Consider the following 72,089-nt stretch of genomic DNA (forward strand, 5'->3'; position numbering starts at 1 on the left):
TAAAGTATCAACAGAAGGCAGACGTGAAGGGCTCAGAGATGAGACAGACCCTGCTCTCCTGCCAAGACCCAAACACTCCAGAAAAATAGTGGAGTGTTACTGCAGCACTACACACATCAAGTCTCATTCTCCTGCTTGTTCTAAGCTTGGCTCAGTAATCTAATGGAACAGCAGATCAAGAAGTTCAAAGTTATGACAGGAGAAAGGGGAAGGGGAAGTTAGGCATACCATTTTTCTTTATGGAAAAGAATGTTTTTACACATTACAGGGACACTGGGGAAAGCTGCAACAGGAAAATCAGAATGTGCTTTACAAAGGTAAACTGTGCTCTTCCCAGCATGTCTAAGCAAGCGACTGCTTCACATAAAACCAAACTCTTTGAGCAAAGAATGCCTGTAATATAATTAGAGCTCATTTTCTATTTACTATGGTACACAACTCTAAGTGGCAGGTTTTTATCACTTCTATGAGATATCTTAGCTCCTGTCTACAGTCTGGAGCAAGTGACAGTGCTTACTTCTTCAAAATTAGACTACAGCAGCCTCCTCTGAGCTTCACAGATTTAGATCTCAGATGAGCTGGCAGGATCATGAAGAGAAGATACAGATTTTTCAATTCATGCCTTAGCAGCAGGATGAAAAGGGGAAATCACAAACCAATTCCTAAGAAAAAGTGATCAATCTGCACCCAATAGAATTTAAAAAATCTTAACATTCCTTAAAGATGATTAAATCAAATTCCAGACTTTTGGACTGACTGTAAAATTTGTGAGTTTGTTTGACATTACTTTTGATTACTTCGGCTGCACAAGATCAATTAACAACATACACTGGGGATCATTTTTAACTGCAAGGCATTTATCAGACCTGCATGAAAACTATACCTGTCTCGTCCACTCACTCCTATAGACCTGCTGACCTCTAACCACATCAAGCCCAGAGGACACTTACATTGTAAATCTTACTCGAGTCACTTTTGCATTTGCAGCAGGCTTTGATCAGGAGGCTGCCTCTCCATCACACCTGCCTCATGAAAAACAGTTCACCATACACCCCCCATGGGACACAGCCCTCCGAGCTGAAGGGACCAGCAGCCCCTACAGGTGGGGTGAATGAAACAGGAGCCACCTGTCAGCCACCTCAGTTAAACTGAACAAAAGTGGGGAACCAGAGCCCTCTGCCTCAGCAGCTCCCAGCACATGAAAGCACACAGACATGTGACCCACAGCAGCACAGGGACAGCACCCCTGAGGATGACAAAAAGTGATTTGCAGAGTTCAAAAAAAACAAGGGAAGTCATCAAGAATATAGAAGTCAGTGAGGGGAGCTTCAGGAACAGAGAACATACCCTAATGGACAACAGGGCAAGGGTATCTCTCTTCACTAAGGTAAGTCAAGAACAGAAAGGGCCAGAGGAAAATAAGAGCCATTTTCCCTTCCCTCCTGCACAGAATCACAAACTTATTTAAGAAAATGAACTGTGAGATGATGCATGTAAAAAATATACTGCTCCACCATGGCTGGTGATGGTAGAGTTATGTTGTATATTTAGGCAGGCATCCAGAAAAAGGTGACTGCCAGTTCATGGCTATGAATCTCAAGAGCACAGTAAGAGGTTACAGTGTGCTTCACAGAACAAACCAGCAACAATAACTACAGAGAGCACCAGAACACAGCTAACTTCCAAGGTGCTGATCAAAGGTTTAGACTAGGACAAGAGAAAGAAAAAATCAAGGAGATACAGACCCTTCTTGATGTGCCTATCAATTTCAGACATCTCTACACTGATTTGTTGTCTTCAAACAATACTCACACATCTGTATTGTTTAGAGGCTAGAAAAGACAACTATATGAGGAGGTTGACAGCTGGTCTGAAAGCCTCACAGAGTCAGACCTAAAGACCTAAGTCAGACTTAAATTTACCTGTGAGGTTCTGGAGCCACAGTGAAACCCACAGTGAAAGCCAAGAAGACAATCAATGAAAGATGTTCTGGACACAAGGAGAAGATGTTCTTGTTATTATGGAACATTAAGTGTGTACAAGAAGGAACTTGCATATAATATGTAACCAACTATACTTCTGCTTGTATACTAATTGTATTACTGCTTGAATGGTCATTGTTTGTTAGACAGCCTTGTTGTTGTTTGCAAGCAGCCAATCCTAAGCCACAGTAATTGTGAAGAGGTATAAGAGCAGCAGCAGAGAATAAAATAACTTCTACTTCTTATGGCTTTAGATTACAACAAGTGTGCGTGTCGTTTATGTCCGTCTCAACAAAGCAACAACTATAGCTGTCTTAAGACAATAAAAGACAATAGCTAGAGTGGCAAGAGGAGCGATTTAGCAAGCAAATGGCTTTAACAAAGTAGATAGCAATACCAGGTTAAAAAGCATTAGAAGATCAAGCCCATGGTTCTGATACAGGGTGTGATGAAACATGCATTATTTTTATCCATCCCTTCCTAAACCCATATAGGTAAGCAGGACTACCTCTCTTAGCTTTCAACAAATCTTTTAATCATTCACCAGAGACTTTTAAATGGTTAAAGTCATCTCCACTCAGGGAAAGTTACTTGATTTCCAGCATTTAAAAGCCAAAGCAGACATTTCAAAATACATTCAGCTGCATGGAATTATATGTCTCCACATATATTGTTCACTGCTTTTCCTCAATACAGGTATCCATGTCTCTTCAGTTTCTCCTAACAAGGACTTACTTGCCTTGGCTGTTAACTAGTGTCTTCTGTTTTTAACTCTTTTGTTCAGCAGACTAAATGGAGGAAACTATGGGGAAATAAAACCAAATAAGCAGCAGGAACTTACCTGATTCCAGAGCTGACACTGTAGGCTCTGTCCACGTTTCTAGTTCTCATCATTCTCTGTTTTGTGAGAGGTCAGCAAGAAACACTTTTCCTCTCTTTCTTGTCCTTTGCCTTGTCCAGCTTTCTGACTCCAACTATCCAAAATGGCAAATCAGTAAGAAAACTTCTTCAAAATGGTCCAAAAATTTTCACAACCTCAAGCCAGCAGTTGCTTCCTCCCAGGTAAGTTCTGTCCTACCTCCTGTGATTCTGGCTGTTAGTCTGTTGTGGTTTAACCCCAGCTGGTAACTAAGCACCACTCAGAGACTGCTCACCCCAGGTGGGATGGAGGAGAGAATTGGAAGGGTAGAAGTAAGAACACTTGTGGGTTGAGATAAAGACAATTTAATAAGCAAAGCAAAACTCGTTCACCACTTCCCATGGGCAGACAGGTGTTCAGCCATCTCCACGAAATCCAGGCTCTATCACACCTAACTGTAACTTGGGAAGACAAACTCCATCACTCCAAACACCCCTCCCTTCTTCCCCAGTCTCACATGCTGTGCATGACTCCATCTGTTATAGGATATGTGTTGGGTCAGCTAGGGTTGGCTGTCCCAGCTGTGTCCCCTCCCAACTCCTTGTGCACCTCTAGTCTCTTCACTGGTGGGGTGGGGTTGATGCCTTAGGTTTTAACTTTTATATTTTTCAAATTCTGTACTGCTTAGTGTGTAACTGCAGTTTCCTATAGCCTGTTAACTTCTGCTCTCTCGTGCTAGGCAGACATAACAAAGCCTCTCCAGACCTGCTCTCCAAGGACACTCAGACTGTCCTAGGCCCAAAAAGTAAACCAAAGCCTCTAAAAGGAAGGGCAAGCTTGGGGAAACTACATCATTAACTGAAGCTTTAATTGGAGAATTAAATATGCAAATGAACCAAACTTATAAAAGTGTGAAGAACTTGTGACCTGTTGTCCATCTTAGGGTCCATCTGGCTCCCTAGGGTGTACCTTTGAAGGCCCTTCAAATAAATACCTACCTTTGTTCCCTTATTCTTGTCTAGTCTCTGTTTTTAGGTGGCCTCTTCAGGCATCAGAGTGAGAGGCAGAAAAGGCCTTGGCTCTGTGCAAGCCCTGCTCAGCAGTAACAAAAATATCCCTGTGTTATCAACACTGTTTCCAGCACAAATCCAAAACAGCCCCGTACCAGTAACTGTAAAAGAAAATTAACCCAGACAAAAACCACCGGAGAGTCACAGGGGCTACTCCAATTCACTCATCTTGTTTAATGAAGTACAGCTGAGATACTCTGTGCCATCATATGATGCTCCACTTTTTCCTTGCACCTGACCATTTTCCTTTCCACACCACAAGCAAACAGGTATCTGGATAACAGATAAAGAAAATACTATGTACCCAGCACTTCAACAGTATTCCAGAATAACAGAAGGAATTTAGAAAAACTGGGATCCTGCAGGTCCCACTTAATTCAGATTACCACTGAAAGTTTCTGAGGCACTGCAGAGCTACTATTTTATAATTTTAATCCCTGTTTAGGAAAAACAGAGAGGCTTTACAGCCCAAAACATACAAGACAGCAACATTCAAAGCAGTCACAACATAAAACTGTCTTTTCTTACTCCAACGCTTTTTCAAAGTTTATCAAAACTTGCACAGGATCATCCAAATATTAAAACATCCAAGCAGAAACACTCCTTAAGACTTACATGATGGATGGTTACAGCACTAATTAAAAAAGAAGTCACTACTTCACAGCTGCATTCCATAAAAGGAATGAAACTATTGGGAACAGCTGGGAGTTTATGTAGCAGGGGCTGAAGATATCAAAACCAAAGACAGTGCCTGAGCAGCAAGCATTCTTTTTCTTTTTGGTCATCTTTAAATTTTATTTATTTTAAAGACTTATATTTGTGCTATGACTGCTTCTTTATGAAAAAGATATGTCAAACTGAATCTGAACAAAACCAAAAAACCCGTTCTTGGAATTTAGAACTACCAGGTTCTTCTATATAGGGAACTTGAACATTATGGGGATTTTTTCCCCTGTGCAGGGGGAGAATTGTTAATTTTAAAAATATATACTGAGCCAAGCAGTGGAATTAACTTTAACAAGGAAAAGAAAAAAAAAAGAGAAAAAGGTGGGATTGATTTCAAACCAAGACACTCATACTCCAAAAAGGGCTATTACTCTTTACAGTGACAGACAGATGCATTCTGTGTCTGGCTGAACATACACGGAGCTCTACTGCTCAGCGTCCCCTCACTCCTGAGTTTAATTCAGCTACTAACCTGTACTAATCATTATGTCTAAGCTCAGCACATCTTCATTTCTAGTTGTTCCTCCTCCAAGACCACACCTTTATCTGGTTTGTTAAGAGTCTGCTAAGAAGTGGACAAGACAAGGTTTTAATCAAATGTATGCAGTAACAACAGGTTTTATTCAAAATTTCCAGTAAAGAGGACTCACTCGTTTTGGAATAAAAGTACTTAAAAGTACTACAGCTTACATGAATATAAAAGAGCAAAGAGAAGAAAATAAACAAAGCAGTAAAAAAAAAAAAATTAAAAATATATATATATTTTTAAAGTTTGAAATAGACCCCCACAGGGATACTGAAGTCCTCCAAACAATTAACAGTTACTAGGTTTGGCAAAACAAAATTCTCTCACAAAATTAAAAGCCTACTTTTGTTACATAAACTGTATAAAACTGCTCAATAGTTAAAGAGCACTCTGTACAAATTTGTCTTGAAATACATAGAGCTGCAGCCTTCAAACTGCAGTAATTAATCATTTTGTCCTCTTCATGGGTAAAAGAAGCTGCACAACTGCTTTGGGGGAAAAGGAAGAGGCAAAAACAGTCCGAACTAACAAGATGAAGCCACTATGAAAACAAAATGCACAACAAAATTCAGACCTCAGTTTAAACTAACACACTATGTTTACAATATATTCTACATTTCAGTTGTCATTTTCCCCTCCCACTCCCACCTCCCCCCATTCAAATATTCCTAATTCCTTTATGGTCTAAATCTAATTTATTTCTAAACTTTCAAATACACCATACATACATTTAGCAAAAGAACATACCTAACATTCTTACAGCAGTATGGTCAGGACACAATTTCAGAGATAGCACACAGTTACTGAGATTAAACCTTATGATTTCTTTTACTTTCAAAGAGAACAACAACCATCAATGTCATGTTTTTAAGAAGTACTGAAGAGAGGCTGCAAAAAGCAGACTTGGCCAACTTCCACTCTTAGCTCCAGAGGACAAGGGGGAAACCAGCGAGTGCTGAATGAGGAAGGAGAACCTTAAGAGTGCTGGCTACAGAAAAATCCTTTGGGAACTGGGTCCAGCACACTGAGTTTGGCTTTGGCTCTGTCGTCCCTCTTGTACTAAGCCCCACAAATCAACTCCACAATAGTACATTACAATGTAAACTAGAATTCTTTATACCGACAGTATGTCAAAGGGGTTTATTTATCTTTGTTTTCTGAATCCAACAGTTGGTCACAGAAGTCAAGTGTTTTCATGGCTCTTTTTCAGCTGTTGCCAGTTGAGGGGGAAAAAAAAATAAAAATGTGTGTCTGACTCATACATCTTTCAAGTACATGCAAGGCTCAACTGTTTCCAAAATGCAGGAGCTTGGGACTTTTTAAGACACTGAAGAAATGGGATTATGAGGAGAGCCCATCTGAGTAAGTACTTTATCCAGCCACTGAAGGGGACCATGGAGATGTATCTCTATCCAGCAAGGAGTGCTCGTTACATCCTGGCGATGATACTCAGCTCCCCAGCCCTGGAAACAGAATCATAAGTGGGGAAAGAAAAAACAAATCACCTTATATTATAGTATTAAATACATGAAAAGTATACTTCTTACCAAAATAGCTTTCAACAGTCATTATCAGCAGGGTGGCATAGCACCCATAGCACCCACCAACTATTAATCACATTTCAACAAATCAAAAGCTAAAAAATCATAAATGTGGAAAAAGTATTGTGTCCGAACTCTTGGAATGGAAGTCTTTAAAGGCATAACCTGTGGCAGTGCAAAATTTTCCCATACATCACTGCCAGCTGCCTGAGGTCCCTATAAAGCCTCTGAAGAGGGGGATATTCAAATCTTCTCTGCCAAGACTGAAAACAGAACAAACTGGGGGGAGATGCTGCCAAACAGATAAAAAAATTAAAAGATGAGGTGATAGACTGATGTGGAAATGGGGGTGGGGCATCTGTCTGACAAGAACCAAAGTATCATTCTCAGGATGGAGATGACAAACTGAGCAGTAAGTCAGAAGCATTCATCCTTGGAGAAAGAGGGCATGGCCATTCCCCATCAGGCTACTTCTCAAGTTAAGACAGGTTTTGTTTCAGCTCACACCTGATTCTGTTACAGTAATTACCAAAGATACAAAGAGATACTTAAAAGCATTCAAAATTGTTTTGTAAGTGAACCATTTCTGGGGCAGGTCTGAAGAGAAGACCATGATATCTGGAGGTACAGTTTGCTCTGCTCTGTATTAACCCCTAACGAAGGGATTTCCCAGCTCCCAGCACAGGTGGCAGCAGCTCTGAACACTGTGCAGTGCAACTTCCTGTTGCAAGGCATGGATCATTGATAGAATTTTGGGATCAATAAAAGAACTGTACAAGCAAGAGCCTGCAAGCAAAAGGCCTGTGTGAGAAAAACTCTCCATGAGAAAATCCCTGTGTGAAAAAACAGGCCTGGGAACAAGAAAGGAGTTTGAGAAGGTACAGTTGTACAGATAAGACCCGGAGAAGGGGAGGTGAACTCTGAATTCTTTTAATCATAACATAACTGTAGAAGCTTGCCAATGTAAGTCCAATTATGTAGAAGTAGAAATGCGCTTTGATAAGTTTTAAGCCACTTAGGAGTTAACAAGCTGGTACACTATGTAAGTGCCTCTGGATTGCTAATGAACGGAGCTTGCTTTTATCAACCATATTGGTTTGGACTGCAATTTCTCCCCCCACCAGAGTCCACAGACCCCTCAATTCTAACAACTTCCAATACACAGGAGGTCCTGTTTGTTTAGGCAACACTGCCATACAACTCTGTAGGCTGCAGAGATGTAAACAGCCTATTCAATTTTAGGAACCCCTGTCTTAACACATCTGAAAGTTCCCATCTTCCCATCATGAAGAGCACTGCAGCATATCACCATCTTCATTTGATTACTTTCATGTAAGGACCAGCCCTTTTATATCAGTACCTATGTTGACACTCACACAACAGCCACATAACAAATCCTGACCTTGCATGCCTTCCTAGAATAGAAAAGTATGCATATTATTCTAAATAATGACTGCAGTTCCTAATTTGGGAGTTGCTGGTCAAGATTTAGAGGACTTACGTGAAGAAACATCTTCTGCAAGTCACCTCAAGCTTTCTAAGTATGTGGGTCAGATGGATTTCTGTCCCCAAATACTTCATTTCACTGAGATCTGTTTTATACCCAATGAGCATTCCATCCTTAAAATTCAGCAGCCATTAATAAGCTGATGAAGAGAGTTACTGGACCATTCAAAATCATGACATTAAGAAAAAATAATTTACTTTGCTTATAAAATAATCACATACCTTTACAAAACTCATCCGGAGAGTGCACATCTTCGTAAGCTCATACACTGTCTCAAAGCCATGGTTCACTGACTGAGCCAGAAGCTGAGCAAACTCTTGATTATTGAAAATCTTCAGACTGCAGCCACTGGGGATTTTGCAGACCGTGGTGGGATGGAAGCCGTGGTGGTAGTTGCAGTTCCGACTTTGCACAAAGATGCTGCTGTCGCTCAGACATTCAGCGTACACCTCCCCACCAACATAGTAGAGATGGACCCCTGCGAGGAGAAGGTTGGCATAAGGAGGGTTGACAAATTCACATCTGTGTCTGTTTTCATGCTCTTTCTCCACAGAGATAGTCTTCTGCTTAAAAAGATAAACCTTAACTGCATATCAGAACATCATCTGTATTCAGCCTTCATTTTTACTCTTCTCTTTCATCAGCAGGCGATCTGAAAGAAGGCTATGCATGTATGTATGTATGTATGTATGTATGTAAGGGGAATCAACATGTTACATATTCAGCAACACTAAACCCGCAAGCACAGTAGTTTTGATGCCTTCCCATTGGACAACCTGACCACTTGAACTTTTTCTTGTTATATTTAAGTGAAGCAGTAATTGGGAATCCAAGCAGAGAGAGCAGAAACCTGCTGCATCATTTGTAGATACTAAGGCAGCCCCAAGCTTGATGCTCTGGAGAAGTCTTGAATTCTAGTTTGGGTAGCATGAGTTTTGTCAGCTAGCTTTGATTTCAGAAAGCTAGGTGGGGAATAAAAAAGGCCTTCAAATTCTTCAGCCATATCTGCCAAATGAGAGTACACACAAATTTTACAGTGCTTTCCCCTTCTAGTGCCTGCTCCCTCACCTGTCTTCCACAGCAGCAAAGCCCCAGAAGAGTAGCATATAGAGAACCTTTGTGTCAGTAGGAGTCAATTCCAAAGGTTTTGAGAAAGCCCGAAAATTTACGTTCTGTGTTTAAAAATGGTTTATTTGCTACTTAAACCTTTCACCTCCCACAATGTCACAAATCCCAGAGGTGAACACACAGAATTAAACTCGACTGCAGTCCAGTAAGAAAGCCTTGACTGTGCTCTGTCATGTAAGATTTTGCCACTGACTGTGTGGGTACATACATACTCCCACCTGATCTGCAAAAACATTTATGGCTATGTCTTCAGGTTTGGGATTTACTCCTCCTTTCTCAAAGGCTAACAGTTCTACATCACCATCACTTGTACGCATTTACTATTCAACTGCATCCTTGTCTCTCCCACGCTCTGCTTTGGTACACATACAGTTAAGTGCTTCAGCAGAATTCTGCCTGCAGCTGGGTTACTCTTAACAGGAAAAATGAATGAGGTGTTAAATAAATATCCTGATACTTGGGAAGATGGATGGGGAGGAAAAGAAGGAAGAAGTATTAGCACTTGAGTGGCACAACACAGGTGTGGTGCACTGCTGAGAGCTGCACAAGTTCTTATGAAGAGAAAAGCTCTCCAGACTAGGGACTCGGACTCGAGGACCTGACAGTTCTCTTCAGCTTCAATTCTTTCCTCCTCTCATGAACTGGCACGTAAAACATCCACCCCACTGCTTGGGCATGCTGAACCCTCAACTGTCTCAGAAAATTTACAGTTTACAAATAATGTAAATACCTAAAATATTTGCCTTGCAGGAATGGCCCCATAGTAGGGGGCAATGTCAGTTTTGCCTGCCATTTGCATTACAGGTGAGTTCAGAAAAGAGGACTGTATTAGTCAGGCATAAAGATGAAGATTTTCTCTTTTGCAAGACTGTCACAGACATGGAAGGGAAGCAAAAAATTCCCACGGAAAGAATCACCAGCCTGTGAAACATGCATTTGGAATAAACTGATTTAGCAGGTTATCTCCCAAAATACATCTTAGAATAGCTAATTTATGTTAGAACTAAGGCTACCTAAAAAATTTGGTGCCAAGAACCACAGTGAGGATTTCCATATACAGTAATAATCAAGATAAATCAAAACCATTTCATTACACAAACTGCCTTAACCTCTCATTCTAGTTTACATTTCGATAGCCTTCAGGCAATTAAAAATTGATTAAGGGTAAAAGCTTCCTGTAATTACACACCAGGTAGGAACAATACTTTGTTTATAAGACTAGGCCAGAAAATTATATGTTTACCAACACAGGCACTTCTCCCACATCCTAGGGAAGAGCAGCTTTCTCTTGAGGGAAGTGGCCCAGGTTGTATGTCTCAGGAAATGCCACCCACCTCCAAAATGGATGGCCAGATCCCAAACCCACCTTTGCCGATGTGCCGCCTCGTGTTCTCAATGGTGGAGTTGCGGTTGACATTGGAGAGCAGCCCCAGGCAGAACCTGTTCTTGTTGTTTGAGGGGTCAGTGAAGCCATCCACCAGGATGCTGGTGGAGGACGCGTGGAACGCCTCCCCAACACGGTTGTTCAGCTCATAGTAGACGATGGAGCACCAGTGCTTCGGCTCTTCGTAAGCAACTGCCTGGACATCTGGAAAGTAACAACGGAAACCTTACAGCCTAACAGTGCTGGAACACAGGCTCGACGTGTAAAGAGTCATAACCCTGCAGATTTAGGCTACATGGAGTAGAATAATTTCTACCCAAGACTCAGAAGAGACAAAGGCTGGCACTAGGTATGAGCAGAAAAGTGCAGGAAGCTCCTGGACACATCCCAAGCACTGCCCCAATATCCTTGCCCTGTTTTCTTACAACATGCCACAGTGCAGGCCCAGACAGCAGAGAAATGGTGCAACTGCACAACTCAGCTTTCTTTCCTATTCAGTAGATGGGATTTCTACTTCAGTTCATTTTACTAACAAACAACAAGTCACCTGTTTGCTTACTGCAAAGCTGTATAGCAACAGGAAGAAACAGCATCACACAACTGCATCAAAAACCATTCCTCACTTTACAAAGAAGTACAGCAGGGAAGCTTAAATATACAGTCAGCAGATCAATCTTTCAGCATCCAGAGCATGACCAAATCCTTCTCCTGGGTTTTTTGGGAGAATGGTAGGAGACTTCAAAAAACCTAAGAGAGACTGATATTTGTCTGCAGAACATGCATGAAGCACATCCACAATATGAAGAGATACTGCTTGGGATTGGAGGATGAATAGGGCATTCACACACAGGATCCCAACAGTTACACTGGGCTGGAGAGCAGAGGAACTGGAGGAAGAGAGTATTTAATGAGGACCTTTTATTCATCAACTGCTACCAAATGCAAGATCTCCAACTCTTCACCAACAAAAGAACAACTTGCTCAGCAATAGCAAGGATTTCTCAGAATGTAGTTATCCAGATGCTCATAACAAGAAGTTCCTCCTTGGCAGCTCCTAACTGAAGCTGGGAATTGTACAGAAAGCTGACAGGCAATTCCTGGTTCACTTCTAATCATTCAAGCACTAGAAACACGTGGAAGTCTTGAAGTCACACTTGTGACTGTGCATGAGAAACAATTTCTCCAGATGATACCAAAGGCCTTAGCCAAGAAGTTTCCCAGTGGGTATCCAACAACTCCAGGCTTCTTCATATACCTATCTCCACCCAGAGCACATTCTTTAAGGTGCCAAATACAGCTAAAAATTGCTAAACTGCCTCCAAATAAAAGGAGGCTACCAGGGGTTGTGGTTGCTTTATGTGGTTTCTTTCAAATGAAGGACACTATTTCACTACTAAGACTAGGAAAGTGGGACTTGCTGCTAAAACACCAAATTCACAGATACCAAAGCCAAGTGCTACAATGAAAATCAGACTGGTATTATGGGAAAACTTGTTTTTCTGGCCATAAGTTTCCTTCTCCCAGCTCCAAGTTTTTACTGGTATCAGCCAACTAAGATTTGTGCTCATATTCTCCTCTGTTCACAGATTACACTGCTATGAGTTTTTGTTACAAAAAGCAAAAATCCCCCTCAAGCCAGCAGTACACAGTAGATACAAAAGGTGGCAAATAATCAAGAGCAGGATAACACATCCTACATCACTATGCAAAACTTCTGAGCATAGTGCTTATTGCTAACTACTTGCTTAAAAACACTGGTAAAAAGCTCATCTTTCCTGATACTCTGGCACTTTCTATCCCTTCACATCGCTGTTTAAAAAAAAAAAAAAAGAAAAAGATGAAGAAAAACCAGTCTTTAATTATTAGTAAGAGGTTACTACATTTTTAATTCCCATAAAGATGCCAGCAATTATCAAAGCTGCAGCTTTGCCCCAGTTCTCAAAGTCAGGAAGAAATCTTGCCAGCTGGCCATTCTTACAGAATTAATCATATCTCTCTCACACAGATTTCATACTGACTTCCTTGCATTTGCTTTAAGTCATGCAGAGCAGGTGCGTTTAGTCTCTCTATTCCCAGCATGGGCCAACAATGGAAATTACCCAACTTCATTGACAGGATGCAGCTTGTTAAATCAAATCTCTTAAGGCTAACAAATCACCATGAAGAACATGCTTCAAAAAAGTTTGCAACAAAAATGGTGCAGTAAGTTCACAGTAAAAACTCTTCTTCTACAACCTGTGGCAGATTTTTTTTTAAAGTACTGCAATCACAGCATACATATGTGAATAATAAACATGTGAAGGCACCCAAAAGTCTTTCTTTTTAATGAAGGGACAGAGATGAAAATCCATTGTACTAAACTACTAGAATGGAAAAATATCAGTAGACACAATTTTTATTTTGAAATGGCTGAATGATAAAGAGCAAGAAGAAAAATGTAAAGCCTTTTCTCTTTATCAATTCTCATGTGTTAGAGGAATTCTACAGTACTCATGTGTTTTGGGAGAGGGACACACATGCAGAGGTCTGCAGCTAGGCATAAAGTTTGATAAATGTATTTTGGGGCAGTAAATTTCTGGCCCAAAATTCCTGCAAACTATTCACACACGCAAAGTGTAGTCTGCGTGATTAGCAAAAAATGGGGAGTGCTACAGATGGGGTTTATCACATTCAAAACTCATTCCAAGCAGAGTAAAACAGGCTAACACAAAAGCCATCCAAATTGTTCTAAGAGGGCAGATACACTTCCTGAAACCAGACATTGAGCTTAGCAGCAAAGCAAGTACCAAAAAAACCCCCAAAAACCCAAAAAAAACCACCAACACCAAAAAATCCAAAACACAACAGTTAAATTGTTCATGTGCTTGTGATCTTGATAATTATTCTGGCACAGCATCCAGCTTGCTGCTCTTTCTTGGCATGGGCCACAACTGTGTAAGCTGAAGTGTTCTCTGAAGGGGCCATTTTTCACAACGTGATGATGAATGCACCGAATCCTTTGCTCAGCAGCGGCGGCTGCTGCTGTGGCTTTAGCAAGCAATGTGTAAAAACATGTCTGTGTCACAGTACATAAAGCAACAGGTCTTTATTTAAATACAGATTTTTAAAGTCTGTAGCAATGCCACGCCTCAGGAAGGTAACTCTGTATTCTGAACCAAGTGTTATCACTGCCTGATTCAAAGATGAAACAAAAATGGGACAAGAGGGTGGAACTACACAAAATACAAGAAACCATAAATACCCTTATAACCAGAAGGGGAACTTTCTTAAAAGCAGAACATACTCTTTAAAGACTAAAGTTTAAAACTCAGGACAAAAACATAATAAAAAAGTACAATTTTATAAGATGTACTGTCTCAGAGGAAAAAAAGCAGATATTCCAGCTGCCCATATAAAACGTCTCTGGGCATTTACATAACTGACAGTTTAGCATCCCTCCTCTGGTCAAGTCTTTGCTTGGAAAGCTATATTTCACCACATCTACTGTAACCCACAATTCAGCAGGTATTCTATAGCATTAACTGCATTGCTCCAATAAATCAATGTAATCATAAGAGAGAAAGAGATTCCTTTGCTTGCACACATGTAATTTCAGTATCACATGCAGAAATGTGCAGCCTCATAGAAGTTCTTTCCGTTCAGAGATTAGTGGAAGTTCCCAATAGAAAACATAAAATTACTTTGGTCTTTGAGTTCTTTGCGAGTAAGAAAGTAATAAACCCCATATATTTTACATTTTTAAAGAGTCATGGGATAGATTCCTGTCTTAAATAAATATTTACATTTATAAATAATCTCCAGCTTTACTATTTCATCCCTCACAACAACAGAAGAAAAATTAAATGGCCGTTTTTTTCCCTTTTCTGCAGACAACAATTTTCATGAATAACATCCATCCAAAATTAAAACTCAGTTATTACTAGTAATAGTAATAGAACTGGAGGTTCTTTACTCTTAAGAAGTGAAGCAGAAAACACGAAGGAAGTGTTCTTACCTCCCCTGTGTACGTCAGGGGGAATTGCAGGTGCCATCATGTTGGTATCCATGGGCTGGGAGGTATCGTGTGTCATCGGATCTTCTGGAGGCAGGTAAGCAGGCGGGGGAGTATCAGCTAAATATAGAAAAGGCAGAGATACACAACTCCTTTCCTCTCTTTAAAGCACATCTACATATCCACATAAACAGTTTGAGCCTGGAAATGCTTCCAGCCTGACTCAGCTATAAACTTCCACCCACCAGAAATCTGAAAAAGCAATCATGGACCTCAAATAAGGAAAGCAAAGAATTACTGTGCATATTAAGCACAACTGCAATAAAAACAAGTCACTTCACCCCCACATAAAGCCACAAAAGAGAACTCAGCTGTGTTTCCAGCCCACGGTTCTGCAGGCTGAAAGTGCCATACAAACATCAGGGCACAAAAGAGATCTCAGGGCCCAGCCAGGAGTAGATATTGAGTATGTTAAGAGTGAACAGAAACTGGAGCAGAAAACTTTCAGTTCGAGCTTTTCCGTTTCCAACACAATTCTACCAGCAAAGTATTTAAACATCCCAGTTATATCCAGGGCCTTATCACTGTCAGTATGAAGTATTAGCTCTGTTTCTGTAGACTGGGAACAGTAGAGTATTCAGGAACCCTAATTCTACAGAAGTGGCCATTTGGGTTTGGAATTTCTCTGTCAGTGTCTCTGTCTTGTCCCATTCAGGGCTGCATCACCAGCACAGAACAAACCCTTGCACAGTGACCACACTCACTAACATACGGCTTTCAGCCCTGTTTGACATGTTCCAGCCAGCACTGCCCTTCAGCTGCCTATTCCACTTCTGGGAAAGCTTCCCAAAAGATTTCTTAGAAGCTGCTGGAAGTTGCCAATGTCACCATTTCCCAATACACCAGAGGACACTCTCCTCCAGATCAATTGCACAGAGGTACATCCAAGAGCGAGAGAAACCCTTGCCTGATCCCTGCAAACTTGCGCTGCAAAAACTGGGATTAGATTACCACTGTGCTGTCTCTGCTGCTGCTCATCCCACATTTATTTCCATTACTGAGAGTATGGATTGCAAACTACCACAGCAAATAATCACAGGGGATTCCAAAACTCTGAAAACCAAATTAGCATCAACAAAAGGCAGGAGAATGCTTTGTAAGTTTTGGGGGTTTTTGTGGAGTGGTGGTTTTGTTTAGATTTTAATGTATTTTTTAAGAAAACGTGTTCATGACATTTATTAACTACTTATTGTTTAGCTAGTATTTTGTTGAGAGCTTTACATCTAATGCTGGCACATGCCTGTCTAATTCCCTTACTTGAACACCCTCATTTGGATGAGAAAGCAGCAGAAAAAGACAGAGATGGCAACAGGGTTGCATTAAAAGCTTAACAAACTGCAGTGGATTTTGAGTCTCCTGTTTTACTAAGCCTTAAGTGTTTGTGCAAACACGATGTTGGTCATGCACAAGATTCCAAGGCCACAGGCAACAAATTAACCAGTATCCAGAAAGTTTTCAAGGATAACTGCTTTGCCCCTTTATTTTTGTATTTTTCAAAAGTCAGCCTTTCCCCATTAGTGCAAGATGGACAACAGTCCAGGGCTAAGCATCAAGGACATCGGTATCCTGACCTGCCCTCTAATTCACTTTCTTCACTGCAGCTGCTGACATTAAGGGCGTGTGGATAGAACAGACCTTCAAAGATCAAGTGAACTTCCACAAGCCAGCATTCAGGAAGACCTTCTTGGGTCTTTATCTCTGTTGGAAGAGCCCCCAACCACAGCAATCACGTTAAAAAAAAGGAAAAAAAAAAACAGCTGGTTTCACAGGAACTCCTCACATTTTTTAGAAAAGCCAATACAAACTCTCCTTCCTTCCAGCAAATTCAGTAGTCTTCACTCACAAGAGAAAAATTTGAAACAATTATCAAGAGCAAAAATCTATGGATATTAATTTCATGTAATAGGAAACAGATTTTCACAAATCTGCTGCTTTGTTTACACACACTCTCCCTCAGCCCCTGAAGAAAACAGGCAAAAAACATCAGTAAGCATTTGTACTGCATCCTTCTCCCAGCATATAGATCAAGAAATCCACTACAGACTGCTTCTGCAGTATTTTTTATCCAGCCACATGTAAAGACCAAAATACGGCAGCTTCACAGAATTTTCTACAGACATCAGTCAACAAAGGAAGGCTCTTACTTCTCTGACTTTAGGTAGTAAAACTGCCTGAAGAGTTGTTTTTAGGACCTGTGTTTCAGCTGAAGTATATTTGCTGCTTGAAATTACACCACTATGCGAAGAAATTGTTTATCAAGTAGCAGTACCATGGTGACCTTGAGAAATATCCTTTTTCTGCAGAGCTAAAGCCTTGTGCTGAACTTATGATGATCTCTTTGTTAAGCAAGGATGATCACTAGCACCACACTTCTACTGCACTGAACACTATGCTTTGTGGGCTAAACTGCTGAACTGGTCCCCAGAAATATTTTGGATCCCTCCCCACACCCCACAGGAGTTCTACTGTAATGTTTTAACTGTGTTTGAAACAGGCACAATATTAAAGCCTTCAATATTACCAGACAAAGAGATTCTATACTCTGTATTACCTTACATCTCTCAGCTTGCTATTGAACACAAGTGTTGGCCGATCATTTGGTGTTAATAAGCAAAAAACCCACGACAGCAGTGATGTCCAACCACCTTCTCCCTTCTGAAGGGAAGCTGACTGTACCTGGCATCTGGAAAGGACTTCCCGGGTCCGAGCTGGCTGGAGAATGCGGATAGGTGCTACTGCTGCTTCCAGGTGAGTTTGGATAGCTGCTGCTGGGCGAGTGGGGGAACGGGTGACTGTTGGGCTGCTGGAAAGAGTCCGGGAAAGTCGCGTTGTGCGGCATGTGGGGCTCGTTTTGTCCCAGGTTGCGGAACTGCGCCAAAAGGCTGTGCTGGGGGTTGTACTCGCTGTGCCTTGGAACCAGCACTGGAGGAAGGACTGGAAAGGGAGAAAGAGAGAAAAGCCACAGCGTTGGAGACTCAGTTCTGAAGGTATACAGGGGAAAAAACCCCACATTCTTCCTCCCCCCTGGCATATCCGCATCTGCCTCCAAAACAAGGTAGTCAAGCCTAGGAGCACATGTCCAAGCAAGAACTCTTTCCCTTACATCCGGTTACTGCACAGCTTGAATCCGCAGCTCCCTGGTTTGCCAGATGGGAGCTTGTTTCCACAGAGGGCCAGTGAAGAAGAGCCAAGAACAAACCACAGTTCTGCTTTTCAGTCTTACTCGCACAAAGAGATGCTGGGAAGAGCTTGACAATGCTGACATGCAGTTCCTCCTGCTGCACTTGTCATCCTACTAATCACCTAATGGCCTGTAACCCAAACCCTTGTTAGTAAGAACAGATTTTTTTTTTTTTCCTGAAGACAATACTAATAAGCCTTGAACTCAGTCTGGCCCCAACAGCTGTAATTTTATTTTTAACCTGGACTATGTTCTTACAAGTTACTATTAAAACACTTATTAACTCTTCAAGTCAGTTTACAAAATGTGCAATTTAAACAAAATTATGTAGTTCAAAAAAACCAACTGAGCAGCAATTGAGCTGCAACTATGTGCTACTGTGGGATCAGAGAAACATCAGAAACTAGGAGTCTCACCACACTTCTGAAGCCTTCTCAGCAGAGAAACAAAGGTCTCTTTCAAACTGGGAATATGAACATGATACCAGATACACTAAGATAAAAGAATCAAGTCTTTTTCCAGTTCTTCAGCTTCTATCTTTGCCTCACAGCAAAGTCCAAGCTCACTGAAGGATTAAAAGCTCTTCTATTCACAGAAATTTTTGGGTGATGGATAGAGGAGGAGAGGCAAGGTCTGGGAGAGGAAGGTCCATGCACAAAGTAGTGGAAGAGAAATAAAAAGGCTAGTCCTCTTCATGTCTTCCCCCTTTGGAACCTCCGTTTCTCAACTCCATGGCTGAGCAGGACTGGAAGAAACCCCCCCACAGAGTCTGCCTTCAAGATAGGATGCCAAAAACCCAGCAAAAACCAGGAAAAACAAGCCAAGGCTACCACCCCCTCCCCTTGAGACTCCTGCTCTGGCCCCAACACCTGGGCACACAGAAGAGGAACAGGACCATGTGTACACAACAAGCCTATACAGTCGTAACTATCATTCAGATTAAGAAAGGTGTTTTGGAGACAGCTGCTTTATTAAAAGGCTGAATTACAAACTAATTGAAAAAAAAAAAAAAAAACAACAAAACAAAAGAAAATAAAACCCAGCATTTTCTTGACATGACAAACAGGTTCTTCCAGGACACTGGGGCATCTTTACTCTTTCAGCACTTTGCTATTACAGAAGCAGCACTCAGGTACTTACTCTGGTGCCCTGAAGTCCAAGAGTACCAGGATACCACTCAACACATAGACCAGGTCTGAGGTCTAGGTTCATGTTTAAAGGGGATATAAATGAATGCCACACTAAAAACTCACTCTCTATTCCTAAAGTCACAGATTAACTAAAAAGAAGTAGGTTTCCCTTGCTCTTTTTTTTTTTTTTGCATATGCCTAAAAGAGAAATTAAGCCCCCATTTTTGCCTGCTAGTGGCATTAATGCATGAGCAGTCTGATCCCAGAAATCTTCACTGAACATACACTGAAAAAACCCTAAACCCTCACTCCTGAAACTAAGGCTGCCCAGGTCAGAAGCAGGTTTTAAGGATTTAATCTCTGATCTCTCTATTTCTTAGAGCAACTTCACTGAGATTCCAACAGATCTCAAATATTTGAGGCAGATGTCACCCCTGAGTAAATTTGTTTAGATGACAAAAACAAACTCCACTTTACAAGGCAAAGTTCCTAATTATGGTGTTTTCTGAAACAAAACACAACCGTCATTCTACGGAAGTTCTCAATTGCAAAACACCCCAGGAGAAGCTGCTTCTCCCCCAGCTGTGCAGATTGTTTCTTGCTCCAACACAACCATTCTCACATGCCACTGGAAAAGCCTGCTAAAAAAAAAGTTGCTCAGCATTCAGGTGGACATCACAAATCCCCTCATCCTCAACATGTCAGAGCCAAGTTCTCTGAATATCAGGGTCTCTCAGAATTAAGCTTGTTCTGTTAAACCAAGAAGTCCTTTTGCAGCTAGGTCAAGTACTATTTAATTGTCATAGTCAACATTTGCTGGGCTAATAAATTAGCAGTCAAAAAATTAACAATGAGATCATGTGTGAAAATGTATTTTCCCCTTCCTGTCTTTATGATTCTTTCTTACTTTTCCAAGCATTAAAAACACAGCTCTCATATCTCTTCCTTTCCTACGGATGAAGGTCAAACCATTAACTTTCCTGGAGTTAATTTGTGCAGAAAGTACATCATCTACCTTTCCCATCCCCTACCTCACATTAAACAATGACACACATGACATCAGAGGAAGCCACATGATTTACAGCATTTTAAAATAGCAGGAGAACAGGATATTTTCTGTATGTTTTCTGTAATTAAATTAATGCAGTGCCAGATTTTCCCAAGGTATATGTACATGTTTTCTCCTGTTGGGCACAACCACTGGCAAAGTTTAGAAGGACTTGAGATAAAAACAAGTCTCCTTTTCCCATGTGTCCTTCATGCAAACCCACGCTTTTTGTCCAACTCCATCAACCTCAAGTGATTAAATGCCAACTTCTTTTCAAAATATACATGGAAAAGGGGGAAAAACAATACAGCTGGTATTGATACAATACAAATAGTCTCAAAAGTATCATTGCAGAATTTGAGTGCTGCCCCTAATTCACATCCTCTCTGCACACACACAACCTTCAATGAGGAGGAAAAGCCCTGAAAGGCCACATCAGGTGGGACAGAGGCTGCAGTGCTCCAGTTAGTTTAACTCCAAGTCACTCACTGCCATAACCTGATCTCTCTGCAGCTCCCAGCTTTTTTGCAGGGAAGCTGCTCCTAGTGGAGCCACAGAGGAGTTCATTTGAGTGCTGTTCACTCAGGAATAAAGACATGAGCAGGGACTGGGCCCTTTGGAGCATGGAAGGCTGCCAGGAGTTCAAACCATAAAGGGGGATGCACACCCTCCTTGCTCCCCTCACCCCTGCGTAAGGCGCTGAGCTTCTGGTCAGGTTGCAGACCTCAGCCACATGGAATAACAAATTACTGAGGCTCAGTCCAGCAGGGGAGGAGGCTGATCTCTGCTGCAGCTGCCAGCTCCAGGAAGAGGTATAATTGAAGGGGAGAGCATGAGAGAGTTATTCGGTGCAAAGCCAGCACACCTGTTGCTATGAAATAATGAAGCAGTGCACATCTTTGCTGGGCAGATCTCTGCAGGATGTGGCTCTAACCATTTGCAAACACAATTCCTCCCTTCCTCTTCAGCGGAAGGGAACACAGATACAATAAAAAATCATTTTTTAAAAAAAAAAATTATCATCAGTATCATCAGCATATATTTAAAGGAAACATACTATTGAATACACTGTCATCTTAAAAAGCTACTGCAACAGATTTGCAAACTCAGCCTCATTAAAGTTAATGGAGTAGAACCACAAGTCATCCAACAGCTTGATTTCTGTAATTCTTCAAACACCAGATTAAAAGGTTTTTATGTGCTATACTTGTGGCTAAATTTTACTCCCAAGTTTTTCTGTCAATGTGAACCTGGAGTTGAGAGTTAATACCTGACTACTACCAGTAAGGTTACTAGTAAGAAAGAGGGAGATAAACCCCCAGGAAGCAGGCTGGGTATGTTTGTGGAACTGTAGCTGAGGCCCCGTGTCTGTCAAGACAGCCTGGGAATTGGGGAGCTTGTTTTTACAATGCAAATAAGACCAAGTATGCCTGCACCAAACAAGAGGAGCTGTATTAAAGAAATTAGAGCTACAGGGCAATTTCACCCACAGGGCTATTTCATCTAGGAGCCAAGAATGTCAAAAATACAGAAGATAGACCAAAGGCAACCTGGCTGTTCAGATAAATGTTCTGACTAACCACACCAAGGAAGAAATGCTTTTATGAAAATGTAATAGTGGCCTTTGAAGAAACTTACTGATCTCTACTCTTTTTATCTCCAGCATGTCACCCTGTTCTTCAGAAAACTAACAGCTGTGCTATCCTAAATAAAGATCTTCTTGCACTTCTTTTTTGTTCTATTTTCACATTCCAGAGATAATGATTTCAGCAAACACAGAAAGTCTCCAATTTATGAACATAACTACGTTTTTTTTAAGTTTCTCCATGAAAAACCCCAAACTAATCCAATCCAAAGGACCTGCTGTACTTTCAAAGAAGCATATTTTCTATCCAGATGGGTTTTGATTATCTTACACAAGCCCAGATGACAGCTAGCTTCCCTCAAGGGCTCATTTTTTCCACACTCTTTGCATGTTATGTCAAAATTTGGGTAGGTATCTCTCTTTCCACGTATGGAAATTGAAAGACCATGTAATGAAATACAAGGGGCCACATATAAAAAGACAGACTTTGATCCACTTTCCTTGCCAAAGTAGATTCTACTTCTTCTGTAAAAAATTTATTTATAGAATAAATGGAAAAAGAAAAATATAAGCAATTGGTGCTGCACTTTTTGCTCTTCAAAACCATGACTTGGCTAACATATGTATTGTAAAAGGGTTTGTACCACAACAGGGCCCTCAGTGCTAATGAAGATCTGACAACACTACCATCAGACAAAGCACTTTCATTTCCAAGCATTATATAGCTGCATTTTCATATGAATTGATGCAAAGCCATGTATGTTTTGCCAGAAAAACAGAACTGCAGGTTGGGAAGAAGGGAAATCCTAAAACAAAAGTTCATGCTATCTGGAAATAGGAAAATCCTGCAAAGACTAAGTTATAACAAAAAGGAAGAGTTAGGAGAAGGGGGGGAAAAAAACTCCAAAACCAACAAAAGACAGCAGCTGTGTTAAACTAACAAATTTGAACCCTTCTGAAGACTCCCAGCTTCATTTCCTGCCTTTGAGGTCACAGCAGCTGAAGCTGGCTGTGGCATCCTGATGAGCACTCCAGTCCCACGGTGGGAACAGAGCAGGTACCAACACATACTCAGCTGAATGTGCTGTTTGGTCTGCTCTCTGCTAGAGAGACTAGAGTCACTGAAGCATTCAGACTGCAAGGCCTTGCCAAGATCTTGCTTGTAAACACTAAAACACTGTGTAGAGAGAAAACTGTTTATGTCATTAGGTTTTCTCATGTTGCCTGAGATATTCTTGGTTAAAAATATAAAATTAATAAGCATTGTGTCAAAAGCAATCTCTGAGGATTGAACTACTTAAAGCTCTTCCAGTAACCCTTGGCTGTGGTATCACAGCTTTGCTTTGCTGGTTTCTCAAAAGGAGAAATTCCAGTCTTTGAGACTTTCACTCCAAACCTCTGTTCTAGTAATTGTAGCTATTCAGCAACCTGTTTTGGGTGACAGAAAGACAAGCTTTCTACTCCAGGAGAAAGCTGAGAGCTGTCTTGTTTTCTCAACTCTTAATTTTATTTGCAGTTTTGGGAGACCCCACAGCTTGGCTTGTCATTTTGCATAGTCACAAATGAAGATGTATTAAAAAAACCCAAAACAAACTGCAGAACAGTTGTTACTTTACTGACTTTGCTTTTACATCAGACATCTGGTCTAAATGCATTTGACAAGTAATAGTAGGACATTTCCTGCATTACAATATTCAGCTAACATTAGATTTTATTTGTGGATGCTCTGATAAGCTGACATTCTGATTAAACTGACATTTGTCAAGGTCAATTTCAGAATTTAGTACTAATTGTATGCACATTAGTGAGGGAGTCCTTGTAAGCAGATTTGGTGGAGGAACAGTCCTGATGCAGGAGGAAGTCACAGTGATAGTGTGTATTAACTCAGACATTTACACAGATCAGAGTTCAAATTAACTGTACAAAAGCCACAGTCACCATCCTACTGAGTAGGCTAAAACTTGGAAGTCTGGTCTTTCAAATCAGAAGAAACATCTGTATCTGGTTAATTTTAAAGAAAGTAAACACACACCAAATAGGACAGAAACATACCTTTCTTAGCAACTTTTATCCCTTTATTGCACTTTCTTTTTCTGACATGTAGTAAGGCTAGACAAGGAAAGCCCTGCTATAAGACCATTCCCTCCTTCCACCTCCTTGTTTCAATTCCTCTCACCCAGGTCAGCTCTGGTGGGGAATTTCAGAACTGAATTCTGCAAAGCCAAAATGAGGGAAGTTTTATTCTGCTTGCCAAGCAAACTGACGGTTGCTTTTGCTATTTTGGGGAACTATCCTATAATTGTGCCCACCTGTTGTAGCAACGCTATTTTTAAAGTCACACCCAAGCGCACACATGGCTGTACAGCAAAACCTCTCAGGGATGACACTCTGCTCCCTCACCCCCAGCCTGCAGAGGTGAACAAATCCTGCTATGGAAATCATGCAGGAACAAGGATTTTTCTAACTTGGTTCTACATATTAACTCTGAAGGGATGCAGCAATTTTGCCCTCCCTTACACCCCAGGAGCAGCTTCCCTTTTGCCTTTTCTTCTCTCCCTCTTCTCCTCTCCCCTTCCTCCAGATGCCTAGCACTGCTGGCATTATCCTCCACCAGGCCTGGTTCTGTGGGAGCCTGCAGTAGGTGTGTTGCCTTACAGAGCCTCACTGAGAGCAAAAAGCAGAGGAGATCAAAGACAAATACGAAAATAATCAGGTTAAAGTCATAGGCAGAGAGTCCACACCAAGAGCAAAAACAGCATGACACACCTACCGCTCTCCTCAGAGCCTGGGGACCTGGCCTGCTCTTGTGGCAAAAAGCAGCTATACATACAGGTAAAATGTTTCTGGCCAGCAAAAAGCTTGCTGAAGCAGACACACACTTTGAATTCATGGTTATAATTGAAAGGAACATCACCATTTTTAGGCAGAATTGAAAATTCAACTGTTAGGACAGGATACTTGTCTGCATCACCAAAAAGCAACCACTGCTTGCCCCCAGTTTGGCTGGAACATTGGCACCATCAGCTTCATAAAGCCCCTCAATGTAGAGCAGCCAGCTCCCTGAAGAATAGAAGCTTAACAGAAGACAACCATTCAGCCTTTTTTATCTACTCTTTATTGCTACTTGCAAAAAAATGAGGGATAGCCATTTACAGAAACACTGTACCTTCAACCACCTCCACAAGTTAAACATGAAAAAGAACGTTAATTTCACTTTTGCCTCCTTTGTAACATAGTATAAAGTCAGAACCTAGCAGGATGATGGGCAAAGACACTTAGTAGAGGCAAACACAATTCTGCATCAGAATGGAGGAGAGCTAGTGTTCACCAGCACTTTAAGAAAATTAAATATTCAGTTTCTTCATCCTCCTTCCTTCCCCTTTAGCTAAGGCGAAAGAACTGAACCTCCTCCCCTGAAGCCACATTACAAGTGTGACTTATTATTATTATTTTTAATAGCTGTGTCAATTTAAGCACCTCTTCATCGTCCCTGTTCCATATTCCATTTCTTTTGTTTTGTTGTTAGAGCAAACAGGATCCAGGCCTTTTTTTTCCCCTAAATTCTGGATGATATCTTTCATCTGGTCTCATTGACATAACTGAGGACAAGCAAGCAGCAGAGGCTGTATCTCCACAGAAACCTAAGGAATAAAAGATGGGAAGGAAGTGTCTCAGGAGGGACTTTACATATTCTCCAGCAAAACTTGAGAGGTCATTTGTGGCATTTTTAGAGGGCTGAGAAACATTGTGTTGGGTTTTTCCTCATAGCCTCTGTGTATGCTGTACAACTAATTATTTCTCAAGTCTTGATCATACTTAAGGATAATCTCGACAGGTATCTCTAAACCAAAAAATAAAACTGAGGAGAAAAAGCAGATTCAGCCAAGCAAGCACACCAGTTCAGCTAAGCATGCCAATTTTTAAGAGCCATCAAATTCAGACCTTGCCCTCCTTAATTAAAAGCTTTGCTTTGCCTTGCCAAGGGAGAAATCCGACAGCCATTAACTGCCCTGCTCCAGAAATAATTCTGCACACAACAGACGTAGGGAACAGCAGCAGTGAGCTACTGTAACCCATCTCGAGGAGATATTTCCTCCTGGCACTCAAGTGCAAAGTTGCATTCCGACTCCCAGCAACAAGTCTCTACTTTCTCCTCTCACGTCCCTCCACCTCCACACTCCTTCCCAGACGTCCTCCGCAGGGCTGTGTTGGTACAGATGTTCCCGCAGCCAGGATGAAAGCCCCTGTGCTGCCCTGATCAGCCTGAAAGATAACACAGCAGAGGAGAGGAAAAGTAACCGGTTCAGCACAAGGCCATGGGAACAGCTGTGCTGGCATAACACAGCAAGCAGGAGCAGCCCCTGCACCCCGCCATGGAGCAGGGCTCCATCGCTCCATCAGCTCACTGGTTCCAGGCTGGACAAGTGTCACTGTGACAGGAAGGCCACCCTTCCTCACCTCCACCCTGTGCCCCCACGCTGCTGTGCTTCCATCTGGTTCCACGTGAATGAGCTGAGGGCACTGAGCTTGCCAAGTTAACTGTGCCAAAAAGTAGTTTTCTGTGAGTTTTCTTGATTGACATGCCACAGGATCAGACAGGCCCCCGTGCCTGTGCAGAGCCTCCCAGTCAGGTTAGGCACAAGCATGGTCCTATCATGTCACACCCGCGTGCCTGCCAGATGCCACATTCCCTTCCATGTGCAGGGACACTGAGAGATTCCCTGTTTGAGACTGCTGATAGTTTTCTGCCTCCTCTCACTGTTTACAACCTGCTCCTATCTAGCCTGACTAACACAAAAATCTTACTTGGATTCAGGTGTAGCTTTGTAGCTGGCAGAAACACCACAGAGTGCCAGTTCTCATGCCTTCCAAGCTTATCTTCACAAGCTAAACAGTGAAGATGGAATAAGGTATCAAGGTAGAAAATCCATTCATGCCTCTGGCACTGTGGAAACTGAGATGCATCCACAGCATTGATTTCCCAACAAAGAGCATTACCTGACTTTACATATTTGAGGATTTACCACTAATCCGTTCCTCAAACCTTACACAACACTGAAACAAATCACACAACAATCAGCAGAAGAATGAAAGGACAGATGCCATCCCATGCACGGATCATACCCTTCAGCTCTCCAGTAACTGGTTCTGCACAAAACAGTTAAACAGACCACACTGTCAAGCAGAGCCAGAAATTCATGATGTACCTTGCATACAAAACACGTCTCATACACAATCTGAGTTCCCAATTTTGATTTGTCAAGAGAAAGCACATTTCTAAGCCTTCTGGGAAGCACAAACCTTGATATCTGCTCGAGTCCATAGACTGTTGGAAATGGTGACTCATGCATGAATTCCCACTACCCATTAATCTCAAAGTGTAAGCACTTATGCAGCAATAATGGTGTTTTAATGTCCTGGCAAAAATGGGAAAAAATGGTTAGCAGAATTTGGGAGTGACTGTCAAGGAAATGAAGATAAAGGCCATGCTTGGAGGACAGCAAGAACAAGGAAGGGACAGGAAAAAAGAAGTCAGAAGTTACAGAGTACAGCTCTCCAAACCAAATGGGAGTTCAGCTACCACCTGTTTCCAAAAGCTGTTTTCCCACTCAGCTCTGTGCAATATCCCTCAAAACAATCTGTGGCTGACTAAACACAAACCCCTCCTACATTACAAACCCAGCCTAAAATGTACATTTTAGTTAGGCATCTTTTGAAATTCTATCTTGCATAACTCACAGAAGTGAACACAGAATATGGACAGAGTCCCAAGCAGCGCCAGGGGAGGTTTAGGTTGGACATTAGGAAGAATTCCTTCACAGAAAGGGTGATTAGGCATTGGAATGGGCTGCTAATGGAGGTGGTGGAGTCACCATCCCTGAAGGTGTTTAAGGAAAGACTGGATGTGGCATTCAGTGCCATGGTCTGGTTGACATGGAAGTGTCTGGTCAAAGGTTGGACTCAACAATCTCAGAGGTCTTTTCCAACCTCAGTGATTCTGCGATTCTGTGAAGTGACAGTATATTTACAAATACCTGGTTTTATATATGGCATAAATGGTCCATATGAGAATGTTCTCAGACTCAGTAACTGTTTTCAATAATAAAGCAAAATTAGTTAGAATATGTAATCTGGCATTACAGTAAGAGCCCAACTGTTGCTCAGTCTGACAGAAATAGAGGTGTTTCAGGAATCTTAATTTTCAGTATTTTGGAATACTAAATGCAAGCAACCAACCCAGACATATGCAGTACAAGTACATGACTATTTTATTATCCCTCTTGTACTTAACATGAAATTGTTGAGAATTTTTTTTTAATTTTTTTCAGAACTGTTTTTCAGTGCTGAGTTCCTTTGTTCAAGCTGCTGCTGCATAAATACATACATTATGGGAATTGCATCTGCCATTCACATGATTTCCAAGTTAATACTAACACAGCATATCTTTAACATCAAGATATGCACTGTGCATTGCAGATCCAAGACAAATGCAATTTCCATCCACTGTGAAACAATCCTGCAACCACCTCATTTCCATCATGGATCTGTGTATCCTTGCCACTCTACAGACAGCTGCCGTTTATGCAGTTCATGGCTAACACTGCTGGACTTCCCACATTGAAACCAGGGAAGTCCACCCATGCCTGCGATGCATTTCTGCAGCTGTCCCTGCTCAGCCTCACCAACAGCTGGAGACTGGTGATGACACATCCAAGCACAGTTCAATTTAGTCCCTGGAAGTATTCCCTGATAATAAACTTGCAGGAATGAAATTAAGCATGGAGTTATCAAAAAGAGGTTTGGCCTTTGAAAAGGAGGCTGAAGAGAGGATGGTTGGCACCTTAAAAAAAGAAGTGAGGCAGTGGGTAACAGGTAAGCAAACTGTGTTCACAGAACAGCAGACAGTAAAATTTCATGTACAATCAAACAGTGCTATCAAAGTTCCAACTGAGGGGATTATAATCTGCTGTCTAAACTCAAAGTCTTTTTAAAAGGCAACAATTGTGAAACATCCTAAAAACAGTACTATTTTCTGTAGGATCAAGAAAATAAAGTGATAAAGTGAAATAATAATTTGGAAATACTACTACTAGTATTACTACTGCTGTGTGTCAGAATGGTTTTCACACACAGATAATGCACATAATCCTTTACGTTAGCCTGCAGTGTTTCGTACAAAATCACAGATCTGCACAGTTGAGTAAACAACAAATTAACTGAGGGATAGTGAGTACCAACATTCCCAGATGACACCAGGCCCAGCAGCCTGAGGCACATGCTAAGACTACCTCTGTGTAGTGACAAAACATTTACACAAGTGAAGGATTCGCCACGTGAAAGGGAGAACTGCTAATTAATGCCTACATCCAGATAAACTGCACAGGAAGAATCTGACGTGTGCAAACAGCCACTTTTGCTTATTTAAGCCGATGAGTCACGTGATTAATTGCCACACTTTGCATTGTTCAGATAAGGTGTAAAGGTACAAACAAGAAAGAACCTACCAGGACTTTCCACCCGCTTGTAGTGGTAGGGATTGATGCAAACCTCCTTCTGTTTTGAACCAAAGGGGAACTCACAGCATTCCAGAGGTTTCAGTTCGTGATGGCTCTGCAGGTCCGGCCAGCGCCACACTCTGCAGTAAATGACGTGTGGGAGCCCTTTCCGGTGAGACACCTGGAGCCGGCCGTCCAAAGAACGAGGAATTGTGACGCAGTTGCTGGGCTGACCAGGACAGCTTAGTGCTTTTTCCAGCTCCTCCATAGCACCCTTTTTCTTCTTCAGTTTTTTCACTAATGCATCAACAGCTTTCTCTGCCCATTTCTCTTCTTCATCCCCTTGCTTCCACCCCAACAGCCTCTTCACTGCTGGGCTGGTGAAGGAGAATAAACTTGTTACATTCATGGTGACCCCGCTGTTGTGATACCACAGAACCAAGCAGGAACGACTGCCCTGTTCTTCCACCACCACCAGGGTACAGCAGATTGTGTCAGCAGTCAAAAGCAGCCTGGATCAAACAGTTCTGGTCCCTTCTCCTTTTCAATCCTCCAGTCCCAGGAAGGCAGAGCTAACATTCCCCCTTGATGGTCACAACCTTTTCATTATTCTAAATCCTTCTGGTTGACAACCTAAAGCAGAGTATCAGAGAAAGAGAAAGAGAAACAAAAACAGAAAGAGAAAGAAAAAAAAAGGATTTTATCTTTCAAGTTAACATACAGCAGTTAAAATGTCCCCCACCTCAACCCAGAAGAACGGTGCGATCAAAAAACAACCAACAACAAAACAAGAACAAAGTGCTGACAGGACTCAAGGCACATCTGATGAAAACTTTAGCAGAAGGACCTGCTACTGAACCCAGTATATCCCTATATTAGAAATGTTATTCACATTAATCTAGCCTAAAACAGTCCCCCAATTTAAATTTTTTACTATTAAGTGTGAGGGGTGCTACACTCTGCCTGTCAGCTGTTGCAACCTTAACCAGCAAAACATCCCAAGGAAGCAGTGCAGGATCACTAATGCTTTTTTTTATTATTTAGTTTAGAGAGCAGCTAGAAGCAATATTCCTCAACAGCAATGTGCTGCCCAACTCTCTCCAAATTGCCACGCATGAAGTTCAAAAATCACTGCACTAGACCTGAGTGTAACTCAAACTGAAAAAAAAACCCAGTTCAGTTTCACCTCTGACTTACTTTGAGGAACAAAGCAAAAAAAAAAAAAAAGAAGAAAGTGAAACTAGAAAGATCTTAGCTCTCACTCACTCACAAGAGAAAGAAAACCACATGTGCCCACCCCACCCAAGAGCCCTCAGAGCTCCTAAGCAGACTGTGAGGGAAGACTATCATGAACTTCACTGATTACACACACTGACCCTTCCTGCTGCCATGTCTGCCTGATATACTCAAGGACACATGAAGGAGTGGGAAGGATGAGGAAGTCCAGATAAGAGGATTTTAAACAGCCAGTGGTCCCCAAGCTGGGAGACAAGGAATGGGACTGAAGCGATGGGTCAAGAGGGGAAGGAACACCACACTTGAAGGAGTCCCAGCTGTGAGTAGCAGGTTTTGTCCTTGTCCAGGCTGGAAGCAAGCAAAAGGCTCTGGCAAGGGAAACAGAAGAGACCCGGGACTGGCAGGGAGGGGAAAATGAGACAAAGAGTACCACACCACTGATTTTCAAATAGACAGACAAGACAGGAAACATATCCTGGACTGGATACCAACAGGTTGAAGAGGAAGGGGGAAGGGGAAAAGGATATTAATGTTTTTGTTGCCACCAGAACAACACAAAAAACACCCAACCAACCAGCAATCTATACACACAGAGAATAGAAGGTGTCAGCACATCCACATCAGACAGGATTTCACAGCTATACTAAGAGAGGATTGCAGACCTTAAAATTGCAAATGCTATGGCACACTTACCCTCTTGACTGTCATACACTGCAATGGTTTTATAGTATACCATTATACTTGAAGAAATTTAAGCTGAAAACCATCCACTTTATTCAAATTAGCCTGTCACTAAAACAGTTATCTAATTGCAGAGGTTCGGTTTTATTAGGCTGAATGCATAAACTACATTTATGTGAACAATGGTTATGGACTAAGACACAGGCCATGTCTACCTACACTTCAAACTGGTACATCCCATTTCTTTTATGCTGTATTTGAAATAATAATGTTAATGCAAGGGAAGATTTGCATGAGCCTGCGGCAAATTTAAGAATCTGTTTTGTTACGTGGGCATGTGCTATACTGTTAAATGAACTGAAACTCCATTACTGTCACTGACTGTAGTCCAGGTATGCTTTATCCTTACATGCACTGTAAAGTGCTCTATTAAAATGCTGTGCTAATTTAATAACTGAATTACCAGAACCAGCACACAGGAATGTGCTTTAAATATGTTTGTAACTGAGTTATTCTCAATTCATATATAGTCTGTATCTTAATCAATATTCTAAATATCTTTTTTCTGCACTTTTCAAGCAAAAGATACAAGTTCCACATACAAAAGTTACAAGTTCCAGTAGTATACCAAGTAAAGCTTTCTCCTTCACATCCATCTGAATTAAACAAAAAAGATTTAAAGGGCTTGAGTTGAAGCTCTAATAAAGGAGAAAGCACAAAGCCTACGTTTTGACCCAAGCTTCATTCAACATCAATAATGTTTGCAAATGTGGTTCTACCTAGGCCTGACCCATTTTTCACCAAGCTACTTGCTGTGAAAAAGGAGAAGTCCTGTCTATTAAGACTGTATGTTTATATCAGTGCCTGAAAATACAACCCTAACATGGGCTAGTACATGAGTTCTGCACAGACTAAGATGACAGATGCAGCCCCAAGCAGTCAGACCAAAGGAACAGATTCTCTGAAGTTTTTGGATCAAATCCTGCAGCACACACACATCCCACTCCCACAGTCATGCACTCCAAAACAAGTTTCACCCTCACCATCAAAGCTACGGTGGCATCTCTGTGACAACAGCTGCTGGGAGCAGGAGGAACAGCATTAGGCAGAGCGCTTGGAGGTGAGCTTGGGAGTAATGCAGCTCAGCAGGACACAGCTGGCCACCAGCCTCCAGCCAGGGATTCCTGCTGAAGTCCTGCCTCCAAAACAAAGCCTAAGCACACCCCAAGCCCTGAACAAGCAGCAAGATAAGGGAAGAGGGACAAAACTCACAGGCTGCTGTACACTAGTTTCTCTAAGCTCCAAAACCAATATTAAGCTAAAAAAACCCAAAAAACAAACAAACAGACAAAGAAAAAAACAACAATAAAACCAAACAAATAAAACCCAAACCACAGTGTATGTGGAGATTTTCGTTTCCAAGAAGCAGAGAGCTCGTCCGCAGGGCTGAGCCCTTGCCAGTACATTCCATTTCCCTTTCTGCCACTCTTGGTTTCTGCACTGCATCATTTCCTGTATTGCTTCTGCACAAAGTGGTCTTATCAGCTGGAAGTGCAAAATAAAGATTAAACCACGAGTCAGCAGATGACACAGTCTGCGTCTTTCTTCCCCAAATCCACGTGCTCTTCTGGGAAAGTGGGAATTAGTATTTCCAACAGCTGAGTGACCACCAGCCCTTGAAGGGTCTCTTTATTCATGAGGTAGGGACAGAACAGATACCTAGGCAAAACAACAGGGCACTCTCCAAAAAGCAGTCCGGCAATAGTTTAAAGGAAGTTGAGTATTACCCACTTATCAGACACTCTCTACACATCCAAACCCATGCACTTTTTATTATGCATTCTGTCTGCTGATGGATGAGTTGGAATCAACAAACTTCTTTCAAATCCCAATGTTGTTTTATTTGTCTTCCTTCACTGCTATTGTCTTTTTTTGTCATCTTTGGATTAACACACAAACCTGTACGCAGCCTATGAAAAAATAAGTGAGCATTATATTTTTATATATCTGTTTGGCCAGCCTTGTATTTAAACAAACATATTCAGGCAAAATGCCTAAGACTGAAGTTCTATTTTTCTAGCCCTCAAAGAAGAGATAGCTACTCCGTCAGCAACATGAAGCAGACAGTAAAATATTCAACGAGACTGCTTTCAAATTCCCACAGGAGATCCCATAGGAAACTGTCCCATTTTGCATAAATGACTGTTTTTGATGGGTGGAGAAAGGGTTTAGACAATTAGATGATCCTCTCCCAGAGGGGTGGATGGGGGAGCAAAACAACTTCTAGCCCAAGTTTCAGGCAAACAAGAAGTGACTCTAACTCTCCTACTAATTTCGTTATTTGTATTACAGGCTCAGTGATGCAGGCAAAAAGGATCCTATTAAATATTTTTAATATATGCTTAGCACAGTTAGACATAAAAATGGGCAGGAACCACAGTGAACCACAGAGAAAACTGTCTAGTCTATGACTACATTTTAAAAATTCAATTTATCTTAGTCAACATACCTCTTCCCAGCATCCATTACTTAGTAACACTATAAAGAAACAACAAGCAGAGAGATTTTAATTTGCTTCTTTAAAAATATTTAGTCATTTACCTGCTCTGAGAGACATATATTTTTAGCAATTCATGTATTCAGTACAATATTTAGACTTTTTTTCTTAAAAAAAAAAACAATCAAAAAACAGATTTTGGCATAGAAGCCAGGGAGCTGTCTCTTTATTCTGGCAGGAACTATCTCCATGTACAGTTTTTATGTATTACTAAAAGGCACAAAGTCTAAGCAGCTGCAATGGTAGAATGTGTAACAACATATTGTGCACTAACTTCATCTAGCTCCCTATTCTTAGAGCAAGCAGCAAAAAGTTTTGATTTCTTTCTTCAAGTAATGTGCTTCGTGAAACAGAAAGTCCGGAGTCTTCTGCTGAATTACCCTCCTTTTAGTCAACAAATTCTTTCTTTGCACCTTTTTATGGCAGAAGATCAGATCTTGCTCAGCTTGGAAAAATGCACTAAACCTGGCAGAAACCTCACTGAATTACAATACACATGTAAAAAGAAAGCACATTTCACATCACAGTGCTGTAGAACTCATTAGAGAGCATGTACAGAACCTGACTTGGCTTTCCTTGTAGGTTTGGAAAATGACAAAGAGAAAAAAGAAAAAAATTATCTATTTTATGTTCTCTTGGCATGGTAGAAAGAACTCAAAAAAACATTGAAATAAGCAATCCTGTGTTCTGATATACAACATATCATTCAAGGAAAGAGATACACACTGGTGTTAAAAATACCTCATCATACCTAACAGAGTAGGCAGGGTTTTTCCTGACACTGCATTAGACTCCTTTCCTTACTTAGATCCAGCAAGGGCCAGGAGGATGGGTATCTCCAGCCTGTCCTGTGAAGTAACCTCTGTAACAGCCCAAAACACCCAGTCTGCATCAAAACTCCTCTTGGGCCATCCATCCCTCGTGCTATTTGGCTGAGGGATTGCCCTTCCAAGAAAACCTCCCATGTACCACAGTACAGTCCACAGGGAAAATCCTGTCAGATACCTACAAGCACCCTTTAGTTCAGCAGGCGGGGGGAGAGCAAAATGAAACCGCAGGGCAATGCAGGATTTACCAGTGGAGGGAAGGAGGGCAACAGTGACCCAAAACCCACAAACCCCACTGCTCTGTTAGTCCAGAGCATGAAGGGATAACCTTACACTTTCAGTATCTGCCAGCTCCTTCCCAGTGCTCCCCACAGTTCAAACCAAGAACACAGTGTTCGGCCAGTTTCTACAGCAAACCACAGCTTTTCTCCTGCCCGCCTCCCCACTCAGCTTCTGGCACACAAGGCATTGCTCCTTGCCCTTGAAGTCTCAACTGTCACGACTGCAAGAGTAAAACAATAGCAAATTCTTACAGGTTTTCTGGATTTGAAGGTACCAGATTTGAAAGATTTATGGTAACTTCACTGTTGCTTCTCCAGAAAAAATACCTGCTTTCCATACACATTAGAAACCGAATCCTGTGTTACAATACAACTAAAATGGCACAAAAGTCTTTCTAAGCTAGTATATCATTGTGAGAAGAACATGGCAAAGGTTCTTTCCCAGTTTTAACAGACATGCATCAACAATTAGATTTGTCCTTGTCCTGGTTAAGAACATTTCTTCCCAATACCTTTGCTGGTTTTGACCTACTGAAAACCATACTCCTGAAAACAAATTTAAGCACCACGTCCTTCATGAGTTTTATCTCACCTTCATTAAAGCACAGCTCCACCATGGTTACAACACTAACACTCTACAGCCTCTTAAGTGATCACCAGATCCTCAAATCCTGCCTTTGTCACCAGAGGTGAAAAACACACTGCTGAATTTTACCCTCTCCTGCCTTCAGATGCATGTGAGATTCCACAAAGTCACAACACACCAGCTCTTCCTCTACCGCCTGCAGGTCTCCTTGCCGTGCTTATTTTATATAAATTTTATATTGCCAAGACTACAGGAAAAAACTAAAACCAAGTTTGCCAAGATACTTGGTCAGGAAGCTGGGTAAGCCTGGTGCACAGCAGAGCTAGTACAAGTAGGATGATCAAAACGTCCACCCAGGTGTGGACAAATCCCTTCTGGTGCTGGCGAGCAGTCGGACTGAATCGGATGTGCTTTCAAAGACTATCTCTAAAACCACAGCCTAGTGCCTTAACCAAGGTCAGGAAGGAACTGTAACTTGATGATTCAGTCAAAACTCTGCCACAGATGGGATTGCAAAATATGAACTTCACTAAAATAACCTATAAGATGAATACAAGGCTGTGAATCACAAAACTTGCCAGAATAGTGTTCATAAGGTGTTTTTTTCCCTAAATGCTATGAAGGAAGACACTCTTCATTCTTCCCTCTCTCCAAGCTAAAGGCCTCTCAGAGAAATCCTCAAACTATGACAAGACATTCAAAAGAAGAACATATCCAAAGAAACAGTTGTCAAGGAACAGAATTAATTACCAGCCATCACAGTGGGTATTGTGCATCTTTGGGGCAGGTTTATCCATTTCACTTGTGCTGTGGAGTACTTAAACTCCACGCATTGTCCTACTAGGAACTAAGAGCACTCAGGAGTACAGAAGCAGCCAAGGATCTCTCAGTCAGCATTGTTAGATGACACAGACCAAGTCCTGAAAAATGCAGAAGAACCTCTAAGACCAGTCCGGAGCACTGGCTATGGCTTTGTGAACATCCACAAAGATGCCAGGACTAGCCTAGCTGTTAAAGTAAGTCAGAAGTCCTCTTCTAAAAGGTGAAAAAGCTGGGGAAAACAGATTTTTTTTTTCCCTTTCATCATAAAACTCCATATAACTCCCTTTTTCCACAGAGACCATTCCCTTTCCTGACTTTTTGAACTGTCTTCAGAAAACAGGTGTTGTTTACAACAATAACAAACACACATCTGTGTGGGTGTGTTAATACACACAAAGGCAGGATAACTGAAACCTCTTCCTATATTTAGATCTGTCTGGTCAGCTCTAATTGCATAATTTAATCAAAACCCTCTCCAACGGAAACACATCCATATTCATCACAGGCATCAAAGGAAACATCTTTACAAACTATATCCTTTTACAAACCAACACATGGTCCCACATCACTTGTCCAATTGTTGAATTCCTCCTTTGGGAAGGGCATGGAATTTTATTTCTTTTTATCAGCCGAAAAAAGCATTTCCCTCCAATTCATCAGCACAGGGCGGGAGGAACTTCCTTCACAGGTGAGATGGGGAAAATTTACTGACATGTCACTTTCAGGGATTTTTTTAGGCAGTTAAAACATACATCTGCAGCATAAAGGAAAATCTTTAAAACAGAAAAGAAAGAAAAATGTCCATCACCACTCAGGCATCAAAATTTTTGACTGAAGCTCATAAAATGCAAGATGTGTTTTGTCTTCAGAGAACAGCACAGTCTAGCACAGACTGCATGAATTTAAAAAGGGGTTTGTCAGCCCCAGCCAGAGCAGCGCTCCAATGGGGTATTTTTTAAGGAGGGGAACCCCACCAAACACACTCCAGTTATGCTCAGCTGAGGCAAGTCACTGCTCCTCCAAATGATTCATTTCACCAAGAGCATGCACCAATACAGTTACATCAGCTGCATTAAACCACTTCTAAAGACTGTGACCCAGACTTCATTTATCAGAGATTAAGTAAAGATGTTAAATTACAGCTCAAGAGCCTCAGCTTTAAACAGAATCCTTCACCAAAGCAAGAGATGACAAAAACTGAGAAGAAAAATTACTTACTAATAAAAGAGTTATTGGGTCAAGCCTCAGCAAAGCAGAACAAACTGATGAAAATTAAACCAAAAAAGTAATGCTGTTAAATGAAATGAATCTTCCCACAAATTAGTCCCCCATCCACCATTTATACACCTGAAATAAGAATAATCAGTTTGCCAGCACTGAAGACATTACAGTGCATTTCATGAGATGCATGCTTTACTCTTTTTAAAGGATTCCTCCAGCTTGCCTGGTTTTTGCCTTATCTGTAAAAACTAAAGAGCTATTTTTTCGCCTTCGAACAAATTTTAAACCACTGTACCTTCTCCACGGCTTTAAAATGTCTGTGTTGAATTTCGTCAAGTGTCCTGCAATTCACAACTACCATTCGGGACAGAGAAAGTGTTTGAAGATGACACAGCTTTCCAAGCCAAGTTTATACAACTCAGACACAAACACCAATATTTGCCAGACTTCTACAGTCCAATGAAACATTATTTAATTACAGCATGCCATGAGTGGCCTTCTGAAAACCGGGACTGGACTTCAGATGACATGAAGCCCAATGTGCTCCAGGTCCTCAGGACAGGGAGCAGCAGCTGCACGACCCCATCACAGCATATACTCCCTGGCAGTTCCTTGGTATTTATCAAACCACCCTAAGTCACAGACCCTTTATAAATGGAAGACCACAGTGTTTACAGATGGCCCTTCAGCTTCCATACAGGACAATTAAACTCTCCAAAGATTACAACCTACAGGCAAGTACAAATTTTTAGGGATCCTCCTGAGACCAAATCAAGGGCACTCTGGGTTACCATTTAAAATACACCTGCAAACACATATGTAAGGTTGATCGTGGCCTTTACCAGCAGGTGAGGTGCAATTCTGAGTGTGCCTACACTAAAAACAGACCCAGAAGTCACAGACACACCTTTCCCCTTCCAAAAGGGCAAAACAAGGGTGCAGCCATACACGAGGAGTCAGAGAGATACAAAAAACTGTGGGATGAGGCAAAAGCAGCTGTCACAGCCCTGTGCCAGAACATCTGCAGAATCTCACATCAAACTGTTTTCTCATATTCCTGAGATCAAGGCTTTGGAGCATTCTGTACAAAGGCTTCAACCCACAGATAGGAACTGATAGTTAATACAGCAGTTGGGAACAGCATAGCTTGAAAGGAAGTGGGAGATATCCTCCTACACTGCTTACTGGGAATACTGAGGTTTTACAACAGGAGAAAAGGGCTGTAATCTGTCTGTCTGATCCCCTCGTTATCTGTAAGCTTTTCATGATTTTTGGAAGAGGAACCAAGTCACAAAAAGAATTACTCAGTACCCTTTCCTTATCTGCAAGCTTTTCTTATTAACAGAGCCTGTATGACTCTGCATATGGCAATAAGGCAGCCTATTAATCACTCCACCATAATTTTTCGAGACCAGTTTGAAGTTTCAAAATTCAAATTTGGCAAAGTTGCAAGTCTCTTACAGCCAAGACACCAAAACACAGCATTTTCCAAACAGCCCATACTCTGCAAGGTCAGCAGCAGGCTAGCTTAAAACAGCCATAAGGCTTCCAAATTTTCCACTGCTGCTGCTGCCTGCTACTGAACAAACAGTCATAGCTGGCCTGGTACTGAGGATAAACAGAAGAACTCCAAGCTCCAAAGTCACAAAGTGAGGCTGCAAGGGTGAACTTCCAGCACTTGTAGCTTTCCAAGACTACTTACTTCTAGGCCACAAGCTAGTGCACAGAAAGAACACACAAAGATTTCGGATTCTTTGTCTTTAGCTGTTAACACAAGATGCTTTTAATTCTGGGGTTGACACCAGCGCTCCCCAGCTCCAAAGATAAGAAGCCTTTAGCCTCAAACAACCCTGGCCTGCTGGCTGGCTGGAAGATTGAGAGCCCTCATGTACCAAGTCAGTGAAAGCAAGAAGGTAGGCAAAGGTGTGATGGAAAAAATCAGGAATATGAGACCTGAGCCAAAGCAGCCTGCCATCAGCACTCCCAGTTCACAAACCACAGCAGACGTGTCGGGTCTGACCATGAGCAAGAATCATTCCTGATAAACCAGTGGGGAGAAGGGCAAAGGGAACAGTTATCCAGTCAACTGCAGTAAATAGCCCTGGAGCATTTATGCCAGTTACGGTGATGATTTCTGCAAAGAAGCCTCTAGCCAAGCCAGAGAAAAAATTAAAAAGATGTTACAGTCAGATTCCCATGGTCTAGAGAGTTCCTCAGCACAGCAGAAGGCTACAAGGGAATTCAGTGAGTACCTTGCTCCAGCACTAGGAAAAGCAGTAGCTCCCACTACTAGGGAAATACCTACAGTTTGCATTTTAAATCTGCAGATAGTCTAATTCCTAAAAGTTAAGAAACATACTACAGCGATGCAAGTAACAAGAAAGAATAAGGGCTTTCAAACACATTTACTATATAACACCAAAACAAATGCTTTCTACATTTCCTCTGAGGAAAGTGGATTGAAAGCCAAAATGTGAAAGTGATTTATGCAGTGGTGCAGTACCCAGGAAAGCTACAAACAGTGCATTGGCTCACACCACAGATCAGCTTCAGGTGTCCTAACTATCTTCACTGGCAGCAATTTCTGGTAACACCAATCTACTTTTACAGAAGGGGTTTTAGGGGATTAAGTATTTACCTTTTCTCTGATTTCTTGATAATGCTGCTAACTGTACCCAGTCTGCCAATTGTTTCAAGTTCTTTCATCCTCTGAAGAGGAAAATAAAGTTTCTACTACCAAGAAGTTAAACTCGGACACTCTTTTCCTCCTGAGGAAAACCACTTGTCCTGTCTCACACAGGACGAGCACTAGATGCGTTCTGCTCATCTGCTTGCACTAAACTAGAAAACATCTCTAAGACAGCTTGCAGTTTATACCAGCAAAACAACACTTGACCAGAAAAGCTTGTTTAAGTGTTGCTCTCCATCCGTCCTCCCTCACCCCCAATAAAAGACACTGCACCATTAATCACTGTCGTTTTGCTGCCAATAGAGCTACACTGGGGCTTTGTGGCTGACGTAACTGTTGGCAGTCGAGTCCCTGCTAATCACCAACATAAGTATCTGGGAAAAAAACCCTGTAAATTAGACCTTTCCTTGGCAAGCGTATTAAGGAAGTCTTCATCTGGGAGTGCTACAGCACTGTCCTGTGACTGGCTACCTCCAGCAGCTGCCTTGGGCCAGCAAGGTCACAGGTCCACAAGCCAGTGAGCAGCCCCAAGGGCTCACTCCCACCCAGAGAGAAAAGGTTTCTCTTTACTCCCTTATCCCAGCCTCGGTACTGCAACATAACTTCCCTCTACCTGTCAGTCAGTTCACCTTCCTAACCTGGCAAAACCAACATAAACCAAAAAACACGTTCTGCGGGGTCAGCTCAGAGCACTGAAGTCACCCAGCCAGCCTATGCGAAGAAATCCCTGGCTGGGGCTGAGAGAAGCCCAACTCTTAAGAGTTCTTTGCATCTTGGGGAGCTGCCACCCCCAAATTTTAAGTGATATCCAGGTCAAAGATTAGCTCACACTCAGACATGAGTACTTCAGCTTATTTGCAAAACCTGCTCTCATCCCTAGGGCAAGGCGCCCTGCCTTGGCTGGTTCTGAATAACCAAACACTCCAGCAAGCAATTCAACCCCCCTCTAATGCCACTGCCTTCTGCTCTAGTAACTAGACTGAAAACTTGGGGAAAAAAAGAGTGATTTCATATCCATCTATCCAAAAATACCACACAATGCAGAGTTTAAAGCCGAGAGCATCTATAAAGTATTTTCCACATGAAATATAATACGACACATTACAGAAACTGTAATTACTTTATCCTAAGTTTTTAAACTAATAAAGACAAAGACTTTTCCTTTGGCTACTATATCCAAGAGAAAGCACTTAACACTGACACTAGCCAGCATGGATAATAAAGGGCCTGTTATTAAATATGCCAGACTGTAAAGCCAGCAGCGGGCAAAAATGCAAAACAAGAAACTGCAATAGTCAGGATGGCAACCTATATGTAAGCCAAGTTTTCCAAGACATTCAGCAAGGTCAAAATCCACATTTTTCAAATCAGTATAGTTCATCACTGCATTCACCAGGTAATTAGCAGAACTAAGATGATGACATAACTAAGGTCTGCTCTTTCTATCCATCCACCTATCTATCTCTCTCTCTCTCTCTCTCTCTCCTTAGCCATGAAAAGACGTATCTGACAAGAGCAAAGACCAAGAGAGAGTGTGAAGGGAGTTGCAATTCTGGTCCTGAATGTTAGACTCATGGTAAGACCTCAGTAAAGCCACTCGAGTTGGGTCTCTGTCCCTCTCATCTCCCTCTTCCCTCCCTGTACAGGGAAGCACACACTTTACATGTGTTTGGGATTCCTAAACTACACACTTGAAATTAAACCAGCATCATGGCATTATGCGTGTAACAATCTCAGAAGCCATCATGTACATGTTGACAGGTCCTTGAGATTCAAATAAATTTCAAATCTACTTTATTCACTGTTGGGAAAAACAAGAGCAGTTGTCACACAACTGGAAAAACAGAAGTCATCTGAACATGGTCCTGGGCAACCTGTGTGGCTGTGACTGAGGAGGAGGCTGGACCAGATGACCTCCAGGGGTCCCTTCCAATATCAACTGTACTGTGATTCCATGAAGTTCTCAAAACAACCACCTGCCAATTAATTTGATCACATCAGAAAAGCAACTGGTTCAAGGAAACTGGGTAGAACTCCGCTTGCCTCGGCACAAGAACAAAATCATATCAAGTGCTACTACACTGAGGCAGGGACCGAGCTCTGTTTGCTGCGCATAGGCAGAGGCACAAGAAAGCTGCTTTCTCCCTGATTTTGACCACTTCAGAGAATCCAGAAGCCTTCTGAGTTGCCTCACTCTTCCTCCCTTCATGCTTCTACCCCTGAAGTGTGACTTCATGTATGGCTCTGTTCCATTAAAACACAAGTCCTCATCACTGTCACCTTGCTTTGCATACAACCCTGGTTAAGAAACCACTTTTCCACCCCATTTTTCACTGCTTGTGAGCTACTGGAAGATTCTGATCTACAGAGGTTCCCATCCCATGCTCATCACTATAGCTCCAGATACCTTAAGCAATCATGACTAAGCCCTGTCATGTTCACATCCCATTTGTCTCCCAGCCTATCTGCAAAAGCAGGATGGACTATTTTATTACACATGGAATTAAGTCAACAGAAAAAAAAATCATCTTGTAGTTTGCAGTTTTACTAACCTGAATAAAGCCCCTCCTAGGTTAAAATAAATCCAAACCCGCCTTCCCCAAAGTATATTTCAGCCCGGAAACCATAACAGTGATAAAAATATGTCAAATTTCACACCAGAGCATTTAGATATCAAGAGAAAGACCCTTCATCAAACAGGACTGTGTTTTATTGACGAGCCAGTTTCAGTAACTTTTCAGGACCTGGGAGCAGAATCTATACTCCTAAGCAGGTGCTAGTGTGTGGCCTAACTTGAAAGTAAATTTCTTGCTTCATGTAAGACAGCTTGGAAACCCTTGAAAAAAAGACAACTGGCCAACAGTGAGCAACGGTGTTCTGCCAACTATTCTGTCCTACCAAAACACTAGCAAAGTTTGTTTTACAACATTTTGGGAGGGCTAGAAAGGAAAGGACGAGGAGTTAAAAAACAACAGAGAACAAAAAAACCCAACCCATATATTTTTTGCTATTCTTCAGCTGTCTAAATTACAGGGACACTCCGGAGAATTAAACCATCAACTGAAAGAGCAGGAGATGTCAGTTTCACACCACGTTCCACCCTCTCTCTTACACACACTACCATGTTTATCTTGACAGAATTTTGGGACCCTTCTTTCCCCTGTCACAGAAAATATGTCCAGTTACAAGTTACATATTTTTTCCCTCAATAGATCAGTTCAATCAAAGTCCTTACTAGTAAGATACAGGTAAGACAACAAGGGCGTTTGATTAATTCCTCCCACGTCAATATTCAAATGAAACCCAGCAGATACAAAGGTGAAATACACTGGCAGAATGAAGTCAAATATGCAGCTCATTAACAGCATCTGACCAAACAGCAGATGTGTCCTCCTTCTATCACCCTTAGAAACACATTTAAGTGGAAACCACAATTTGCTGCAACATGATTCTCCAGTTATTTACTTCATCTTTAACCAAAACTGATTTTAAGCTTTTAAGCATTTAAACAGCATCTAAGTATTTATATATAAATAGTTATTACATACACAGACCTTGATAAATTTACAGACTCTTCTCAACTATATATAGGTGCAGCCTACCTTCCTCTGATTCAAATAATTTAACTTTCAACAGCAGTGACTATTATTTTAGGTATTAATATGTCCACACACACATATAGCATACCTATCCACTCTGAAGGGTCCTATATACACACCACTGTAAGAATAAAATATCTTTAAGAGTCTCATGCCCTGGTTTCAACATGCTACACCAGACAGAATGCTGATTATATTTCCAATTCCTGAAAGTGCTTGAAATCAGAAGTCTGAAATTATTTACAAGAAAAATATCTCAGTAATTCAATCTTTCATGTAAACACAGAAGAATGAGATACCAGTTGGCAGCTGAGCAAAGTGAGAAATAAAAGCAAGTAATCAACTATGGTCACTGCATGCACCAATCAATCTGAACATACGAGGTTCTCTGAACTCACAGAAAACTTTTCAACCTGCTACAGGAGTGTCAAGTGTGTGCACATATGCTTTTTTTGCTTTCATCTACTCAGACACATCCTTAAACATGTACATCAGTCTTGCCACCTCTGCAGAAGAACCTCTGTGATGCTGTAAACCCTGAAATCCAAGTTCTATTCACGGATGAAATCTGTAATGAGAGGACATATTTTCAGCTGCCCCTCAAACAATAGTTCCAAGTACTGAAAGAAGGTCCATCAGTCAAAACTGGAGGGCAGATGTGATTCTTACACCCATGCTGGGGAAAGACACAAGGAGACAGCGAAAACTCTCATGATTCTGTCTATAACCACTTCAGCAATGTAAAAACTTTTAATGGGTATCTTATTTTCAAGTTACCCAATATTGGATTGATAGTCCATAGATCACTTTGATGTGGATTGGCATTTTAGTAGTTTTAATGACAAAAACATGCAAGTGATATACTTCTGAATACCATTAAGTGCTATAATTCAGACTGTCTACACTGACTTAGACAATCTCATCTGCTGCCATGTTGGGAAGAGTGTTCCCTTTACGAGTACAGAAATATGAAATAATGCTTCAGAAATCACTGGTGAACCACATTAATGATTTGCTTACATGCCAAGTCAACATAATAGTTGGGTTTGGATGATACTGCTTTGAACAGTGCCTAAATATAATGACTTATATAAGGGCATGTTTAAAAATAATTTGTTTTCCTCCTTGTACTCTAGACTTCGCCTGTGCATGCTGGAGAAAGGGTGGGGGAAGAACCAAACGGGAGAGACTGGTGACATCTGTTCTAATATCCTTCTCCTGACTGGATAACACATATTGGAATAAAAGTGACATAGTCCAGAACAATCACAGATCTATGTTAGAATGACCAAATTGTGCAAGTGTCCAGAATAGCTCTACTGGTCAGGTTCCTCTACAATGGCAAGTCTAGAGAGGGGAAGAAAAAAGCTTCAGCTCCTGATGTAAACTCAGCTTCTACACAGTCTCCCAAGACAGTAGTCCACCAGAAGAGTACAACTGAGCAAAGCAATCTGTGCTTGCAGAAAACCCTTTGGAATCTAATGATGGCTCCACTCAGCTGCTGTGTGGCACTATGGTCACAGCCCTACAACCCTTCCACCAGAGCAATCCCACGACCGCAGCTCCTGACACATCCTTCCTCCTTTCCCAAAATAAAAAAGTAATAAAAATGGACCCATCTCCACAGCTCGGCAGAGTTCAGTGTTCTGTGCGTGGAATACTTGACCTCACACAGGCTAATTAGGAGTAGTGTGCTCGCCCTTTGTTCCTATTAAACTAGGACGAACTTCCAGTGCCAACATATGCAGGCGTCAAATGGATGCAGGGAGAGATCCCGTATGATCTGGTATCATTCTAGAAAATGTTTTCATTCCTTGAAATCAGCCCATTTTACTAAATGCTTGCCTTCTCTATCCCGTTAAAAAACAAAGGCGTCCCCCCCCTCAAATACACAGCAACCCGAAAAGCTTCTGTAATGCAAATTACCATTTGTCTGAGGATGAGGATAGGGATCTTTGTGGCAGACATTAGCCAGCCAAGGGTGTTCTCACCCCTGAATCCACTTTCTGTAAAGCCCTCTACAAAAGGCCCAATCAAACATTCTCTCTGGTTATTTCAAATCTTGAAGAATAGCAACATTCTAATGGAAATAATTATACCTCAGACTGCAGGGATACAACACTAAAACTTTAAAAATATCAATTCAAAATTACTTCCTTCTCATCCCAAGCAAAACCCTCCATTCTATAAAAAAAACTCTATGCTGTTCTACAGCTTGAACAAAATAGCTTGAGAATTGCAAGATGCCTGCGTAGATGAGCCTGTAAGTCACCAGCATTTCAAACCTTGCTTGCCAACTTGGGGTCTGTATTTTCAACTCGAATTTTCCACTCAGTACATTTCAAAGGAAAGCTTCTAGGAACTGCATATCATCTTTTAACTATTAAGACTGGTATGCATGCAGTTTTTTGCTATACACAGAAGAAAGGCCAGTGGAAAAACATTAGTCTGCTGTTACTACAGGGAAAAACAGTGAAGTTTTTATGGGCAGAATAGCCTTTTCCCTACTCTGAAAGCAAAACTGGGTGAGTTTGTCATGAAAACCTAAACCAGAAATTAAAAAAATAACCAGAAACAAAACCAACAAACCTCCCACACATCGGTAGGATCACTTCATTAACCATAAAGCAATTTGTGCAATCTGACTTTCATTTTCACAGATTTTATGGTTCTCTCTCCAATACAGTGGTTTCTTCATCTGCACTGACACAGCAAAAGACAGATCCACATCCACATTTTAAAAGCCACTGCACTCCAAAGTGAGTTTTAATTCTTTTATCTGCCTCTCAAAAAGCACCTTAGCTAAAGCACATGCTGTTGGGGTGCAAATTAACCTGGAGACTAATAAATCTCTTACCACTAGTGACCATTTATTTTCTCTGCTTCACTTGCATGCCTCAAAATTTTTTTTTTTTTACTTACATTTATGACTAAAAATAATGTATGTTTCTTTCTTGGCTGGGAGAAACTCAGGAGATTAAAAATTCACACCAATTCAGGTATGAGGAGTTGGTTTAAACACTAACAAATGCAAAACTCTCAAATCCCCAAGCAGCACACTGCCTAGCAGAAAGAAGAAAAAAAAGTCATTTTTGCAGGATTTTTCCCAAAACACATCATAGTAATTTTACCAGCAGAAACAGCAAGACCTAAGATGCTGAATATTTAGCAAACATTTTACTACCTGTGGCATGCTATTTTCTAGGGCTGTTAGAGGAAAACACGAATCTGAAGCCACAGTTGTCTTCACTAAGAAAAGCACAGTGACCTATGCCAACTCATATTCACAATTAGAGACTCTGTTCTAGAATAAGTTTGGCCATATAGTTCAAGCAATGACTAAAATGCTCAGTCCTATACAAGAACTCAGATCTGCAGGAACATTTCAACAGGCAGTTACAAACTTCAGTAGGCTAGAAATTCTAGGGGGAAAAAAGCCAAACAATTGGATTGTTTTCTGGTTTGTTCCTTTGATATCTGATAGCACAGTCTGCAGGTAAAGTCTAGTTGATCCTTGAGAAAGGATATATAAATTTCAGAGATTCACTCACAGCCACTTCCTCACACACACATCCCAAAGCTGCAAATTCCTTCATCTATTTCAGCTCCTAATGACTGCAAGAAAGAGATTGAGAGTCAACCTAAATTGGTTCAGCTTTTACTCTTCACAGGGCCACAAGTGTTAATTTCAACTTATCTTTGCGTAACTTAAATAATAAACACGGTGCTCTCTTTATTTGATTCTTAAACCAGCCGTATCTGAAGCACAATGGGACATGTCACAGATACTTGCTTTGCTGCCCTCATAATATGGTTTAATTATGATGACTGAACTAACAGGCTCACATCATAGACTTTTACAGGTTGACCCTGTGTCATCCTGATGTATCATTTTGCACCAGTTCAGTGCTGTAAATCAATTTAAGATCTCCAGCAGGTTGAAAAGGCTGGTAATGATGCTTTCTCTGCAGTCTCTGGGGACTCCACATTATACACAACTTACATTATTTATAAAGCTGAGATGATGCCTCCATTAGGCCTGTAAGACTACTCAAATGAGCTTTTATTTTACACACATGGCTTGGGCTCCACAGAGCAGAACACTGGCAATATGTAATATCCAGTGCATTCATGCTCTAATTTAAAAAAAAACCCCAAACAGTCATAACCCATTCGTTTTTAAAATTTAAATCTTTATAGCAAGCAAAGAAACTCATAGCTCAATCTGAATAATTTCCCAGTACTCAGAAACACAAGTAGCACTTTTATTAACCTTTGTATTGCTTTTCTTTACATTCAGCTCTTTACTTTTGTGTTCAAACTACAGAGGAAAAGCAAACACCAGACTCATCAGCTTTCAAATATTTGATTTGATAGTTAATATTTATACCAAAACAGAAAGATCTCCATCTGTTTACTCAGTCACTTCTCTCAAATGTATTGGATCATCACATCTTTAAGGGTACACAAAAAAGCAAGTTGAACAGAACAGAGTAGGAAAAAAATGTATTTGATTACATACCCAATGCTAATGGGGTCAAAACAGACGCAAGGACAAATCCCTACCCTTAGGGTAACTTGATCATGCGTTGAACTGATCCTTTCTGGTAGCTGTGGAAGGCTTCTGGATCGCCCAAATCAAGCACCTATGCACAGTCTGAAGTAAATTGCAAGACTTCATCCCTAAGACCACAGCAAGAACTTCAGAAAGGGCCAGATCTCTCTCATTTTCTTACTGATGTTCTTCCAGTCACAGTAGAGAAGTGAGCACTCAAGACCTGCACTAAAATCCAGTGAGAATCTTGAAAAAGCTTCCTAGCATGGCTCTCTGGTTCAAGGTGGAAATTAAGTATTAATCAGCTGCGACTAAAAAACTCATGTCCCATAATTGAACCAAGTCACTACTCACAAGTAAAAGAAAAAAATAAGCCAAACTTAGGTTCCCTCGCATGATTTGCTCCTATTGTTTGACAGGACAAGGTGCATGCAGTCAACCACATGAAGAATTACAGACACACACCTGCAAAGAAAGGTGTTCTCTGTGGGCTGGGCTACAGTTTTTATTCTTACTCCTGAGTGCTGCTTAAAAACACATATAACTATTGGAAGAAAAAGTATTAAACAAGTTTTCTTTTTTTGACTTCCTCTCTGTGTGCAAAAGAAATACAAACTATCAGCTATGACAGCTCTTTCCTAAGACACATGTTATTTTTAAGGTGTAGTATCTTTGAACACTGACATCCATTAAACACTGACATGTTTCAGGCAATGATCTTTTCCATTTGCCTGTATCTGAAATACACATCTACTTTTACTCCTCCCCATCTGGCTCTAACAGTACTGTTTTTATTAACTTCTGTTTATAATACTTCCCCAAATAAAACTGTTACCTTTTAGACAGGCAGTAAGCATCATTTTATCCTAAAATACATCAAAATAACGATTAATTCTCAGAATAAGCTGTTCTTATCCAGATCTTGTAAAAGCAAACTGTAAGGTCGGACCACGTACCTTCTTCAGATTGATCTACTAACAAAAGAGCAATCACAGCAACCCTGCCTCGGTCAGAACTCCCTCTGACTTCAGTTTATATTAAAAAAAAAAAAAAAAGTCAGTATTTGGCCCAGATCCTTTTGAACGCATGACTGAATATCTCCACGCCAGTAAATTTTAATAAGCTTTAAAGATCTATATTCAGGATAAGATTATTTGGCTGTACGAGTATATGAAGCAATTATACTGAGGAGGGGGAAAATCTCAAGCATCCAAACCCTCTAACAGGGAAAAGGAAAAAAAAAGTGAACTTTCCTTGACCTCTAAGCACAGATTTGTCATTAAAGAAGAAAGGGGAGGGGGGGCAGGGGGGGGAACCAGGAGGGGAAGGGGCTGTTGAAAGAAAGAAAAGAAAGGAAAGGGGGGAAAAGAAGAAAGAAGATAAATTAGACAGAGAGGGACGCGGCTGGGCCGAGGCGGGAGGCGAAAGGCTGTTCCCGCACACACAAAGGCAGCCCCTGCCCCGGCCGGCCGGGGCTCCGCCGCGTCCCCGCGGGCCACGATGGGGCTGGGGCTGGGGAGGAGGCGCAGGACGGCGGCTTCCCGGCAGGGAAGGGCTTTGCCACCCGCCGGGCCCGGCGCGGCACCTACCCACCAACTTGGAGCCGGGAGCGGTCCCCGCCGGGCCGCCGCAGGGACGCCATCATGCCGGGAAGGAGAGCGGGAGCGCAGCGCTGCCCAGAGCCGCTCCCGCCGCGCCGCCCGGCCCCGCGGCCGGGAACCACCGCGGCAGCTCCGGGCAAGGAGCGAGCAGGAGGAGGAGGAGGATGCGCGGGCACAGCCGCCCGGCCCCGGGGGCAGCGAGCGGGGAGAGGCGCGGGGAGACGCGAAGTTGTTACCGGCTGGCGGGCAGTGACGGGCGGCCGGCGGGCAGCTTCTCCGCACCGGGATCGGGATCGGGATGGATGTGGCCCGGCTGGCGTCAGGCGGCCGGAGCCGCCCCGCGCCGCTCACCGGCACACACACACACTCACACACACACACACGCACCGGCCCGGCCAGGGATCCTCCCCAAATTCCCGCCCCCGCCGCCGCGCCGCCGGGTCCCGCTGGGAGCGCTGCGCCCGCCGCCGGAGAGCGGCCCCGGCCCGGCCCGGCCCGGCCCGGCCGCTGTGTGCCCTGGCCGACAGCCCGACCCCCGCCCCGGCTGTGAGCCCCCTCCGACACCCTCACTGGGGCTTAAAAGGCGTTACTGCACCGCCGGAACGGCCGGGGAGCTCCGGCAGCGAGGCTGCGGGGACAGCGGCAGATGCTGTCGGAGTTAATTCCTGATCGAACAGGATTATGTCCTGCCGCTTGGCACGGGTGATTCAGCCTTGACTTGGTCTAGTCTTAATACTGAAGTAATTGCTGTAATACCTGCCAATGATAGAGCACTCTCTATCCGCAGGTGTTTTACACGTGGACGTCCTCCTGCCTGTAGGTATTGCTGCACTTACTCCTCATTCATGCGAGTAAACCCATTACAGTGCGTGAGGCTTCTTGTGCAAGTCAGACCCACAGCAATGAACCCTCACGCCGCTGTCCGTCTGAAGCGAACTTGAACTCCATTTGGAGCTGCAAGTGTCAGCTCCGAAGTAGAACTGGCTGGAAGTTTGGAGCCCACATGTGGAACGGTGGAACAGTGAGCTTCTCCTGCCTGCTGTGTTTACGGGGATCTTTACAGTAGTCAGTTAAGTGTTGCACAAACAAGATTGAACTGAAACTGATTCTTTAACTAATACTTCGGCTTTTATCCAGTCATCATTCCTGGAAGGAGCTATGAAGCAACAAGTGCAAGATGTTTCTACATGGCAAAATACTCTGATACGCCTATACTGGCACAATTACATCCCTATACTTAGGCCAGTAAAGTTTCACATGTATAGGCAGTTCTGGGTATGTCTTTAACCTAATTTTAAAATCCAGCAACACTGAGGCCCAGAGGACTTAAGGCCCTGAGAGTTTTACTGGGTGAACAGTGGTCCTGCCCACCCGGGTGCATTGTGAGTCTGAAGACACAGAACTGGAATGGCTTGCCCAAGGTCGCAGAAGGAGCATGATGGCAGCAGTAAAAAATACCCAGGTTTATGCCTGTAAGGGTATCAGCATTTCTTTTTAACTTCATAATCCAAAATTCATCCATTTCTTTGCCACATAAATACCACATAAATGGCAAACAGGTGAACTGTACTATGTTGTTAGGTATTATGCTACAATAATAGTAGAGGAACTCCCACACAGGATGAGGCCATAATATTGAAGGGGGAAGCCTGGAATAAAATTGCTATTTTACTGCTTAAGTTTTGAACCTTAAATTATTTAAGATGAGTGAACTTCAATAATCATCTTTAATGTGTATTTTGTGCTTGTACTGTATACAACTACAGTTAGCAAGTAAATTTTTTGTGTGCAATCACAGATGCAGTGCAGCACTGGGCTGCAGATACAACCGGTAAAGTTTATCTCAAGAAAAACTGAAAGGTCTTTAAATTTTGTCAATGTAATGAAGACATTTGCAAGCAAGGTACAGGAGAAACATGAAACTGATAGTGGTTTTTGTACTGAGGCAGTGTTTAATCCGGAGCCAAGTGTCCTGGATCAAGAGTGGTGGATGCAGCAGAAAAAGCTTGAAAAACCAGAAAACTGCCCCAAAAGCTTGGCAGTCTCGGTGATCCAGTCTCACACAGAGAAATACACGGAAAAGGCCTTATGTGTGCCTGAGCTCTGCTCTGCTCTGCATGCTGACTTGGCGGGCACAAGCTCCATCCACTGGATCCTGGTTGCTCGAGTATCAATTCATGATTCACACTAAACAGATATGACAAGGAGATAATTAGGGAAGCACTGCAGTTTGTCAGGTGTCTTGTTAAAACCACGGTTTTACTGCTTTTGTTGTTGTTAGAGTTGACTGGTTGGTTGGCTTTGGCATGAGAGAATTAAATTACCTTCTACTTACATTGAGGCTTGGGGAGGATCACATTAATATGCTCCTTTTCCTAAAAAGGGCTATAAAACAGCCTAGGAGAGTCTTCTGCTGATGTTTAATAACCAGAGTGGTTATCCTGGAGAGGGCTGGTTAGACCTGGCTTCAGACCAGTGGTGTGAGAAGGCATGGGGACAAGCAGAAACAGTGTGCCCTGGTCAGATCTGCCTCGAGGCTTCCCTGGCTGTGCTGTTCTGGCACACAGCTGAGTCAAACTTCAAGTCTGCTCCCTGCTTTAGGATGTCCAGTTGGAGTTGACTGTCCAAACCCATTACTCTGTGGGTGAGCAATATCAGCAGTGTCCTATTGCACACTCACCACTTCTAACTCCATTGGCTACTTTAATACCCTGAATCATTAACTTCTTCTTGGCTTTCCTGAATAACATTACAAAACTGAAAAAAGGCAATCAGAGGGGTATGTACATCTGGGTATCAATCTTGATGTTCCTCTGCACTGGGCTGAATAACTGTGCTATCTCAAGAGGCAACAGAGAATGGGTTTTTTCTCTTTTTGCTCTACAATTATATGATCATTCAAACTGGCGTAAGGAAAACAGGCCATGAGGCTGGGGCAATGAAGAAGGAGAAGAATCATTCCTTCTGTAAACAGCCTCGCTTTTCATCAGAGTAGGTGCACAATCTGATGACACCATCTGTCATAAGGCATGTGAACCTGAATTTTAATGGAGTTAGGGCACTTACGCAGATAAACTTCTAATATGATTCTCAAAGGAAACTTTAATCTCAGAGACACTTTCTAACATCTCACCAAGCACCTTTAAAATCTGTGTCTCAGAAACAGATTGTCAGAAGGCTGAGTGCTAAAAGACATTAATTATGCTGCATATTTTATACTATTATGTAATGAGTATTTAAGAAATACTACTATTACCAATACTGTCGCTACAACAACTATTAGCTTTCGATCTTCCTCTAAAATCCAAGTGTGTATGTAGATTATGATTTGGTATTTCTTGTTAACTTCAGCCAGGCTTCATCAAGAGGTTCTTAATCAAGAGGTTCCAGCGATGGAGAGTGTCTTCTGGAGACAGTTTAGCTCCAAAGTCAGTAACTTTGCTTCACCTTCATGTACACCAGGTTTCTGCCAGAAATTAAGAGTTTCATGGATAATTAAATAATTAAATTATATCAAACACCCAGGTTATTATTTACATTAAAATCACTGGAATAATTTTCTTTTCAGCCATTACACTGTTGCCCTAGCATGGGAAAATACCAACAATATTTTCAGAGAGAAGAGGCAGTTCTCTCAACAAGAATAATAGCTTTTTAAGGATACTGGATTTCATTATTTCCTTCTTTCTTGGTCTGGCTGGTAAAATTTATCACCCACTGTCCTTCATGGCTTGTCTGCTTCATCTTTGAGTAGGTGAGGTATTAAACAAGCCTCCTACCTCAGCATTATTAACATAGGATATCCAGACTGCTTAGCAACTACACAAATCTGTTTGGGAAAGGTGCCTCAGGCAGAAGACAGCATATGGAAGAAGGTAGGGAGCGTTTATAGGAGGTCATCATAACTGTGCAGTGCTACATATGGTTTTCAAAGCCCATCTGGATACAAGGTCCTGTCTAGCCACAGTACAAGCACAGGAAAAAAAGGAACTAAATTGGGAAAGGCCTTGAAGACTACAATTGTGACATGAGGGCTCTCTATAGTCCTGCTTTGAGGTGTCTGGCCATTTTCTGGAATGAAGTGTACTCCTGCATGAGTTTGTAGAGTCAGATATCTACTTGGGACCTGCCTCAGTGTTCTGACTCACTGTCATAGGCAAAAGAACAAAGAATCCATTTCACTCTTAGAAGTTCTTCCTAAACTGGCCCACCATGATTAAGTGGGATTCATATAGAATAAATGTAGAACTTGATAATTTTACAAGGTTATTACATGTGTTTCCCTCTGTTATATTAAATAAGGCTTCTGCCATAAATCTATCTGCAGATACCAGAAAGGTCTTTGATCAGATTGAGTAGTCATTTGTCTTTTCCACTGCTGAGATTATGGGAATCAGACCAAAATTCATTACTTTCTTAAAATTCATGTACCCAGCTAAAGCTGCCAAGATCTTTATTAAAAGTTACTATTCCAAAAGGTTTGGGCTGAAAGAAAGTATTAAGCAGGGCACTCCCTTATCTCCTTTACTGGTTGTTTTCTCAATAGACTCTGATGTAAGGACTTTGCTCCAGCAATGTTACATTTCTGGTAAAGAAGGGAGATTGCCCTCTGTTCTGACAGCTCATCACATGCTTCCAGGAAGCACAGTATTCCTGCCCACTGTACTGCACCAGTATTGTACTTTCTAGAGAATTAAATTCTCCCTTCGGATCTTGTCTGCATCCATATAGAAGCTTTTGAAGGTAGTTTCACTTTCTCCTGCCTGTCACCTCAGCAAGAGATAATGGACTCGGTGTAATCAAACATTATCGGTTCTTTGAAAATTAAATTTCTCTTCAGTCATTCAGCTTAAAAAGATTTACATAACTGGAATAACCTAGCTCTATTGCTGGTTTCTTGGAAGACACCGCTAAGATTAATCTTATCTCCCACTTTAATGACTGTTTTCAAGTTCTTACAGTCCTTGTCCCAGTTACATCTTGTTGCGAAAACCACCGGAGAATGATATATTAAAATTTATTCAGACAGGTGGCAGAGGCAAAATTAAAGCTAATAACTCTATGAGAAAAGAAATCAAAGGTGGTTTGGCAATCCTGAGGTGTTACTTCTTGGTCCCTTGTTTGCCGTGGCTGCACAAGCAGTGCCCAGATGCCTGGGCTGTGCGAGTGGCTGTGTGCCACAGCTTGCTGGCAGGACTAGGGACTGCCATGGTCACACAGCTGCACTAGCACCCATGGGATAAGGAGCCTTGGAGCAGGACTGCTTGTGGCAATGTGCAAAGGCTGGAAACACCATGGTAATTGTCTCAACAGAGGGGTCTATCTCATTTATACCCAAAGAGGAGATGACTATATTACAGCAGTGGAAGACTAACAAAATGACATATACTGCATCTAAATGCATCCCTTTACTACTACATTTGGTTGATATTTTGTATACTCGGCCCATTTTATATAATGATAAAAAACATAAAAGGAAAAGGTTCTGAAATCTAAGTCAGGTTGCCTGAGCTCAGTGTCACTCTTGGCTGAATAAGTCGGTGTGAAACAGTCCCACCCTCCCTCGTACGCAAGGGCTGCTCAGCCCTAACCCCGTGTCACCCAGCCGCTCTGTGCTGGCACAGTTGTTGTGCAGCTGCGAGCTGAACAGGCCTAGAGAACTCAGATGGCTGGGGAGAGCAAATGTTTCAGGGGCCAAGCTCGTTTTTAATTTGGATCAGTTTCCTGATCTGGCTCACTGTGTGGTTGTCCAAATCCTTGTGCTGCTCTTGCTCAGGGGCAGGACTGAGGTAGGAGGAAGGGTGAAACTTATCTTTTTTATTGTGTTGTTGACTTTAGCCAGTTTAAGGCGGTTATGAAATGGTGATAGACTAAGCAAGCTTTGTTTTAACCAAGGAAAAATGCTTTAATTTTTAGCATAACCGCAAAGGTGGTTTAAGAACTGCACTAACCATACAAACAGGACTCACTGGTGAGTAACAGAGCACATGGAGAATGTGTGACTGCACTGAGAAATTCAGTGAGCTGATGTGATCACTGCATATTAGAAAAGGCAGCTGTTGGACATTGCACTGCATGGTAAAAAGAAAAAAGCCTGTTGCTCTTCTGCTGTTCATGAACCAACCAGAGACCAAAGAATTGCAAGGATCCAACCAAAAATTCTTAATTGACTCTTCAAAAGACAGAGTGATTCTCATCTGACTTAAAAGAAGCTGATAGCACTGGGTATGCTTGCATTCCCACGGGTTTTTTTCTTTCCCGTATTCTCCAGAGTTTTCCTTTGCTCTTTGCTTAAGGCGTGGAAGAAACTGAACTTTGGAGAGTAAGTAAATCAGTGTTTAATTAGTCATCACAAGGCAATGGGCTCTTAGTGAGTCCTCAATAGCAGACAGCCCGGACAATGAATGTATGTGTGTTACATTAGTTTCCGTTTGCACTTTGAGGACGAAATTACCTTGTAGGTTTCAGGGAACTGGGCAGTCCCACAAAGTGTTGGAAAAGGTTGCCCACATGACAAAAGCTTTTAGACCAATTTTAAATGCCACTCTTTTCTTGCTTGACCCAGAATAGTCAAATTTTTAACAAAGAGGCTCGAGCAGCATTTAAATAAAAACCCTCCACATTTCATACAATGTTGCACAAATCACATCGGTAAATCCTCTCTATAAGTAAAATTTTTTTAAAAAAATTAAATTAAACACGTGAAAGTTGCAACCAATCAAAATTAGTGTTGCTAGTATAATCTTAGTTAAGCACTCAGTTTGAGTGCATCCTGGTACCTGTCTTTAATTGAGTGCTCATACATGTTCCTTCCTAAAGACCCTGCCTTATTCAGTGAACAGAACAAATAGTGCTCAAATAATGGGGAGTTATTTTGTTTTCTCCCTAGGTTCATGCTGGAGCTAGCCATTATGAACACTGGTTTTGCAATATTTAGTTGTAAAACTAAGACTGGCTTGCAACTCACAGCTCATTTCTCCACACAAAATTCATCTTTCCTTTCCCTGCCAGATTTAAACTCTCTTCTTGAGTGAACAGGACCACTAGAGCATCTCAAAAAAAATCTCTAGTATTTTCAGCCCTGACAAATAAATGCATTAATTTTTATCCTGTTTTCAGATATACTTAAGCTGTTTCACTGACATTTTCTACATATACTCTGCCCAAAGCACACACCAAGGACAATTAACATCTGATGGTGTTCTAAACACATAAAATCAATATAGTCTCAATGGGGAAAGTACTGGGCAACCTGAATTACAAGTGATGATCTCAGTCCACTAATAATATAGTTTAAGGACCCAAGCACCCTATGCACAGACAGAGATCCTGCTATTGTTGGAGGTGTCAGAGAGAAGGGAAAGGACTACATGGCTTTAAATACCACAGTCAGTGGCTCTTTAGAAAGGGAGTGAAAATGAAAAAAAAAAGATAAATACAAACACATTTGCCTCTTCAGTCAACAAGTAGCTTTCAGTGTAAAGCATTTTATCTGGATGTCTAAAGGTGTCATATTTACAGACAAGGATCAAACGTTCAGTATGGACATCTCTACAGAAGGCCCCAGAAGAAAACTGCACGTAGCAATGCTGCCTTATTCTCTCTGAAAACCTGCAATCAAAGAGGCCTCACAGTCAGTGCACAGCTGGTCCAGCTGCTACAGTGTCTAGTTGCACAGAACATGAACCCTACATCTTGGGGGACCCTACAGCTACTCCACCCTGCTCCTGTGCCCAAGCTGGCAGCACCTGGGAGACAGCGCTGATGGACCACATTCACTTGTCAAAGAGCAACCAGATGGAGGATTGCAATTTATGGCCTGCAGTTAGGCAGGCTTGCACTGTGATCTAATCAAATCTTGCACAAAATAGGTCAAGGTTGGTCAGTGTTCAGATGAGATACACTCTAGGGAAAACACGGATACTGCAAGAAACAGTTTAGGATTTGGACTGAGGATTCATCTGACAGAGCTCCTAAGGCATGGTCCCGATTTTAGGCTAGATTCCCAGACGTCTGAGGTACCCAAACAGGTCCCTGGTCTGTTATGCAGAAGGGGCACTGTACTGCTGGAACCACATTTCTCATTTTTCAGACAGGAAATAAAATTACAGTCATGCCTTATGATTAATTAAATAAATCATTCTTGTCTTTGCTTGTGGACATGACATTTTCAGAGGCAACATAAATGGAGAAAAGGAGCTTGTTTGGTTTCTATGAGCCTAGTACAACCTGCTAGCCTTTTCTCTGCAAGATCCCATTTTAAAGCTTTTCAATACTAGGGCACCAAACCCAAGAAATTTAAATTCCTCTAAGACTGCAAACACCATGAGAACTTTTGAGCAAGACACATGCAAAATAAAGCAAATTATGTAATCTGTCTCTTTAGAGATACATTCCTTTTCCTTTACATTCACATTTCCCATCCATTCACACTCCCACCTAACAGTCTTTACCTCAACTCATTTGCCCAGACGCTGGTCTAATGTGGTTTCATTTTTATGATGATTTTAAGCTCCTTGGTTACAATTCTGTATATTTTTCTTTGTCTGAAAAATACAGTATAATAGTAGAATTTTATGGGTAACTATTATACTCAAAAAACCATGCACATTTTTATCTCCAAATAATGAAAGATGATGACAAGTATGTTGCTTGAGAAATTAAGTAGTCAGAATGTAATTAATCAAACTGAAATTTAGCCAGGACATTGAAATTAAATGATGGCCTAAACAGAAATATGATCCTCATGGATTTTGGTAATTTCAAGTGGTCAGGACTCGCTCTGCTGTCCAGTTGCCCTCTCAGCAGAACACCTCCTGCATGCTGTGTGGTGCAGGATGCTGCAGAGTGAATGCTAAGGCCAAAATGAATTTATAAAGCTTGCATTCTCTCTATGATTGCATTGCTCAGATGTATCAGTTTATCAGTCTACAAAGGAATTAATTTCTAGGTTTCTTTAGGCTGAGAAGCATCCATATATTATGTGCGTTGTTTTGATTTTTATTTTTCTTTGCCTTATGGTCATTCATCTTTGCTGAAAGTGAATCAGAGGAGCAATGCCTGCCTTATTGTTGGTTTGTGGTGTATAATCATGTTAAGGACAGATCACTGGTCTCTTCCTTACTCCAGTGCCATTTATAACAGACAATTACCCCTGCATGGTGCAGTTGTCAGGATCTCGGGATTGTAAATGCTCATTATCAGTACGGAGACAGCTGAATGCAGTGTGTTTCTCTTTAAAGCTGCTTGGATTTTCCAGAGCTGTCCGTCATCCTGGAAGCTTTTCCTAGCACAGCTCAGTTTTCCGACAGCCAAGTAAGGTCCTTTAGATGTGAACCATGTGGGGCAGAATCTGGGTACTGCTCCCACCTACTCCAGGGAATGACTATGGTCCAGAGGACAGAACATCCCTGTCTCTACACTGGGAGATCTCCGGCCAGTGTTCTGTGTTTAGAGAAGCCCTATGAATGGCAGTGACCGTGTGCAAATGCCAAAATAAAGGGTGACAGGGGGTTGAATGCAGTGCCATTACCTACAAAAAGGAAACATACCAAAGCACTCTAGTTGGTTTTAAAATTAGGTGGAGAAGATGCAAGGAGTTCTAAGTCTTAATGACCTCAGTTCTGCAATTTGCCACTAATTAGTTCTACAATGAGTAACTGGGAACAAAACAAGGAGTGACAGACTAGGTCAGCCAGTGGTTTGCCAACCCCTTGTCTTGTGTTTCCTACTGAGGCTTTTATGTGATAATTCTTGATTGTGTATACACTGTCTTTTACTAGTAATCAGGAGTGAAATTGCATGTGTTATACACTGTACAAACATGCACTGAAACACTGCACTTGCTCTTTGGTCCTGGGCAGCATGGCTGATATTTGTGCAGCTCTTTCTAGTGGGCATGCACATGGCTTAATTTTTACCCTGCCAACCATCTCCCTGGCTCCTGTTGTCCTAACCCAGTAAGCCAAATATTTGTTTCTTCTGTGTCTCTTTCTGCAGCTTACATTGTGTTTATGCCCTGGAGCTATTTTTCTCTTTGTATTTACCTCCCTGATCTCATCCCTAAAATTTTGTTCTTTCTCTCCCTCCTTCCCACACAATGAAGACCTCATTAATTCCGTCAAAAAAGTATCTTATTTACTCCATTTACATTTGTTCTGCAAGTTAGCTTTTCTTCTCAGAGCAATCCATGTATACACAACGTGCTGAAGAAGGATTTCTGGAAGCCTTGAATATTCTATCACTCCCAAATGCCTCATTTCTCCTTAAAATCCATCAGGCTTCCTCACACCACATAGGATCTGTGCTTTGAGCATTCCTGGACATGTTATGCATTTCTGTATCCAGAGCAATTGCACATACCCCAGTTCAGCTTAACATATGTCATAAGCAGTCAGTCAACACTGAGAAACTGCAACACTATTGGTTTGCTGAGAAAACTGTGGTGCACAGCTCCCACATCATCTGGAATTGTTTTGTGTTCTGCTTGCTAGGATTTGCCATTTGAGTTTATCTTGGAGGGAGGTGCCTTTGTGTGCCTTTTTTTTCCTTTTAAAACTCCTCAGCTCAGTGGCTACCAATAACATAAATGCTCTAAAAAGGATATTAGGAGCACCGTATGTTATTACATCACTGGGGATCTGGGAGATGCTACCTCAGCGTCCTTCCATTAATAGACTGAATAGAGAAACATCCCAAACCTAGACCACTCCACCACCACATATTATTAAGGTGTACAACCTATCAAGAAGACAGTACCCTGCAGGTATGCAGGTGTTGCTTATGCAGGGGTGGGGCACAGCTCAGCAACAGCGTTTAGAAAAGGAGGCCAAGGCTTTTAAAGGGACCATGCTCCTCTCACCAGTGAAACAGCAAAACCCATTAGTTAGTCTTTTTTTTTTTTTTTGTCCATTAAAGGGATTTCCGTAGGTAGGAATGCTGTAGTTCTCTTCACACCATTAGTCTTTATTTTATTTGTGATAAATGCTTTGATCAGCAGGCACCTGTTTACCAAGCAGTGGGTAGCTGGGAGGACTTCAGCCCCTTCATCTGGCTGGGCTGGCAGTGGGCATTCCATAGCTCTCCTTCCATCCCTGTGGGGATTAGTCCCATGTTCCCCCCCACCACACACACATTTTAGTAAGGTTAGAAAAAAGGCCAGCTTAATTCTCACCTACTGGCCGTGCCTACAGAGGCACACGTGCAGTACACACCCTGCTGACAGAACTTTTTTCCCCTTCTGTGAGGAAAGCAGCAGTAACCTTCTAGCATCAACCTGTAGGAAAGTAGACTCGGTAACACACTCTAAGCAGCAGATCTTGTGAACCCAGAGCCTTGCTTTCAGCAAGACAGGCATGATAAAATCTTCCCTCTTTCTTCAATAACATGACTAATAAATGTAGAAATTCCTTTCTCCTCTCTCCCTTTGCCAATATCTGTCTTATCTCCGGTTCTTCCTTAGACATAATTTCAAACATGAAAGACATGTCTATACTACGGACAGGCAACCTTGATTCTGGCATGAGATCCATGGCACGCTGCAGCTTAGTGCTGGAGAGCTGCAGCTTAGGATTTGTCATCTGCAAAACCTGGTAACTGGAATTTCTGCTGCCTGGTGCGATCCTGCGTCTGGGGTTAGCCTGCTCTGCCTTGTGAAAGCAGCACCAGGCTCCACTGAAAATTTCTTTCCAAAGCAGGTGCACAGCTGAACAAACATGGCAAGCATGTATGAAATGAGCTCGCCATTAAACACTCTATCCAGCAAGTAAAGGGAACCATCATGAAGCCTTCCTGGAATTTTGGCAGCATTTCCAAGAGATCATCTGCAAATTGCTCGAGAAGTGTGCTGTAGGCAATAAATAAGAGTGATTTTAAGGGGCAGTGTATATTGACAAAGTAACACCTCTCAGAATAGAACACACCGCTGGCATAAGCAGTAAAGACACACTAACAAAACCAGGATCTAGGGAGTGTCTTAAATGTGTATCTGATAGCACAAATACCAGATAAACAGCAAAGTCCAAAGAATGCAAAAGGTTACAACCACACTAAACCCACTCAGTTAACATGGTAGTTTATTGTTACTAAAGATCACAGTAAATATACCTTAACTTAAGCATCCAGAATGCTCCCAAACTCCTGGATGTGCAACCCAGCTACATTACAGCCTTATCTCGGAGTGAGACAGATGCATTCATCAGGTTCCCACTTTGCCTTTCACCACAGGGGGAGAAACACAGGCACACTAGCTGAGGGGGAACCATGCTTTGGCCAGATCCCTGGTCATTGAATTACAAACAATAAGAGTCTACTCATATTTTGCCCTCAGATCTGAATTTTGCAAAAACAAGACTGTTTTGTTTTGTTTTGTTTTTCTCTACACATTTTTTCCTCTGACTTTGTCTTTTTGCTTCCAGTGCAAGTGGCTACAAGGAAGAAAAATAATCCTCTGGCACTGCCTTAAATGCAAACACTGAACCTTTGTTGCACGTGGAGGAAAACCTGCAGGCAAAATTCGTAAGTAGCAGAAACAAAATAGCTGTTTCCAAAACCAGGCATAAACACCACACTAGTGTGTGTTGTGACACAAGTCATAGAGTCACAGAACGGATTGGGTTGGAAGGAGTCTTTAAAGGCCACCTACTCCAACCCCCCAGCAGTGAGCAGGGACATCTTCAACCAGGTTGTAGAGAGCCTCATCCAACCTGACCTTGAATGTTTCCAGGGATGGGGCCTCCACCAGCTCTCTGGGCAATCCTTTCCAGTGTTGTACTACCCTCACAAATATGTCTTCCTTGTATCTAGTCTGAACCTACCCTTTTTTTAGTTTAAGACCTTTACCCCTTGTCCTGTTGCTAGAGGTCCTATTAAAAGTCTCTCCCCAAGTCGTGATCATGGGCCAATACTGACATTCTCTGTGAGGAACCTGGTGTTTATGTGCCATGTGAGGAAAGATTTAGGGCAAATGTTACAAGACAGGTATTTGTCTCAAGGCATGATAATGGCAAGGAGAACTGTACTTCCGGTGCCATTTTCAGCCTGCTTCAGTAGGTTATGACATTTCTTTTGTTACTCTTTTTCAAACCTGAATCAATTCCTTTCCAGATTAATTCCTCTTGCTCTGCTCCCACAGCCAGTAGATCATTTGCTGGGATACTGGCCTAATCTGATAGATCCATTCAGCATTGGACAATGTGTATGTAGGGTGATCTTTTGTAGGTGCAGCTAAACAACCTGTTTTGTGCAGATGAAAATTGCTCCTACTCCATACTCCAAGCTGAGCTGAAGCCCTTCAGCTTCATGACCATGACGCTGAGCTGGAACTAGTAAGAACTGCTAAAAGTGCCAAGTTAGGGCAGCTCTGTAAGTTTGCTGGCTGGTGGACAGCAAAAAGGCAAATGCCTGCAACATTCTGTGTTGTGTTTGAAGCCTTCCCACTGAGGGTGGGATGCTTGTGCTTTTTCAACATCCAGTGATATTTGACAAAGGTGGGAAGACGCCTCCTAAACTCAGAAGGATGCCAGAAGGGACTTTTGAATGACTTTCACTAACACAGAATCTTTTAAAATATACTTTAAAAATTTAAAACTAACTTTTTCTTTTATGGGAAAGGCAGTTGTCCAAGCTAAACGAGATAAGTTTATAGCTAAAAATAGCTTTTAAAAGTGCATGGTTACCCAGCCCACCCCAAATTTTAAAGCATTATGCAACCACATTACCCTACTGTGAATGACCACTAGCTAATGCCAATTGACTGCAAAGCAGATCTTTTATTTTGTACTATCTGTTTATATTAAACAGAGTTCAACATGTGGTTCTGCCAAACCTGGGGTCATAGCAGAATGGGAATTTGGTAAGAATTTAAAAATGGATCAAAGGGAAAGGAAAAAGAGGTGTGAGCATTCAGAATTTGGCCAGTGACAAAAGAAAACTAAAACTTATTTTCTGTTGATTGTTTTGCCCTTCCAAGCAGAAATAACAAGATGAAGGTGGAGAGGAAACTGGTTTTGCAAACTCTCACAGATATAAAAAGTCATAAAGTCTTGAAATTCTGCTCTCTCAAGACTTTTTTAACCCAATCTTGCTTTTGTCTGTGAATTAAGATTACTCTCCTTGCCCAGGAAAAGCAATTTTATGCTAGAAGAGGCCACAGATGGGGAAACAGTTTGATCAATGTGGGAGAGATCAGTCCAAAATAACAGTAAGATATATTATGCCATCATAAAATGGCGTGTCTGGATGGAAAGTTTTGAGCACAAATTAATATTGACCTTAGCCAGAACAACTTGCTCTCTTCAACATCTGCAGCTGTGTGGTTACTAGGGAGTTATCTGGCATCATACGCTTTTTCACATCTGTCTACTAAATCAGAGATAGAAACACAAAAATCTAGCACAAAGGGACATTATATGGATTTGTGACACTCCCAGAGGGACTTAGTCTTTAAACTAAGAAAGATATTACAATGGGACGCAGGTAGAATATTGGACTAATGTTGTGTCTGCTCCATTGTGAAATGGAAAAACTGTGTCTATTTTCCTCTGATGAGCTCTCTGAAACTTCCAAACATGGATAAACATGAACTACAGTATATATGAGACAATAACTTTGGCATACATACATGAAACTTCATACTTCTGGGATGAGCAAAATGAATAATCTCAATTTATATTAATTGCCTTACAACACCATGTGTGAGGGAAAACGACAGTGGGAACAGACTGAGAAAGGACAGAGAGATTCACAGTTTAGTTCATATGGTATTTTCATCATTCTTCATCATTTTCAACCCCACTAGCAACTTCCAAGGACTAAGCTGTGAAGCCTTAGTAGAAATGGATATGACAGGGTTATTCACAAGGAGTAACAACATTTTTCAGCATGTTGCATGTGAGTTAGTGAAATGAGTGGTATGTTGTATTTTCCCTGCCTGCATCATCTCAGGTTATGTTATGGTCCAGTCTGAATGACAAGGTGGTGAAATTGCATAGGTGTAACATGCCTTTATTTCAGCAGCATGCATGACACAAAGTACTAAAATCCCTGAAGTATAACAGTCTTGAATAATATGGTTCTAAATTTTCAGGTGTCAGTGGGGTATTGGTATGTTATTGCCCCATGCTTGTAAAATACGGGAGTTGTTCTTAAATTACGTTCTGAGTGAGTATAAAAAAGCTCAACCAAATAAAAGTGCATTAACACTTGCCCTCATTTTGAATAGTGGAACTTTTAATTAATAAAAGAATCTGTATTCCTTTTTATCTTTATTATAGTATAAAACTACTTTCAGGTTTAAAAAAAAAAAGGTGAAATTTCAAATGGGCACTGCAAATTGATGCAATTTGAATTTACTAAGAAATTTAAGGACATAAAGCCATAAATAGGTAACCAATATCAAACAAATATACGCGTGAACAAACATAAGCAAAAAAAGTCAATTTTAACTTATAGTCATTAGGCAAGATGAAGAAATGCTGTGTAATTTCCTCTGGAGAGCCATCAATATAACTTGAATCTTACAGAAATGAAATAATAGAATCATAGAAATCAAAGAATCATTGAAAGGCTTGGGTTGGAAGGGACTTTAAAGATCATCTCATTCCAAACCCCCTGCCATGGGCAAGGACACCTCCCACTGGATGAAGCTGCTCAGGGCCCCATCCAACCTGTCCTTGAGCACTTCCAGGGATGGGGCATCCACAGCTCTCAGAAAATTGTGCCAGTGCCTCACCATCCTCACAGTAAAGAATTTCTTCCTAACATCTAATTTAAATCTCTCTTTGTTTAGTTGAAAACTGTTCTCCCTTGTCCAAATAACATTTTCATATAGCAAGAAGAATAGAGAAGGGGATTGTAGACACAAGGTAAGCAAGTGTAGTGGTGGCAGATGTTAGTAGTAATAGAGATACTCCTTATGTGGCAGAAAACTATTGAATTTACTTTCTGCTGGATTAGCATAATGGGGCAGCTCAGACAGATGTCAGCACTAGTGCAGAAGAAGGGTTGCAGCAGCAAAATTGGTTTAGATGACTGAAAAAAGAGCTGCTGCTTCAAAGGAGATGCTTTTTAAATAGCTCTAATACCATGAAGTATGATGTTCATCACTATCATGAGTAATGTGGCAATATGATCCTGTCTTTTGATATTTCTTTCTGGAGTGAAAAAGTTATTTTCTTCTTGCTTCTTACCAGATAATGGACTTTGCCCAAAGATGGCCTGTTCCTAAAAGCATTTTATAGAATGCTAAAAATCTGCATACATGGCCAACCTGGCTCAAGCTGACACTAAATGGAATGCTCATGGAATGAAAACTTTGGATTTGGGCTTACTTGCCCCAAGTTTTGACTGACTTATAATAATTTCTTGCATTTGGTGATATGTATAGCTCCGACTCTCATAAAATACATCTTTAAAATACTCTGATCTCATCTAGTGTGTCATTCCAAGGATTAATTTGAAAACACACACATTCAATTAATGGAGCAGATTACTTAGAGCAAGGGAACTCAGAAGCATAATTTCAGCTCAAAAAAAAAAATTACAAGTCTAAAGTGAATTCAGATTTTAAAATTAGTTTTATTCATCATTTTTCTTGACGCTTCTTTTTTCCCCATGAACACTGAAGCTGCTTGTGCATACATGTATACAAGAAAGCAAATTTCAGTGTCATGCAGGAATGGCAGCAGAAGCTCAATTCACTTTCATAGGTAGATAGAAAGAAAATAGATAAAAGAAATTTCCTGCACATTAAAATAGCATACCTAGCTAATAACAGCCAGCTAAACACTGGCATAAAACAAATAATAAAGAGCTTTTTAAATGTGCAAGCAATGCAGTAAAGATTCTGTAATGTGGAAAAGTGAGGGGTTTTTTCCCAGTCAAATAGAAAAGTAGTTGCCCTAAACACATGTAAACAAGGCCACAGTTGGAGTGAGGTTTCCCTGAAGGAGGTGTTGGGTGGCAGCCTCAGTGCAGCCTCTCACCCTCCACATCACCATTATTCTCTCTCGCTGCAGCCCACCAGGACATCCCTGCAGGTTATAGCCATACAGATGTTTCTTTCAGGGGCCCAGCTGCTGCACCATTCCTCCTCCCACCTCAGTCACATTATGAGCATTCTGTGGGGCAGCTTATCAGGGCTATTCTTGAGGAAAAGTGTGATTGTGGATTCAGCCCTGCAGTCGGTGTGTGGGCTACACTCACAGCATCAGTCCAGCTTTTCCATTTTTGGCTCTACGCTCCTTTGACTTGTGTAATCTAAAATTCAAGCTTTTAAGCTTCAGCCATTACAGCCAATGCTAAAACACATCCAACAACTTCTTAATATCAATTAAGTTCTTTCAAGTAAATCCAACATTTTTTGAGAAGTTAAATCTGGTTGTTTTTTGATGATTTGGAACTGAAAACAGACAGCCTGGATAACTGGAACTTAAAAATGCAAAATCAACAGTGAATCCAGTTTAGGTTTTGGCATTGTATTGTGTTTGTCTCAGCAGTAACAACACTTATTAATGTTTTAAAACAAATATCTAGCAAACAAACAGGTCAGATGTTGTTCAAAAAGTGAAAGGCTGTGTATTTTTTTCCACTTGTTTGACAAGGTGATTCATTTACATACTCCTTACTAAATCACAGGTTGATTTTAATAGGAGGAGGAATTTGGGGTTGCCTGAGATGGATAACTGGGTCAAGTTACCCTCTGGAAGAAGTCAGCAAACAAAATGTGAAACAGAGGAATCCACTGCCTTTGCCCTCAGAGCTTCATGCAAATCTGCTCTGGAAACTCGGTTATGTCTCATTTTCTAGGACTTAACCACAGTAGCAGGCCTGCAGGGATGTACTTTCACCAATTCCTTAAGCAGCCTCTGCTGCTGAAATAAAACTCCAGAATCTTTTCCCTTCCAGTCCCATGCCCCACTCTTCCTGCCCCCTTGCCACTCATCTGTGAAGCTGATCTTGTTTAAAGCTGAGCAATGGTTTGGCTGGTTTGGCTTTGGAGCCTGGCACAGTTCATCAGCTGGCTGTGCAAGTGCTGGTGCTGGCACAAGGAGGGAGGTAGGGGGGAATAAAAAACCGAGAGCTGTGTGGGACTGCAGCAGGGTTAGCTCTGCTTGCAGCTACATCAGGCAGCCAAGCTGATTTACTAGCTTGCTGCTGCCAAAAATATCAGCCCCACACCCTCCTTCCCGCTCTCGTCTACACCTGTCTGCAGCTGTGGAGCCAGGTCCTTCTTGCTTGTGCATCCCTAAAGTCCAAGTGACCTTGCAGTGACCAACTCAGCTCATTAAACCATGGGGCAACTGTTGTTGTGTTTTAACTGCATTGGAGCTGGAACGGCTCACTGAAGGATCAGAGGAATACAGAGCCGGGGCAGGAGAAGTGGAAGGAGCAGGGAGACAGGCTGAGGAGAAGGGCAGAAGAACCTCCCCCTATCAGCAGCAATGACCTGTTAGTTTGGCTCAACTGGATCTTCTAACTTCACTGTTGCACTGTTTTGGGCAGCAGTCCTGGCTTATGTCTGCTAAAAGTGTTGTGAAACAACATCCTGTGTCTCGTTTCAGCTATGCAGGTAAACAAGACTTCACATACCTACAGTTAAGAATATGCTGATACACATTTTGCATCAAAGCCCTATCTCAGAAGCCACATATACTTTCACAGGAAGCCCAACAAATGGCCTTCAGAGATGCTGATCTGCATTTCAAAACTGTGGACCATTATGCCAGTAGTAGTTCTCTCCTGAATGATAGCTTTAAGCACTTGTTATTGATTTAAATTTTGAACTAGTTTGTTTTGATTCAAAACATCATTACACCTACAACTTCATTTGTGCTGAGTTACTGTCCAAGCCTTCACATAAATTACTCCATCAGCTTGCCAGAAGTCCTAAGGCTGTGGTACCCTGTGCAGACACTGTGGCTGCAGGAACTCCAAGCTTCCCCCTTCTGTTTGTCCCAACCTCAAGCTGCTGCATCCTGTTCCTTCAGCTTTGCCACTTTGTGGGGCTATGCTGCAAAGTGGATATCCAAACTCAGGCACAGTAAAAATGTTCCAGCTGCCCCCTTTTTGTTTTGGGGGGAGGTAGTGCCTCAGGCTGTAGTTTCAGCAGTAATACTGGCTTATTGTGTAGCTGAACACCGTAATTTCCCCCTCACACACATACGCACAGTTTATACCTGTCCACATTTCACTTACAGCAGCCTTTCCCTTGTGCCAGTGTGCACAGCTGTGCCTGGGAATGGGAATAAGGGACCTAATCAAGCTGTAAGAAAGAAAGCCAACTAAAGGCACTTTATTCTCTTCTCTGGTTCACAGCAAAGGTACACAGATAGTGTGATATGCTCATCTGACTGAGGCCACAGTTAAACAGATATTTGCGACATTTTCCTTACAGAAATCCCCACTGTTCTTTTCACTTCCCCCCAGCATATTCCCATCCTTGAGCATCTTCTTGCATTGTGCCAGAACACAGGCAATTTGATTTCTGTGTTTAAGTCTATAATAGCAGATAGCTCTAAGAAACAGAAATTCTCCATCCACTTCATTATTTATGCAAGCATTTTGTATTTTTAAACAAGCCAAGGTTTAAAACAGTTCCAGAACTCACCCAAACAGTCACAAAACAATCAATGGCATCCAAATCTGTAGCAACCTTCTTAAGAAGATCATCCAGCACCAAATAGAAAAGCTAGTGAGCAAGAGCAAAGCACCCTCTGCACTACCAACAGGCACAACAGGCTGTCCTGGGTGCCCCAGGCATTATTGGCTTTGGCAGAGCAGACCATGCCAGATCCAAACCAGTCAAACTGGCTCCAGAAGCACCGAAGGAGCCCAAAGGCAGGTAGTTGTTCACCTGACTGGGATGGATACAGAAGTAAAAGAGTGTCAGAGGTTCTTTCCCATTGCTGTTGTCAGTTTTGATTACTGGGGTCGCTGGGCTGACAAATACGACTGGAAAGTGTGTGAGCCATGGAGATGGCAATTCTGCCATGTCCAAATATCCCAGCCCTGATGAAATCTGCGCTGTGCTAGGGGCAGGTTCTGCCTAGCACTGCTCTGTCCACTGTGAGAGCTGAGTACCCTGACGATGATGTGGCCAGCAGTGTTTTGGCAGTGCATGTGAAGTGAAGGGATTGCAGTTATCCAAGGAACGCTGCTGGCTATGTTGTGTCTGTGTCTGTGATAGTTTTGCTGCTGATGAAATAGGGTTCCTGGTCTGATAAGGAAGAGGTGGGGCATGTAATTAAGCAACCAAGTAGCTGGGAGCAAGTCTTGGGGTATCTGTGTAATGGTTCCTTGGGTGGACTGTACCTGTTTGGGAGAAACAATTTCTGCTCTTTATTAAAACAACAGTAAAGATAATTTACGTGTCAACACCGTTAACTATTTCAGCAGTAGGGAGGAGATAAAGTCACAGACCTGCCCAATTAACTGTGAGCAATGTCTCATTTTGGTGCCACAGTTCAATAATATTTGGAGTTACCTTGATTTCTGTGCCTCTGAAGGAAAAAGTTCAATGGAACTCAAAACATATTAAAGCCAAATCAAGATGCTCAAGCAAGCAAAGCAGCAACTCAGCTTACTGCCTTTTCATGACCCATGTGAATAGGGTTCGGTTTAGAAGCAGGTCTTAAAATAGAGTGATCAACTCATCTGTGGACTCCATTGCTGCCAGAACAACTTTGCTTTATTAAACCTTCCAAAAATGTTCAATGGAAATGAAGTTCACAGCTCACCACTGCTGGTCACCTGGTCTCCCCACTCTTCTCGCAGCAGCATGATCAGCCTCTTTACCTGCTGTGCTCCTCCGAGCTTGTCAGACCCGTTTCCCAGGCCAGTTCAAATCAAGGAGAAAACCAGTCAAGGAGAAAAGGGATCCAAGTGAAAAAAGGAGGTGCCTAGACTTTTTCTGGGCAAGTAGTCTGAACAAAGAGTGTAACAGCGTACAACATACATCAGAAGTGATTCAAAAGTGGGGGCACAACACACATTTGAGGGCCATGGAAGGCAGAGTTAGTTTCCAATAATTATCTTTCTACTGTGCAGAGCCCATTAAGATTCCCCCTTCTCTTTTTATCACCTGCCCCAAACTAGTAAAGTTTTGTCTTCAGTGAAATGATAGAGTGGTTATTTTGTTGCCAATTGATGAGTGAACTCTAACACGGCCTAAATTTCAGATACTGACAAGGCAAATTTCATTAGCATGGTCATGGGATTAGATAATTAGGCTGAAGCTAGCTAACATGTTCTCAGAAATTAATATTTTATCCAAGCCTAGACAAGCACATCTAAAGAGTGAGGGATTCTTTGCATCCTCACACAGGCACAGTCGAGAAAGATGGTATTAGAAAGTGATTAGTGAAGGTGAGAAAAGCAATTTGCAAATTCAAAAGAAACTGATGCCAGTAAAAGGGAAGAATTTTGAGGAACTTGCAAATATTCTAACATAGCCACTGTAGAATAGTAATTTAGGACCCTAAATGATACAGATTCACAGAACTATGTGGATTTTGCAGAAACACTGGCATTAAGTTTTCCTCTGCTCCTGCCACTGACTGTTGCTCCCACACCACAGTAGGCCACTGAGGCAGGTGGGAGGGATATTTGATCTGTTTTAAGTAACACAAATGCAGGTCTTGTCAGGTATTCCAAAAAGCTGCATTTGTTCACTGAGCTGCCTCACAAGAAGAAGGGTGTATTTCCTAACCACTTCATATCACAAAAGACAACCTTGCAATCAAGACAAAGCCATTGCTAATATTGGGCAGCAGGACACATTGCTTACATGAAAGGTTTTATGTCAAAGTACTTAAAATGACCAGACATAATTTCTGGAGAAGCAAAGACACAGGAAATTCTTCCATCCCTAGCTAGCCAGAGATATATTCCACTTTTCAGTTAAGGTAACTGTGGACCGCTGGTTTCTTTACCTCTGGCCTTGCTTCCCAAAACAATCTTCACAAGCTGCTAAAGCAAGAGAAAAAAAGTTCAAGGGTTGATACAACCTTTAAGTAACAACCAGTTCAGCTTTGGGAAGTTTTCCAACTCCTATTTGTTTTTTAAAAGTATTGTTCACATTTTCAGCCCTTTTGTCATCCTTCTTTGTTCCATTCCTGTTTATTCCTATCTCCCCTTCCTTGCCTGTCCCAACCCAGGCACCCCAGTTCTTCAAGTGGAACAGTGCTCACCTTCTGTTCTCCCTGCCTCAAGTCTTTGCATGA

The 72,089-nt window shown here is 41.8% G+C and overlaps 1 protein-coding gene across 2 annotated transcripts; it reads right to left on the reverse strand.

The window, feature by feature from the left end:
* Nucleotides 1-5,822: 5,822 nt before the first annotated feature.
* SMAD1 (SMAD family member 1) lies at nt 5,823-50,228 on the reverse strand. 2 transcript variants are annotated; one of them, XM_082281391.1, is made up of 7 exons: nt 50,106-50,228; nt 29,224-29,847; nt 17,451-17,708; nt 14,718-14,834; nt 10,706-10,927; nt 8,433-8,689; nt 5,823-6,626 (listed from the first exon to the last, which is right to left on the reverse strand). In XM_082281391.1, exons 2-7 carry the CDS (start codon nt 29,621-29,623, stop codon nt 6,483-6,485), a joined length of 1,398 nt encoding a protein of 465 aa, XP_082137517.1. In that variant the 5' UTR covers nt 29,624-29,847; nt 50,106-50,228; the 3' UTR covers nt 5,823-6,482. The 2 variants fall into 2 exon arrangements, with proteins under 2 accessions (XP_082137517.1, XP_082137518.1); XM_082281392.1 differs by lacking the exon at nt 50,106-50,228 and adding an exon at nt 49,858-49,984.
* Between the last annotated feature and the right edge of the window lie 21,861 nt (nt 50,229-72,089).

Source organism: Coloeus monedula, assembly GCF_965178545.1.
Source record: "Coloeus monedula genome assembly, chromosome: 5".
Taxonomy (NCBI): Eukaryota; Metazoa; Chordata; class Aves; order Passeriformes; family Corvidae; genus Coloeus; species Coloeus monedula.

Coding starts and splice junctions, on each gene's coding strand:
- SMAD1 (XM_082281391.1), bottom strand. CDS start 29,623: ATGAATGTAACAAGTTTATTCTCCTTCACCAGCCCAGCAGTGAAGAGG. Junction 17,709..29,223: donor CAAGCGGGTGGAAAGTCCTG/GTAGGTTCTTTC, acceptor CTCCCTTTCCAG/TCCTTCCTCCAGTGCTGGTT. Junction 14,835..17,450: donor AAGTCCTTTCCAGATGCCAG/GTACAGTCAGCT, acceptor TTCTATATTTAG/CTGATACTCCCCCGCCTGCT.